We start from the raw sequence: 60,948 nt of genomic DNA on the forward strand, positions 1-60,948 counted from the left end.
ATGCAAATAGTCGTATCATGTTCAAATTGTACTACTATTTCTTCATGTTACATAATTCTCCTTGTTTAAGTCCATATAATGTTTCAACGACCCAGACTGCGATAGGCCTATATAAATTATCCGAGTACTAATACGTCGAATAAGGTACAAAATAATACCTCACTTAACATATGAAATTGCGCAACAACCAACTTCAATACATTTTTATAACAATATTAACAAGTTTTATCAATAAATACTTCTTTATTTATTATTAACATAACATAGAAAAATCTTTTGGCCGTACTTTTTTCATCTGGGTCCCTTGCCGCCCTCTATTGGGGCGGCAAGGGACCCAGATGAAAAAGTACGGCCGCAAGCTCTTTATGGGCGGCCAAAATTGCAATTAGCCGGGCCTAATCGCAATTTTGGCCGACGGCGGCAGACAGTGCGGTCGACCCACCGTCTGCCACGTCAGCTTGCCGCCCACCATTAGAGCGGCAGGGGCTATTTCTGCAATTTTTTTGGTCGATAGATTATTTCTGTAAATATTTAAAAAAATCTAAAAACGAAAAAAAATCCTGCTTTGAGTGGGGAGCTTTCTTCAGCAGTAGCTAATTTATACTCCCTCCGTTTCAAAATGTTTGACACCGTTAACTTTTTAGTACGTGTTTAACCATTCATCTTATTTAAAAAATTTAAGTAATTATTTATTATTTTCATATCATTTGATTCATTATTAAATATATACTTTCATGTACACATATAGTTTTACATATTTCACAAATTTTTTTAATAAGAGGAACAGTCAAACATGTGCTAAAAAGTCAATGGTATCAAATATTTTGAAACGGAGGGAGTAATTTGCATGCAACTTCATGTTGGAGCATCCGTTTGGTACTTAGAAATCGACATCATAAAACTTATGTCGAATAATAAAAAAATTTCCCACATTGATTTGAATGAGTTCAATCATTACATGGTTCACCAACACACCGGGGAAAGAGATTCAGGCCATGTTTGGCAAAGGCACAACTATAGATCCTAAATCCACGCTGCAAATTAAATTAGAGTGGTTTAAAATTTTATAATTTATTTTGAATTAAAATAAATAATTCATTCAAATATTACCAACGTAATCACAGATCCAGATATATCAATTTAAGCTATGGCAAACATAGCCTTAGCAGATACTCCCTCCGTCCCTAAATATTTGACGTCGTTACTTTTTTAAACATGTTTGACCGTTCGCCTTATTTAAAAACTTTTGTGAATATTATTCAACTTAAGTAAGTAGTAGTAGTATATTTAACAATTAATGAATCAAATGATAGGAAGAGAATTAATAATTACTTAAATTTTTTAAATAAGATAAACGGTCAAACGTGTTTAAAATAGTCAACAACGTTAAATATTTAGGGACGAAGGGAGTATGAGATTTGAACAACATCAGAGAACAACACCATCTGCGCTGTCAGTACCACCGTATTCACAACTTGAAGATAAGGTGAATAATGCTACAGGCAAGGGATGTAGGAGATCGACCACACGGCAACACAGACCAGCCGAGACGGGAACGACGGTGTAGATCGCGGCCTCGGCACACAGGCAAACACGTACGAATCATGGTAGCAGCTTCGCTGGAGACATAAATCGAGGCCGGTAGAACGCCGGAGAGGCAAACACAAGGATGGCGCGACGCCGGAGACGCGGACGTGCATGGCGGCGGTAGAGCAGGTGGCGCCGTGGCGGCAGGGAGCCGATCGAGCAGCCGGTGGTGGCGAGTTGAAAAGAAAGTTTTCCCCTGCTATTTCCCCTGTTAACCAAGCACCATCCGGATGACATGGGGGTTTAACACCCAACGTGGAAGGGGATTGGGTGGTGGGAGGGGATCCACCCAATCCCGGACTGGTGGTGTTTCCCCCAGGGAAATCCCTCCCCACGTGCCGAACGACGCCTGAGGAGGTTGTCCGGCAACGTGTAGTTCATGCACCCACACAGCATGTACATGTAGAACACCGTCGTCGTCACCACGCTCAGCCTCGTCGCGCTCTTCATCACCTTTGCCTCCGACGGTGGCGGCGCCTTGATTCGTGTCCTGAACAACAAAACAAAACAAGCAGCGGTGAGCAAACCTTGCTCAGAGAAAAAAAAAACAGAGCAAATTAACTTTGTAGCTAATGGTGTCAGTCTCACTCACTTGGATCTCGATGAGGATGTTGGAGAAGGAGTAGGCGAAGGCGATGTCACCGAATGCCTGCAAGCTGCGCCACACCTTCTGCGTTGAGCTGACACCGACGCCGATGCTGATGCCGGTGAGGCTGCCATGGATCCCGCCATTGGCTGCAAATTCAGAGCTCATCACGGTAAGCAAAGACAAATTAAAGAACCAGATTATCTGTATGTGACAGAAGAATTAATGGACGTTACTCGAGCTGCGGCACGGGTCGCCATGGCTGTTGTGGTGTAAGGGTTACTCGCGCTCGTCCGCCGTCGTGCTCGTCCGCTCTAATCGCCGCCGTGCTCGGCCGCTCGCCTGTAGGCCGCACTCAGCTGCCGCCGCCCGCCGTCGCTCGGCTGCCGTGCCTCAGTGCTCGCACGCTGCCCGCCCATCGCTGAGATAAAGAGAAGAGAAGGAAAGGAAAAGAAAGAAAATGTGCAACTGACATATGGGCCCCACGTACTTTTTTAATTTTTTTTGCTGACTAGGATGCCACGTCAGCGAAACCACCCACATATACTGTTATGGGACCTCCTTTGAACGGTTTGTGTGAGTTGAGGGGTACACATTTCTGGTCTTTCTGGTCAGGGGTGGGCATTCGGTCTAACCGAGAAATTCGGTTCGGTCTTTCGGTCTTTTTAAAATTTCGGTCATCAAAAACTCAAGACCGATCGGTCCAAAAAAAAATGAAGACCGAGCACTTCGGTAGTTCGGTTCGGTCTCGGTCATGACCGAACTAACCCGAGAGCAGAAGTCTCTGAACAAAAAAATCACAAAAGCCAAACAACAAATGTATGGTTGACAAATCAAAAGGCAACTCAATAGATAGATGATGCATCTGCTGATCTGCACATGCAACTAGGAAATCAAGCAGATTCAGAAAGACAAACTGAAAAGCAAATCGAGCTAGGCGGTGAAGGACGGCGCCGGCGCGGTGGAGGTGGAGACGGCGCGAGGGAGGCGGAGGGCGGGCGGAGGCGACGCCGACGCGGTGGGCCGAGGGCGGCGCCGGCGCCGACGCAGTGGGCCGAGGGCGGATGGAGGCGGCGCCGGCCGCCGGCGCGGTGGAGGCGGAGGCGGCGCAGGCGCGGTGGAGGCGAAGGCGGGCGGCGCGAGCGGGAGGAGTGGGGAGTGCGGCTGTGAGGGTGAGGGAACCGAGCCAAGTGGGAGGCTGGGGGTAGGGTTGGTGATCTAGGGTTTATTTTAGTGGGCTTAGTACTGGCCTACTGGGCCTCCTAGTCTATTGGGCCAGTTCGGTTATTTTGGGTATTTCGGTTAATCGAGCCCAATAACTGAAATACCCGAAATAAATTCGGTCTTTTGATGTTAGGGACCGAACAACTACCCGAATTTTTCAGTCTCGGTCTCGGTCTTTTCGGTTCGGTTCTTTGGTTCGGTCTAATTTTGCCCACCCCTATTTCTGGTTTTGTGGTTAAAGGATCTTAAAAAATCTCGCTGTTAAGTTGAGGGACCTCCGGTGAACTTATTCCAAAGAAAAAAAAAGGTCCACTTTACGTTCGTCCAATTGTAGGCCGAGTTTAAGGAATAAGTCTATATTGTCTCCCTCCTGTCTTACCCTCGATCGAATTGCATCCCTCAATCGGGTAACGCCTCTCCCAACTACAAAAACCGACTCAAATCAATTTGGTTGAGAATCGGTTTGGGCTGACATGGCAGGTAGACCGTGGTTAGATTCGCTGAGTCGGCGCATGGGTCCCATATGTAGGTGAAATGCAGCAAAACATGGGCAGTGGGTCCTACATATGGGTTGCATATACCTCTCTTCCTAGGTAGCAGCAGAGGCGAATTGCTGGGAGCTGGGTCGCTGAGTTTTCGGGTGCCGGAACGGTCGGTCAGGGTGGAGGTGGGGTGGAGGCAGAGGCGACGCAAATGGCCATCGAGCTGATCAGCAAGGACGATGTTGCACTTGAGGTCGATGAGCGTGGCGAACACCTCCGACAGGCGAGCCCCCTCAAGTGAAACATCGTGGCGTCAGAGGTATGGACGCACGACGTGCGCATGGCGGCGGCGCTGGTGCACGTCACGGACGTCGACACGCTCGCAGCCATGCATGCATCGATCGATAACCAGGGTCGCCTGCTGCTGTACGTGCCACCTCCTGGGCAGCGGGAGCGCGGCGGCGGCGGCACGCGCGCGCCGCCATCCCGCCGCGCACGCCACACGCCGTCCCCACCACATAACGCACGACGATTCCGGCGCCCCCGAGTCCTTCTCCGCCACGACAACGACGGCCACCCCGTCGTGGAGGTCGTAGACTGCGCGCGCCGAGCGCGGCTACGTACACGCTCGTGAACGTGCGGCCCCGACCGGCCGAAGCTGTTGTTCGACAGTGGACACCGTGTGCACGATGCACCCTCACCGACATGCAGTACGTCGTCTTCCATGGTACCGTACGTCATCGCCGAGGGTTTCAGTGCTCACATTTGATTAGTAGTTTCAGGAACTGCTATATATCTCTAAACATATATATCGTGGTAGCAGCCTATCAAAAACTTAATATAGCACCTCAGGCAAACCTAGCATCTCTGTAGAAAGCAACTTAATAATTGTCATGGTTGATAAATTTAGTGTGATTTACTGATTCGGGAGCTAATATGATCCGTATCGATTTTGCTAGATCTTTGTCAACAGATTTTCACCCCCAATATTTGTCGTTTTTCTATCCGTAGGATTTGCGCCATGATTCGTGCATTTCCCTGTGTGGATGAGACCGTGTGGCCTGTGAGCAGATGGCCTGGGAGTCAATGTGGGCCAACCCATGTTAAATTTTGGATTCCGCGCTATTATGTCCGTAACCGTTGGTTGTTTCCTCGCTCTCTTTCTTTATTCTCGCTCTTTCTCTACATCTCTTTCTCCTCTTTCTTTTCTCTTCTCGTTTTCTCCGTCGAGAGAGAGAGAGAGCTCGCCGGCGAGAGAGAGCACGAGCAGCTCCCCGGCGGGAGAGAGAGAGCGCGCGCGCTCGCTAGGGGAGACAACTCGAGAGAGAGTGTTTTTTGAGTTTCTTCCCTGATTTGCTGGCATCATTAGCTTGTGTTTTGGTTTTTTCAATGTCAATAGGGCTAGGTTTAGAAGATTCGGGTCAATACATGACGATTTTTTTTGCTCCCAACGTATGGATCTGATTCAGAATCACTTGTTTTAGTTTTGGAATCCGTTTAGGTTTTGGATTCCCTAAGTTTTTAGTTATAGTTTGATTCAGTTCAGTCTAGGGTGTTTTGTTACTAGTCCATTGTTTGCAAACGACCAGATTCGATGGTGTTCTATGTTTTTTTTTCTAATCCACGAGGGTTTTTGTATTTTTGGTTCGATTTTTCTTCAGGGGTGTTCATGTTGGGGGTTGGATTCAGGGGTATTTGATGGAGTTAAAGGTTTAATTCGAGGTGGATTTAGGGGTTTTTTCTAATCACCCAGATAGTTGATCATTTTTTGGATCCCTGCATGAATTTTCTTCAGGGAGGGGGTCAGATTCATGAGTTGATTATTTTTGCTTTGATTTATGTGTGATTTGAATATAGTAGGGAAGCATCATTGCAACTTTATCTGAATGTTGCATTTCACTTTCAGTGATTAGTTGACTGATCTGTTAAACTCCTTGCATGAGTCTGAATTTTTCTGCATGTGAAGCATTTCGTTTCAGAGATGATTTATCTGTCAACTCCCTGCATATATCTGAATTCTTATGCATCTGAAGAATTTCGTTTTACATATGCATGCTAACTGAACCCCAAGTATGTTTTGTGTTGCCTTCTGCAGCATATGAATCATTTCGTTTCAGAGATGTACGGTTTGATTTCCCAGTATGCTGAGTTGCTTGGTTAAATTAAACCCAAACCCCTACATGCGTTCTGCTTTCTTCAGATTGTATTCTACTGTACTATTTGGTTTATAAAATTCCTGTACATGTTCTGAACTTTTCAGTGCTGATCTAAATGAGTTAGCAGCAAGCCAATACCTGAACTTGGTCCCTGTTGCTTTGAGAAATTATGGGCTATTGGTTGCATCTGCTCTTTCTTCTCTTCTGAACTTTTGTTCATTGTCAATCGCTCGTAAATCGTAAATCTGTTTGAATTGGCGCTATTTCTGAACTTGGGAACATAATTGGCACTATTTCTGAATTGGGAACAGGGGATAGCACGCTCGTAAATCTATTTGAATTGTCAGTATTTTTTGAATCTTGGAGCAGGCTATTGCACAGTTTCAGTCGACATGAGCTTTTTAAAATCTCATACTTCAGCAAACTGAAAAATAATTTGGAGGGTTTCAGTCTAATGTTGATCTAATGCATTTCAATGGTAGCAAAACCAAGGTCACTTGGGTGCCTGGAGGTATTCACATGCCTGAAATATCTGTATGATTTTTTTTCTTCTTTATTCTGAATGACCCATCGTCCCATCCCAATATTGTTCCCATGTTAATTATGTGTGGAGCTTGTTAGTCAGTTAACTCATTTGCTGTGAAATTTAATCGGGAGGCTCAACAACAACACCCTGTCTGGTCCATTCCCTTCTGCATCAGCTAACTTGTCACATCTTGTTGTCGAGTGATTTTAATATATGTGCACGGAAGTTTGAGATATGTGCAAATTATGTACAAAATTTAATATATGGGCAAATTTGTACACAACTGGAGATATGACCGTTTGGACCACAATGCTCTGTTTTTTTTATCCTAGGCTCTAATCTAATTGTTGTGCTTTGTTAAACACCACTGTCTGAAGATGATTTTCACTTGAGGAAAATCTTCAGTCCATTGTGACAAAGTGACTCCTTTTCTGAAGAAATTCTTTATTTTTTGAAGAAATTCAAGCATGCTTGCAGTTTTAGCCCAGTTACAGTCTATATGTATTGTAGTTACATATGTAACTTTTGTTATTTCTCACTGTAACTAACTATAGATATATAGTCCTTGAAAATTTATCAACGCTACAATCTCTAATTTGTTGTATATAATTTTATGCTAGATTATATTGTCTGCCAAGATCATTTTATGGTGCATAATGCTAGGTGAGCATGATAACTGACCTTTCAATGTTTTCTTGCTTCTTATTTCTCTGGACAAAATTTTGTCACTTTCATATCTCTCCGATTGCATATCCCCTGATTTTTCAGACTGTAACCCATCAGACCCTGCATGTTTATATTATTTGTAACATAATTTAGAACTTGTTATAATAGGGGAAAATATTTAATGCTGCTGCATGAGTACTGAATTTTTTTGAAGAAATTCAAGCATGAAAGCTGTTATAGCCTAGTTACAGTTCAGATGTAATGTAGTTACATATGTAACTTTTCTTATTTCTCACTGTAACTGACTATAGATAGATAGGTCTTTAGATTTTTCAAAGCCGCCATCTCTAATATATGTGCTAGATTAAATTGTCTGTCAAGGTCAAATATGGACCATAATGCTAGGTTATCATGATTATGACCTTTAGTTGTCTTCTTGCTTCTTTTTTCATCAGACGAAATTAATGTTATCTCTTTCAGATCTCTCTGATTATGTATCCACTGTTACTTGAGATCGAATTGTAACAGAACCTGCATAGATAGGTTATTTGTAATATAATTTAGATAATGTATATTAGACAAATTTTTTTTGAAGAAATTCAAGCATGATTGTAGTTACATCCCAGTTACAGTCAATATGTACTGTAGTTACATATGTAACTTCTGTTACTTCTCACTGTAACTGGAGATAGATAGTTTTTCAAAAAAAAAATCATGCTTTCATGTATACAAAATTGTGCTAGATTTTATGACTGACAAGATCAAATTTGGTGCATAATGCTATCTGTCCATTGTTCTGACCTTCAAGTGTCTTCTTGCTTATTAATTTTTCTGAGAAAATTTTGTCACTTTGACATCTATTTGACTCTGTATTCACTGTTGCTTGAGCTTCTAATCTATCAGGCGTTGCATGTTTCAATCATTTGTAGTACAATTTAGAACAAGTCATAATAGTAAAAAAATGTTAATGCTGTTGCATGAGTACTGAATTTTTTGAAGAAATTCAAGCATGATTGCATTTAAAGCCCAGTTACAGTCAATATGTACTCTAGTTACATATGTAATTTCTGTTATTTCTCACTGTAACTGGATATAGATATATAGTTCTTTAAAAATTTATCATGCTACTATCTCTAATTTGTTGTATATAAATTTTTGCTAGATGACATTTTCTGACAAGATAAAAAATGGTCCATAATGCTAGGTGAGAATGATTCTCACCTTTAACTGTCTTCTTGCTTCTCATTTCTTCAGACACAATTTTGCTTCTCATTTCATATCCATCTAATTGTGTATCTCCTGATTTTTGAGATTGCAATATACCTGACCCTACATGATTAGGTTATTTGTAATATAATTTAGAACATTTTGTCATAGGCAAAAAAAAAGTTAGTGCATGAGTACTGAATTTTTTTTAAAAAAAAATCAAAGGATGATTCCAGTTATAACCCAGTTACTGTTCAAATGTACTGTAGTTACATCTGTAACTTTTGTTATTTCTCACTGTAACTGACCGTAGATAAATAGTTCTTTATATATTTGTAACATAATTTAGAGCTTGTTATACTAGGGGAAAGTGTTTTAATGTTGCTGCATGAATACTGAATTTTTAAAGAAATTTAAGAATGATTCCATTTACAACCCAGTTACAGTTAGATGTACAGTAGTTACATCTGTAACTTTTGTTATTTCTCACTGTAACTGACTATAGATAGATAGCTCTTTATATATTTGTAACATAATTTAGAGTTTGTTATAATTGGGGAAATGTTTTAATGTCGCAGTATAAGTACTGAATTTTTTAAGAAATTTAAGAATGATTCCATTTACAGCCCAGTTACAGTTTAGATGTACTATAGTTATATATGTAACTTTTGTTATTTGTAACTGTAACTGACTATAGATTGATAGTTTTTGTTACGAGTTTTTCTGAAAAAGTTACATACTTTTAACTACTTGATCTAAAGAAATTTCCTATTCCAAGCACTTTTCTCCAAAAGAAATTCACTATTCCAAGTGCTTTTCTCCAATATTTTTACAGAACTGAGTTGTTTTTGTTTGATTTAAAAGATGACTGGCAGAATATGGTGAAGTCAATGGGGAAAGGTAAAGGTGGATTTTGTGCTAGGTAATTTGTTACCTGGAAGATTATGTCTTGTTGATTTCAACTTCTTGACCTCAATGTTCTTGGTAAGAATTTGCTTCTTCTTCTTTTTCTCGTTCTCCTCACTGTCTATGGCGTGCTCGATTTGTTTTGCTCGATCTAGGGGATTTGTGCGAACTGGTGTGGTCTCCCTGTGTTATTTTGTTTTTTTCTAACCTTTATTGGATGTGAAGTTATCATTATGGGCCATGATGTATTTGCAGTTATGGCCTGTATAATTTTTTGTATTGTTCTATGGGCTAGAATTCGAGCCCATGTAGTTTTGTGATCTGACTAGTCAGAGAAAAAAATATGTAGCATTTTTTGTGTCCTCTGGATCTTAATCTAACGGTATGAAAAAATCTGGGTGATTTTGACCCAAGGATTTGTCGACAAAGACATAGCTAGTTCCGATCCGTATACCCCTAAAAAAATCACACAACATGAACTATTCAGTGAATTGATAGTTTGACAGGCATGGAAGTGAAGCCTTGAACAGATCAATAGAACACATCACAGCAAAATCATCCATACACTTCGAGCGGGATTAACCAACATAGAGACAGTAAGGGCTGGATCATACCGTGCTTGTAGATGGGATACTCACCATGCCTGGTTGCTGTAACCCGTCGAGAAGCATGGTGAGGAGGAGGTCACCATGGAATGTGGTGTTAGTGCCGGCGGCGGGACCTCCAATGATGCCGGCGCAAACATCCTTTTGGACTGCCGCCTCATCTTGATGTGATTCGAGGACGAATTTGGGGTCTAGGGTTTGAGAGGAGGCGATTTGGGGACGAATTTGGTGGCATGGGAGTGGATTTGGGAGGGTTACATGACGGATTGGAGCGGGAGGACTCGATTTTAGCGGGAGGGAGGGGGATTTGGCGCGTGGAGGAAGAGAGGTTGGGGGCGGCGGCAGAGACGCACGGGATCAAGGGGAGGAACGAAGCGGCGGCTTAGCGCCTGGAAGCCCGCTCCGTTCTCTCTCTTCTCTTCTCACTCCGCCACCTAGGATTTTGATGACGTGGGAAACGGTTCCGCCTGCTGACTAGGACTTACTATACTTGCTCTTAGAGACACAAAGCTTGCTGCTGGTACTGCTAGTGTACGTGAGCTCGAACGAACACGAGCTGCACTGCATGTGTACGCTCGTTTTGGTGTTGTCAGGTGTCAGTCGCATGCAGAAAGAGAAAACGCACGCATGTTGATACACCGTCATCGTCGTCTTGCCAAGTCGAAGACAACCCCCGTCACCTCCGGCAACGAACGCACGTACGAGCACCTCCGTCCCTGCGTCGAAGCCGCGCCAACCAACGCCGCAATACCGAGGTAGTACAATACATGAAACGGAACATATGCGTCCTCCGGCCTCTCCCGCCTCCGCTGCTCGTGCTTGCCTGCGTGTGGAGACCGGAGAGAGAGCAAGAGACGGGAGAGGGAGAGGCGAGGAGCGAGAAAGGAATATAACTAACACGTGGGACCCATCCACTGACTCAGCAAGTCTAACCATGGTCAACTTGGCACGTTAGAAATAAACCGTTTTCCAAATCATTCAAGGAGTTGATTTACACATATTTTTAAAGTTGAGAGAAAGGTTATACCCGGTTTTGTGATTGAAGGGATGCGATTCGATAGAGATGAGAGTGATATAAAATAAACTTATTCCCAAGTTTAATTAAAATCAGGGTTATGCGAATCCTGTGAGTAGATAAAGGGTGATATGGGGCACGTGGCTGTGCATGTCGCCTGTCATGTACCCACGTCGCCCCAGAGAAAAAGTTGGGCAACGTGATGCACACTTAGCGCTCACTCCATGGACTCCCCTTCATCAGAATCGGTGGCTAGTGGGTGGGACCATTGATGACTAAAACAAAGACTTCCGTGCCCTGCTCCACATGTCAGACGGAAGGTGATCTCATCGCATCCGCTGGACTGCTTGGAGGAACATCTACAAGACCAAGCATACCAATTCCTATGTGCTGGGCCACACCCCAATATGTATGCATGGGTGCTATAGACTTCCCTTCACGTATAAAATGAGGGTCCATGTCAACGAGATAGAGGATCAACTCCCTTGAGTAGACTAAGTTAGATTCAACGACTCTTGAACTAAGTGAATAAGGGTTCATCCTCTCCGACTTAGCATATATCACCAATATCCATTGTAAACTTATCCATTCATGCACTGAGCAAAGACATAATAGTAGAGTATTACGTTTCTTAGCGATCCAAACCTATATAAACCATCCGCCTCCACTCTCTTTTGTACCTGTCCCGACCACAAGTTTAGAAATTGCACCCATGCCGAACTCTCAAGGGAGAGTATTTTGCCTTTCCGCTAGAGGAGTTTTGTGCTCCAACACCCAATATCACAAACTCTTCACGCTATCCCACGAAGTTCTCCACATAAATATAGCCTTCAAACCCCACTTTAAATTCAATGGTTTACAACTAGAATCACCACCAACCTGTATACAATTATTAGCGATCACGCCAAAACGATGACATGCAACAGTTAAGCCACATGATAATCACGTCATTAATGAGTAGCCAGCTCCGCCAATCAATTATGTGCCCATAGTATGAACGCAGAACCGCTAAAAACTTATTTTTTACCAAAAAGAAAAAAATACAATCCCTAATCTTATACCAAAAATTTAAACCCTTTGCTCATCCATACAGAATTTTCCGTACAATTACAGCCTTCAAACTATCTCATTAACTTGAAGGGCTATTGACATAGATCCATTCGTACCGCACGGATTAAGATCCTCTAACTTACTTTCCTCTAATACTCTAATAGAGGATCCTCTTCATGCCGCACGCAACAAGCACACATGGCACTGTAGCTAGCGGCTGGTTGCCCGACTTCGCCCAAATTCCGCAAAACTGTAGGGCTCTACATGCAAAATAGCCTGACAGCTAGACCCCACACCCACCGTCCGCCCACTGCTATACCTACCCCACCTCCCACCTCCACCCCACCGGAGATCACAGCGAGATGCCCCACCACCGCCACCTCACTCCGTCTCCCTCCCACGAGGAGCACGAGACCCCAAACCCCTCGCTAACCCCTCCTCCAATGCAGCTCGCCGCCCTCGCCTCCGACGAGCCCCCGCCGCCGCCGCCGGAGCAATCCCCCCGGCGGATCGTGGTCGCCCACAGGCTCCCCCTGAACGCGACGCCGGACCCCGGATCCCCCTTCGGCTTCGCCTTCTCCCTCAGCGCCGACGCCCACGCGCTCCAGCTCTCGCACGGCCTCGGCCTCGCCCACGTCGTCTTCGTCGGCACCCTCCCCGCGGAGGCCGCCCGCGCGCTGCGGCGCTCCGACGAGCTCGACCGCCACCTCCTCGGGTGCTTCTCCTGCCTCCCGGTGTTCCTCCCGCCGCGCGCCCACGACGAGTTCTACGCCGGGTTCTGCAAGCACTACCTGTGGCCGCGCCTCCACTACCTGCTCCCGCACGCGCCGGCGGCCAACGGCTACCTCCACTTCGACGCCGGGCTGTACCGCTCCTACGCGTCGGCGAACAGGAGCTTCGCCGCGCGCGTCGTCGAGGTGCTCTCCCCGGACGACGGCGACCTCGTGTTCGTCCACGACTACCACCTCTGGCTCCTCCCTTCCTTCCTCCGCCGCGGCTGCCCGCGCTGCCGCGTCGGGTTTTTCCTCCACTCGCCGTTCCCCTCCGCCGAGGTGTTCCGATCCATCCCCGTCCGGGAGGATCTCCTCCGCGCCCTCCTCAACGCCGATCTCGTCGGCTTCCACACCTACGACTACGCGCGTCACTTCCTCTCCGCGTGCTCTCGCCTCCTCGGCCTCGCCTACACCTCCCGGCACGGCCGCGTCGGCATCAACTACCATGGCAGGACGGTGCTGATCAAGTTCCTCTCCGTCGGCGTCGACATGGGCCTTCTCCGCACCGCCATGGCTTCGCCGGAGGCCGCCGCCAAGTTCAGGGAGATCACTGAGGTGGAGTACAAGGGCCGCGTACTCATGGTGGGCGTGGACGACGTCGATATCTTCAAGGGCGTGAGGCTGAAGCTCCTGGCCATGGAGAGTTTGCTCGAGACGTACCCGGCGTTGCGCGGCAGGGTGGTGCTCGTCCAGATCCACAACCCCACGCGCTGCGGCGGCCGCGACGTGGAGCGCGTCCGCGGCGAGACGGCCAAGATACAGGCGCGCATCAACGCGCGGTTCGGCGGTCCGGGGTACCAGCCGGTCGTCGTCGTCGACCGCGCCGTCCCCATGGCCGAGAAGGTGGCGTACTACGCCGCCGCCGAGTGCTGCGTCGTCAGCGCCGTCCGCGACGGGCTCAACCGCATCCCGTACTTCTACACGGTGTGCCGGGAGGAGGGCCCCGTCGACGCGAAGGGCGCCGCCGGCGGCCAGCCGCGGCACAGCGCCATCGTTCTCTCCGAGTTCGTCGGGTGCTCGCCGTCGCTGAGCGGCGCGATCCGCGTGAACCCCTGGAACATCGAGGCCATGGCGGAGGCCATGCACGGCGCGCTCACCATGAACGTCGCCGAGAAGCAGGCGAGGCACGTGAAGCACTACACGTACCTCAAGCTGCACGACGTGATCGTGTGGGCGAGGTCGTTCGCCGCCGACCTCCAGCTCGCGTGCAAGGACCGCTCCACGATGCGGACCATCGGCATGGGGATCGGGCCGAGCTACCGCGTCGTCGCCGTCGACGCCGCCTTCAAGAAGCTCCCGCCGGAGCTCGTCAACCTGTCATACCGCGCCGCCGCCGCCGCAGCCGCCGGCGGCGGCGGCGGCAGGCTGATCCTCCTCGACTACGACGGCACGCTGGAGCCCACCGGCGCGTTCGACAACGCGCCCAGCGACGCGGTGATCGTCATCCTCGACGAGCTTTGCTCCGACCCTAACAACGTCGTCTTCATCGTCAGCGGCCGGAGCAAGGACGACCTCGAACGCTGGCTCGCGCCATGCGCCAACCTCGGCATCGCCGCGGAGCACGGCTACTTCATTAGGTAATATATATCATCTCGTCACGTCGTGCAACCATCCATGCATCCGTGTGCATTAGAGAAAGAGGAAGACAAGACAACGTGTTGCATTGCATTGCACCAGGTGGAGCAGGGACGCGCCATGGGAGACCATGGCGAGCAAGCAGCTGGCGGCGGCCATGGAGTGGAAGGCGGCGGCCAAGAACGTGATGAGGCACTACGCGGAGGCGACGGACGGGTCGTACATCGAGGCGAAGGAGACGGGGATGGTGTGGCGCTACGAGGACGCCGACCCGAGGCTGGCGCCATTGCAGGCCAAGGAGCTCCTCGACCACCTCGCCACCGTGCTCGCCAGCGAGCCCGTCGCCGTGCGCAGCGGCTACAAGATCGTCGAGGTGATCCCTCAGGTACGTAACGATCACCAAACGGCAATGCCGGTGATCTTCCATCCGATCCGTCGGGCTCGTTCATCATCAATCACGTTCTTGATCAGGGCGTGAGCAAGGGCGTCGCGGCGGAGTGCATCGTGTCGGCCATGGCGGCGCGCCGCGGTGGCGCGCTGGGGTTCGTCCTGTGCGTCGGGGACGACCGCTCCGACGAGGACATGTTCGGGGCTCTCGCGAGCCTCTGCGGCGGCGGCAAGAACGGCGGTGCTTCGTCTTCCACCACCACCACCACCGCGCTCCTTGCGGCGGCGCAGGTGTTTGCGTGCACGGTGGGGAACAAGCCGAGCATGGCGAGCTACTACCTCAACGACAAGGAGGAGGTCGTCGACATGCTCCATGGCCTGGCCTTCTCGTCGCCGTCGTCCCGGCTCCGCGCCGCGGCGGCTCCCCGGCGGCCGGCGGATTTCGATATCAAGTCCCTCCTCCGGTGTGAGTAAGATTGATTGCTGCATCCATCGATCGGGGAAGAAGCTACCTTGCTTGCTGCGAAAATGGTAGCTTAAACTGCTTAGCAATTACCAGAAACAGTGAGAAAGATCAGAATAAACGTGCAATTTGCACCGGAGAAATCTTTAGAAATCAAAGATTTGTTGGACTTGGGACAGTGATGAGCTGTGCGTCAGAGGTTGCTTTTGCCTGTCAATTTTGTTTCGTTTTGCTTAACCTATGTTTAGATTACCTGTTGTTTTACCATATCATTGCCTGATGTGTTTGACGAAATATGTTGTTTTACCATACCTTTGACCTTTCCAAGACCATATTCCTGTTCAATATTTTAAGGAGAAGCAGATGCAGATGTTACTGTCAGCATTGCCTGCTGCGCGTCTGAACAGCTATGTTCATGGCAATCTGAAGATTTTAAGTGAACGTTACTGACAATGCAGGATGCAGATGTAGCAAAGGGGAGAAGAAACAACGACATATCTGACGAGACCTCGTTGCAATGATCAGAATGTCCAAACAATTCTACTGAAACCAACCTCTGGCATCCAGAATTGTTTTGTGTTACTCTTTGCAGAAGAGTTCACGCGGCCAAGATGTCATAGCCTTATCCGCAGAGCCAGTAGTCAACCGGTGGTCAGGTAGCTCAGTTGGTGAGAGTTGTGGGTGAAAACCAACCACTACCTCGACGCTTGACACTACTCGGAAAACTATTTTTTCTGGCAGCTAAAAGTAGTTTTTACATATGGACAAGTAAGCCGTCTGAAACTAAAGGAATGTAAAAATAATCATTTTCGGTAGGTTGCGTAGCCACCTATGAAAAAATTTTCCATTGGAAATCCATTTCACAGACGCCCGACTTTAACTAGCTGTTTGTAGAAAATCATTTTCGCATGTTTTTGGAAATCCTCTTCGTCTGAATTCAGATACCTGAATTGAGGTTCCTATTTCTTAGCCGGATTTATAAAATTGATAAAAATGATCAGTTTTCATGAAATTTTGAGGTTTCGAGCTAACTCATGTTGACAAACCGCTTGGTAAATCAGCAATGCTTTTTTTTTTACAAAAAAAACTCCAAACTTAGTTTCAAAACTTTTACCAAATTTGTTCAAATTTCAATGGTTTTCAATTGTTTTTGCGAACCGATAAAACTGCTCAAGAGCGGTTTCCGGTCAAGGCCTGCAACCAAGTTCTTTCTTTGTACTTGTTTTTTGATCAACTCGATTGCTTTGATACACCTCTAGAGATAAGTTTACAAGTTTTAAAATGGATGAGCTTATTATTGACCATAATAAATTGTTATGAGGCACCTTATTCATTACATATCTAATAGATTTGACTAAACACAATAAACAAGATATGTACAAACGGTTATGCGTTATTTCTATGGAAGGAAATACATCAAACCCTTCTTAAGATAGATAAACATTAAAATAAAGTAGTGAAGGAAATACGAAATATCAAAGTAAATTAAGAAAGATATTGTTCGTGGAAACGAGCGTTACAAATACAACCAAGCATATCGTAGTCATAAAACTCGAGATATAATGACTATAGAAAGAAACATATCAAAACATGCTTAAGATAGATGTCTAAGTTTGAAAATGTAACTTTATCATAAAAAACTAATGGTGTCTTATCAACTCGATATATCATATATATCACACAAAGTGTGTATCATATCATGGAGAACACACGTTTTTTTTGCTAGAAGTATACCATAGATGACGAGTGAGTAAAACGCACCCATAACACGGAGAACATTCATATTTCTTCGGTTGAACCCAATTGCCAACCACGTCACGCATTTACCTCCTCGAAAACCGCTACTTCTAACTTCTAAGTCACATTTTAGCTAGTTTCCCATGGATGTATATACCTAGCAAGCGGCAGAACAACTGGTAGCAGCGTACATCCAAAAGAGCCAAGTAGACTTGGCCGGACTGCTGCTCACTCTTGTCCTATTCATCTAGGATAAACATGTGCAGGTAGCAATTGCTAGGGAGGTAGGAGTATGCATTTTAAGCATGTGCGTCGCCGTTTCGTGGCATTTGGCAACGTGTGTGAGGAGACGATTTTGATGACATGTAACACATAGCCATGCATGGATGCAAGCAACGTTGGCAGTTTCAGTTAGATGTAGATGGGTATTCTAAATTTTAGAGGGGATGTAATTTAACTAACTGCAATTTAATTTGTCTTTTTTAATTTGTAAAAGTTAAATTTTAACTTTGTCGAGGAGTGAACCTCTCTAGCGGGAGATCGTGAGATCCCCTTTTGTGAGTTCGGTCGGGGGAAAGGGCTCGCATCTAGAGATCGTGTATCCGCCCTCAACGTTACTAGTTGCGCGTAGACGAGAGGATTATATAGGTTCGGGCTGCTATGGAGCGTAATACTCTACTCCTGTGTGTGGGATTATGGTTGAATCACAAGGGTCCCTAAGCTCCGGAGAACGTTCTCGCTTCTTTTTCCCTAGAGCTTAGGTCTGCTTGGAATCATCCTTTTTCTCGGTGGGTAAGGTCCTCCTTTCATAGCTCAAGGGGATACCACATGCACCGCCTCTATCTACTCTTCTACCGGGTGGGGACCCACCCTACCTTGACCGGATCTTGATCCGTGCCTTCGCTTGAAAGCTAAGCCGCAGCTCGTCCTTGAGTGGGACCCAGCGCCGTCCCCCGCCTGACACAGGGGAGGGACGGGTCATACCTACCTCCACTCCGCCGGGGACAGAGGTGACGTGGGGGCATGGTCGCCCGTCCAGTCAGATGCGACCGGCGACAGGCCGGTCACAGACCGGTCATTTCTGACTGACGCGCGTCAGTCGGGCGGCACCGCACGTCTGCCCCTACCGCATTTAATGCGGCGAGGGGCAGTTGGGGCGCCGCACGCATTGATAGCGGTACAACATGGGTCCCTTCTCCGCTTGCTCCCCCCTCCACATGGCAGCCGGGCGGGGGACTCGGGGCAAAACGGCGCGAGGGCTCGAGGGGCATGACGTGGCACCCCGAGGTCCCCTGGCTGCTTCTGCGATTCGCGAGGTGTGGGGGTAGGGCCAAGCTGTAGGACCACGTGGCAGGATGGGAAGGTAAATTCCCCTCACTCCGCATACCCTCAGGCCCATACCTCGGACAAACTTGTATATTTGCTAAGTGATATATCACATGTTAATATATCTTTTATTTTTTAAAAAAAAATTATAACTATTTAAGTGGCATTAAACAATGAGGGTCGTTACATAGACTCATAGAAAAGGAGGAAGTCGTCGATCGAAATTTTCGATATCATCCATGGCCTGGCCCTTCTCGTCGCTGCCGTCCCAGCTCCTCTGCATCCATCGATCGGAAGGAGCTACCTTGCCTGCTCAAAAAATGTTTGCTTAAACTAACTGCTTAGTATCAGAAACAGTAAGAAAGATCAGAATTGTGCACTAATTTGCACCTGAGAAATCAAACAGAGAACAGGGAGCTGTGATGAATAATGTGTGCGTGCATAGTACAAGGGATTATCCAAAGTGGCAGAGTAATCAGACGTACGTACATTGTCTTGCTTGTCAATATTTGTTTTGTTTGCTTAATCCATGCATGTTCGATTACTGGGATTGGTATCCTTCATCAGGCGATTGATTTTCTAAGTTAACTCTCAGTCGATGTTGTGAACCCCTGAATTGTTTTTGAGATTTTTTTTCCTTCATTCATGATTTGGATCAAACGTACGGCACCCTTCACGATCTACTAGCTCTATTCTACTATCAGTATTATCACAAGTAAAATTGATCTTAAACTGTTAATTCATAGGTACTACTAGAGAGAAAAATATTTTATTATACCAGTAGTTGAAGTGTTGAACTAGTTATATATAAATAGATATAATGCATGAGATTAAAAAAAATGAACTGTCTATGTTAGTTATACTACCAGTAGAAACCATTATAAAATATAAAAAAATAAATTAGAAAATATCCAAACTTAGTTTCAAAATTTTGAAAAAATTTGTCCAAATTTCACTTGTCCTCAACGTTCTTTTGGAGACTAATAAAACTACTAAAGAGCAGTTTCCAATTTCACTTGAACCCAGCTACCAAAGTGATTCCTTCATATTTGTTTTCTGATCAACTCAACTGCTTTGATAAGCCTCTAGAAAAAAATTAAAATTAAAATGAATGCACTTATTATTGACAACAATAAATTATATGAGTCACCTTATTTTACGGTTTATTAAATATATGATTGATTTGACCAAACACAAAAAACCAGGATACATACAAACGGTTATGCATTAGTATAGTCTTTAATGGGGGAGGGAATGCATCGAACCCTTCTCGAGATAGATAAACATTAAAATAATTACTATGCATAATAAAAAAAGGAATATAGGAAATATGTAATATATATCAAAGCAAATCAACACAGATATCTTCAATAAACATACATTAGAAATACAACCTAGTATACTATACACGTACGTATACAACTTGGGATATAAAAGCATCCACATTATATAATTCATGCGGGGTGTTAGGTGTGGGGTACATGTCAAATAAAGTAACCAATGAGAATCGCTGCATTGTGTAAACCAATCATACAAGTATCATCCTAGATACCTACATAACTCTCTCCAACTTACAAGTTGCACATTGGATATGACATGTGGGCTACGCATGTTCTCTCCACTTGAATATGGCTCTATGGCTAGTGTTGGATCTATTGATGAGACTAGTTGGAGAAAATGTTGCAATATGTAGGGCGGCTCCATATTTCTCTCTCACCTCTAGTACCCCTCCAAATGCAACAATGCAAATGCTCTAATGACTATATGGAAAAAAATATGAAGACGTACATGCGCAAGATAGATGCCTATGTTTCAAAGCGTAGCTAGTTACATCGCACCATAATAAACCAATCATCCCTTGCCAATTGGACGTATGACAGGTGCCCACATAAAGTAGCATATCATGCAAAAACATTCATGTGTTGCTTGCAGAAGTGACATGGATGCCACGTGACTAAGAGCATTGCGGTGTTCAATGTGAAGGGGGTTATATAAGAGACAAAATGGGATTGGACCGACTCTATACACTATGGGACTTGTTCCAGCCGTTTTCAACCTTGAACCGAATACAACCATAGTACCTTGCTTTAAAGGGGAGAGAGAGAGAGAGAGAAGACTCATCTATCAGAGGTTGTCGCATCCATCATGAACTCGTTGTCGCCATCCATAGTGGGTCTATCCATAGGACCTTTGCTACTCCTATACGATGCAAAAATTGTCACATGATACTATTCTCACTGTAGGGCCCACCAATAGGGCCTATGGACCAAATACTGGCCATGCTCTAAGCACATCATATCACGGAAAACACTCATATCTTTCCGGAGTAGGACCTCAATTGCCACGTATATCATCATGTCAGACCTTCGGTGTCTCGTATAAAGCATGACTTTTATGAGACCTTTTACAGTGTTTGCGACGTAATTAGATATACTTAGAGGTGGGGCAATATGAACTATTGATCAAGAGAGGGACAAAGTACAGAATAAAATTATAATAATATGATGGCAGTGGAGTAATTAACTAGTAAAATATGGACATTTCATATGAATTGAATACTAGGCTCCATTGATTGGTATTGTTGTACGTATTGGTATTGATGCAGATAAAAAAGCGTGAATCATGGATAATCCGTTGATTTAGCGATTGATTCGGTCTGTACTGAGGGAAAAAAATCAAAGATCATGTCTCCTTTCTTCTCTACTTTCACTTCATTATTGTTATAGGATTTGAACTGGTTCACCAAAGGAGACAAAGGGAGAAGCACCGATATGGTTGAGGGTTTGAAGAGGAGATGAGATCGGTCGGTCGACGGCTAGATGCAAGCGTATCGGTAAGATATCTAGGGCATATTTACGCAGTTGATTAGCTATTTATGTAGTTCATAAATTCCTTGAATAAGAGATTGAATCGAGATCTCCTCCTATGTTCTTCTAGGGTTTGAACGGGTGCACCCACAAGGAGAGATAGTGTGGAAGAAGCTTACTTCATGTTTTATACGGATAAATCAATAAAATGTATAACTTACAACGATGCAAACATTCGGTTATATTTTAACAGGTTATGTTATTAAAACACAATATAATCTCTTCGCATAAAATAAATATAAGTCTCAAATGAATTAAAAGGATAATTTTTGACGTGTTCTTTAGAACATAACGTAAATCTAGAGAAAAGAACACAAACAATAACTTTTACACTACTAACGTGTTTTCTGAAACAAAACATAAATCTAGAGGAAACCACGCAAATAAGAAACACTAAGACCTAGTAAATGACTTAACTAGTACCTATGCGGTACCAATTAAAATTAGGGACAATTCTACCATTTTCTCCCAACTAAGTGCATTTATCTTTTTAACTTTGGTACGTAAATATCTGTACCAATACTTAAATACTTTTTACGTAGTACCTATCATATCGAGAAGCGTTGGATTTTTATCTTTTTTGAAATGCAAACATTAATTATAAAAGTTCTCGACTTTTATATGTCACATGTATCTGCCTATAGCGGTAGACAGAGTAGCCAAGTGGATAAACATGTGCAAGTAGCTAAATATATCTAGAGAGGTTATTGTGCAAAGTGTGCGTATGTGCGTCGCCGCTTCTTGGCATTAGGCAATGTGTATGCTGAAGAGGCGGTTTTGATGACATGCAAACACTACACAGGACACAGCCATGGATGCATGCAACGTAGGCGATTTCAGTTAGATGTAGATGGATAGACACTAAGAGTCTTAGACCGACAGACACAGATCAGATAGCCATGCTGCATCATGCATGTACAGCATGTGTATGCTAGCCTTTTTGATGCTCCACTGGAGAAAGCGATGGATATATATATCGATCGGTCGATCTCGCTCCCAGCTGGGCATGCCATTTCGATTCAGTTATTGACATCATTAAATTCTCTCTTCAGTCAAACTAATTTGACGTAAGGTGTAAGCTAAACTGAGTTTAGTTTTTCCAATGCCAAATGTTTTTAACTGGAGGGTGTAATTGCAAATCATTGCAAAATAATATTAAATGCAGAGGTTAGAAATATTATCCGTCTCAATTACCAAAAAAACATCTCACTTAGCTTGGATGATGAGTGAAGGCCGACTCCAGAAAATTGAGTTGTTACTTGTGAGCGGATGGTTTCTTTAGTTGTGCAGTTTTGTTGGACTTCTGGATTCGTCGGTTTTATCTTCGTTGTTCTGGATGTTGAATGGATGCTTATGGCATCAGTTCATCTGAATATCTGATCTGTTCATCTTTTTCTCTGAAAAAACAAACGCTCTATCTCCTTTGGAATACGTAGTGGAGACTGGAGAACGAAGACTCTTGGCACTGTTAGAAATAGATTATTGGACGAATTATTGATGTGAATTATCTACTTGGTTATAGGGATATCTAATATTTCAAAAAATATATATATCTAGTAAATAACTTAAAGCAGGTGGTATAAGCAATGTATTAGAAAAAAGTTTTCTTTTGGAGGAATGTATTTTTCGAAGCGTGGAGCAAATAATATGTGAATAATCTGGAAAAATAACTAACTAGACATGAAAAAAAAAAGAACCTATCTATGATAATATGGACAAGGTTTCTCTTCGACCAGTGCAGATGTACTCCAGCATATCAATATAATGCTACCATGACGAAGAAAATGGATCCAACAGGTAGGTAGAGTGCAGTGCAGAACAACAGCAGAGCCCAATTTTGTGTTTAATTAAGTATAAAAATGATGACAACAAAATAAATAGAAGATTAAAAAGAGGACTATAAGAAAGAGGCCTGAAGCCTGGTAAGACGGTAAGGCCCAACCAAGCATTACAGGTTAATGCCTTCTCTTTTTTTTCCTTTTCTTTTTTTTTAACGCCGATTTCTTTTTTTTTCCATTTTTTTTAGCACTACATGGACATAATAAGCCTTTTATGAGGCGGGTGGTGTTTGAATCTCCTGAAAATGAAGATGAAGATTAAATATTTCACGCAAAACAAGGTGGTAATAACGTGTGATTAATTGAGTTTTAATTATTATAAACTTGAAAAATAGATTAATCGTATATTTTAGAACAACTTTCATATAGAAAGTTTTCGCACGAAACACACCGTTTAGTAGTTTGAAAAACATGCCACGAGTATCCAAAAGTTTATCCAGGCTCCCATCGGTTGTCCATTTGGCCAAAATGGCTTATTTGGCTTATTAGAAAATTAAAATTAATTTATAAGTAAAACTTTTGTAGGTTTGTTCGTAGCGACTTAAAAGCCAACATTAACAAAAGATTACGTTAAAAGTATTTCAAAATCAACTTCAAAATCAAGTTCAAAAATTTAAATTTTGGCTTATTCTTTGGCTGTTTAGGCCAAACGATGGGGCTACCAACTTTTCTTGGAGAAAAGAAAAGGGCCAAGTCTATCAGAAATTAACTTGATCCCCGGCCGGATTAAACCTCCAGATGGGCTTAAATTTTTCTCTGCAATTAAATGGGCTAAACAAGCCCAGCGCATTACTTCCAATTGACTTAGTGGGCTACAATCTTTTATAAATTTGGCCCAACATATACCTTCGCGTCATCAAAGCAACACAGAATTTTTTTTTTTAGATAATGAATAAAAATCTGACATGTATTCATAAGTGAATATACACAGCTAGAGGTTACATGAGACCCTAAATCTCGTAATTGAGATAACACAGAAAAAACGAAAAAAAAAAGATTGTCCTGCTGTCTGACGAACCCTGCCGCGCAATACCGCACTAAAGCGATTATCAGAACTAATCTTCAGTGCTGCGTCAGTTAAACAGACTTTAGTTTCAGTTAATGATATTAATATTGTTTTAGATGTTTACCGTGTTTAGACTTTTCACCATCATGATTTGCGACGTGTCTAATAATTTGTGATTGAAAGCTCTGGAGCTAACTCGAGCTAAAGACTAGGATTTAATTCCATTATTTGAAAAGTACAGTGGTCACAGAGATAACAATGTACTGGTAGAAAGGCATACAGGCTACTTCAGAAAATGATTCTATTCAAAGATCTCTCTTTCACTCTCTCTTTCACACAGTCACATACAGATGGTGGGCACTACAGGGACTTTGAATCACAGGGTTGAAAAAAAAATAGAGAAATAGAAAAAACACAGGATTCTGATAGGAATTGAAGTGTAAAATATAGAATTACAAAACACATGAAAACACGGGAATGATCGTTTTATTGGACTGCAGGAAAAAACACAGGAATCGAATAAGAGAGATAGGCTCAAGAAATTTTCCAAGAGGTTGGAGCTCTTGCTAAAATTCCTCCCAAATCCACATACAATGTGTCATTCCATAGGAATTTCATATGATTTGGAAAACTTCAATCCTTTGAATCAAATGGTCAAATAGGAAAATTTTCTATAAGATTTAAATTCTATAAAATTCCTTTATAAATCCTTTGATTCAAAGGCGCCCTACGACAAAAGCTTTTCTGCATCTCCTCAGAAACAGTGCTCCCACCAAGCCTGTCTCTCTACCGACAGAAAGATGGACGCCAAGGACAATCCAAGAACGGGTCCATTGCTAATTGGTGCGAGAGAGAGAGAGAGAGAGAGAGGTAAAGTAACCATCAGTTTCACACGCATTACACACACAACACAAACACATCATTCTGCCAATTACAAGCAGTACCAAAATGCCAGTGACCTTCCAATTTCTCATCCTGCAGCAATCACAACTGAAGAAGACAACGAGTATACATGAAATGGAACAGACAACGAGTATACATGAAATGGAACTTGTGTGACAATAATAATTGTACTAGCGTTGTGCTGGTCCTTTGTGCTGACGTTGCTGACTGGTAGAGTTGTATTTACTCTCTTGCTGGTGAGATCACCATGGAAGGTGGTGGGGATCAGATGAACGAACTCCTGACTCCATAGCACATGGCAGAGGTGATAAATCAGAAAAAATAAAAAAGATACATCAGGGAAAAAAATAAGGTTGATTGATTGCATCCTGACGAGAATAAATGATGTTTTGCAGGACAATTGTACTTCATATTGAAGAATCTCAAATGCATAGTTCAGCATCAGCCGAAAGTTTGTACTGTTGTAGTTAACTGGTGAGTTGTGATTTTACCTTAGCTAGGAAAAATAACAATTGCAAATGGATCGGCAGAAGTGCTTCCAAACGACTGGCAGAAATGGATGGCCTCTCGTTTGTGCCTGAATTTTGGACGACATGGCCGATGTAGCTGATGCTGCCTTTGCAGTATCTGATACGAAAATGAGAGGACAATTGTGGAACATGTGTGCCGAAAAACAAATTGTTAGATGCTCCATGATGAGATGAGCAGAAATGTCCCCCGCAAAAAAAAAAGAAAAAGAAAAGAAAAAAAAAGATGAGCAGAAATGTCACAGCAATAATAGTAGATCCAAGTCATCCAACTGCCTGCCTGTTGGCTACTACTCCAGTAGATCCACCGACAAGTAATAAGAGACTGAAATTTAACGATGATCATGTCAATCATCCATCATAGGGGTGTGTACAAATGTTGGGTGCCTAACGGCAGAGGCCGGAGATGTGAAACATTTTCATTATCTAAAGTAGGAATATATACAAATTGATAATTTTATCAGAACAAATTGTGTATTAACGATTTACAAATGAACAGCACACATCTCAGTATTTTTTGGATCCAAAGAACATTGCTGGAACTCTATATGGACTGGGTACAAATGAACGAATTCTATCTACTCTTTCAGCTTATTCCTGTTGGATCACTCCGGTTTTGTGCCCTGAATCTGGATTGCAGAACAAATTCTCCTTTGCATATCTGTACGGACAAGTAACTTGTCCAAAATGAAGTAAAATTCCATGGCATGTTTGGAACTCTCAGAACTTGATTACCAGTGTGTGTACGAAGAGAGGCATGCTTTCTATGTTTTGACAAAAGCCTGAGAGTGATCAGTCTATCTGTTCTCCAATTAGATCGAGGCCAACAAAAAGGAATGATACCCCCTGAAAGAGAAGGAAATAGAAGTGAATTCCTTGAGCAGACAAGAGGCTCCGAGTTGCGGCGGTGAGGAGGAGAAGAGAGAGAGCAAGCTCCTTCTTGTAGACTTTGTTAGCCTTTTTTGCACCAAGCGGCGCCTTTTCTTGGCGTTCTTTCTGCATTTTGAGCTCAATCAATTCACTTTCAGATATTTGCTTCTGCAGCCGAGGAAGGGTAAGATCCTTTGTATCCCTCTCCGCTGCTGTTGAAAGATCTGATTCTGATGATCGACCAGACTTCTTTGTGACAATCCATTCGTAGGAGCTTCCAAGTTTAAACAGTCCAGACACCATTGCGTTGAATTTTGTCACTGACATGGTGTTCTCGAAAAGGAGGTATGGCACAATGAAAGGAAATGATCTTGGTGATGGCAGAATGTTCAGGAAGGACATGCAAACTGGCACATAACAGATGACCCAAACAGGCAGCTCAGCCTCAGGAACAAACATGGTCAGCGGAAGAATGACACAAAACAATGTGAATGAATAGAACGGAAGAATCAATTTCCTCAAAAGAAAGAATAATAGTATTAAGTTCGCCTTCTTCCATGATGAGATCTGTGGTGAAACATTAGCAGTATTTATCAAAAAAGAACTTTAATTACCGGCACATGTATAAGATTCTAGCTAATGGAATTGCATACCTTGGCAGTAAGTATGTCCGGAAGGCACAGCCGGAAAAGGTGCATTGGACCAGAATGCCACCGGTGTTGCTGTTTCCTATATGCTTCATAGGATTCTGGGAGTTCACACAGGACCTGATTGATAGTACCAAGTAAAAATCAAGTTCTGTGTATATATGAGATTGACCCTTAGTCCAAAATGCAGCAGCTAACACAAACACATAATGTACCTTTACATCATTGAGGAAGATAAATTTCCATCCATTCAGGTGTGCTCGAACAGCAATATCCATATCCTCCACCGTCGTCCTCTCAAGCCAACCCCCGGATTCTTCTAGAGCTTGGATCCTCCAAACTCCAGCAGTTCCATTGAAACCAAAGAAGTTCAAGAAGACTCCATTGACCTGTTGCTCTACTTCAAAGTGGAAGCACAGGTTGATATTCTGAAGACGGGTCAAGAGGTTCTCATCCTTGTTCACAAAGCTCCATCGTGCTTGAACCAATCCAAGCTCAGGATTCCCCTGCGTGAATTTGCAACGGTGACTTAGCATCGAATTGGTGTTCGGTATCAAGACTGCAGTATCTCCAGGAATATGTTACCTCAAAATGTGGTATCGTTTTCTTGAGAAAATCTGGTGTTGGCTGGAAGTCCGCGTCGAAAATGGCGACAAATTCATAATCTTTGACATAGTCACAGCTCATTGCAGACTTGAGGTTCCCAGCTTTATAACCGGTCCTCAGCACCCGATGCCGATACACAATGTTCACACCCTGATGGCTCCACTTGGAAACTTCTGCCTTGATCAGCAGCTGAATGCTCTCGTCGCTGGAATCGTCGAGCACCTGAATCAGAAACTTCTCCCTGGGCCAATCTAGCTGGCAAGCCGCCGAAATCGACTGCTCATAGACCTGTCTCATAGTAAGCACACACAATGAATGAACATAACACACTACAAAACTACAGAGTATACAAAATTCCGATGAGAATTCAGCTAAATTATACCTCCTTTTCATTGCACATAGGAATCTGGACGAGCACCATGGGGTGCTGATACCCTGATCCTTCCCTGAACGGGTCCCCTTCAATCCTCGGCTTGATCTTCCTCAGCTTGATCCAGAAGCAACCCAAGCAAAGGACGAGACGGTCCATGGATTGGATGACGAAGAGGAGGATGCAAGCTTTCGACAAGAACTCGATTGGCCTCCTGATGTAGTCGGCTCGGAATGACATCCACGAGATGTACGCCGAGTGCGCCCACCCCTCGATCTCCACCGCCTCCGGCACATGCAGCTCCGGCCGCCGGAGGCGCCACCCGTTCCAGTAGGCGGCGAGCTCCACGGCGAGGGCGAGCAGGGAGAGCGCCAGGAACCCCCTGATGAACCCGTACATCAGCCGTCCCCGGCCGCGGCCGAGCTCGTCGGCGGCGTCAGCGGGGGAGCGCCGGAAGCGCCTCGCCGCGGCGGCGGCGAAGGAGGCGAGGCGGCCGGCGGCGCGGCGCGCGCGGAGGAGCAGCACCCAGGTGAGCTGCCTGGCGGTCCTGCTCCTGCTCCTGCCACGCCCGCCGCCCTTGTCCATGGCCACCGCGGCGGTGCGCAGCTCCGCCTCCGCGTCGGGCCCGTCGACCTCCACCACCGAGTAGTTGGGACTCTCCATGGTCACCACCACCGGCGTCCCCTTCCGCCCACCCCTCCCCTTCCCCCACAGGTACGCCACACCCACCCCCACCCCCGGCGGCGCCATTGCTCCCAAGAACTCACTCACCGGCGCTACCTCCTCCTCATCCGCCTCGCAGCAGCAAGCATCTCTGCGCCAAGCAAGGCTCGCTCACTCGCGCACCTAGCCTTCCACCGCCGCCGCAAGCCGGGGGAGAGCGGCGATGGTGAAAGCTCCGGGGCATGTGGCGGCTTTAATAAACAACAACAACAACAACAACGGCCACGCCCCCGCTTTCCTCGTCTCCCGGTCTTCTACTCCTCTGCATTGTTCAGAGTTTATTACTACCTCTCTCTCGCGCGCGCGCGGTCTCGTCTCGCACCCCCACAACCCACGTCGTTTTCAAGAGGATGATTTTACCAAGAAGAAGAAGAAGAGGAGGAGATGGAATGGGAAGGGAAGGGAAGCCTTTTTACCCTTCTTCGTCACGTCCTTCTCCTACCTTGGGACCAAGAACAGCGCGAAGGGTGTGTCTAGTCCACGCTAAAGTTGGAAGTTTGATTGAAATTATAATGATGTGATGAAAAAGCTAAAAGTTTATATGTGTAGGAAAGTTTTGATGTGATGCAAAAGTTAAAAGTTTGAAGAAAAAATTGGAAACTAAACCAGGCCTAAAGAGGTTTACCAAGCCATTTGAGACATGTTACCGTCATTCCACGATTTATCGGTTTCGGTGGTAACCGTGAGGTATAGCGTATTTTTAAAAACTGAAAAGGTTACCGCACGTGACAACCGTGGCCACCACCTATTAGAAACTCTAAAAGAAGTAAATACATAAATGTGCGATGTTTTTCACCATAACAAAACTGATAAAAGAACACTCAAACATGAAGTTTTTGGACATATTGGAGTGGACTGGGTGCATTCGTTTCATCAGATAAATTCATTATTCAAATTTGATTTAATTAAAACTCAATTAATCATTAGCTAATGATTTTTAAGTTTTTCGTGCTCTAACCTCTTTTTTCTTATTTTCAGTAGAAGCGAACAACACCTTATTTCCCTTTAATTTTGAGTCACGAATCTGTTGAATAGAGGATCCATATATTAGTCACCCACGTCTAAGAGAAGTAAGTCATAGGATCTCAATATTTTTTTACCACATAGTTAAATGGCCATCTACACTTTCACTATTAACTTTTGTGAAAAACACAGGTTTGCATACTTTCATTAATTAAAGAGTTTGCGCACGGTCAAGTAGAAGCACAGATTAGACAAAAGCTTCAGATATTCAGGTGGTGTTTGAATCCAGGAACTTACTTTAGTCTCTGTACACTAATTTAGAGTATTAAATATAAACTACTTATAAAACTAATTATATAAATGAAAGCTAATTTGCGAGACAAATTTTTAAGCCTAATTAATCCATAATTAAATAATGTTTACTGTAGCATCACATAGGCTAATCATGAATTAATTAGGTTCAATAGATTCGTCTCGTGAATTATTCTAAGATTATGGATGGGTTTATTAATGGTCTACGTTTAATATTTATAATTAGTGTCCAAACATCCGATGTGATAAGTAATTAAAAGTTTTAGTCCCATCAAAAGAGCGTCTCAGTATTCAGGAAAAAATATTCAAATTTTTCGTGCTCTTCAAGAGAACTAGCCCTGCTGCCTGCTGACTTTTGGTAAAGCAAAGGAGGAAGCTTTTCAGAATTTCAGTTGAGGGCAAGCGAAAACTGGCACAGAAAAAGACAGGCAGGAGCGGCATGGCACTATGGCATCCGGTTTTGTTTTTTTTTCACCATAACAAAACTGGTCAAACAAAGATTCAGGGTTGCAGGTCCTGGTTCTTTTGTGTCATGCTGCTTGGTCTGATGCTCTCAGCACTTGAAAAACACCTCCTATGCTCCAGCTGCAGATATTATCTTACAATTATGGATTTAATCTATAAGAATTAGGTTGATCATTCAGTTTGCACCATCCGTTTGGATGTTCTCTCTCACCTTCTCAGATCTCATCATAAATAAAAAATTTTCTATATAGTAAAATAACTAGGTTGACAAAATAACATACTTATATAAATATGTGCAAGTATATGATAAAATAAAATATGTATGAGTATATTGATAAAATAAGTAGCGTATAGAAAAAATACTCAAAATAATTAAGTTGTTGTATCATTTTTAAGTTATTATACCAAAATCACACACACCTTATAAATTGTTGCACCTACATGCTCACTTAAAAGTTAAAAGTTCTTGTAATGTATTATACCTACGTACTAAACTACTGCACTAGCATACTCACTTCTTAAGTTCTTGAAATAAATGATTTACTGTGTATGAAATTTATTATTTTTATCGGATAAAGCATATCAAACATTTGGAACGTAAGAAGAATTTGTCTGCGATTCTTACAAGGTTTTATAAATCGACAGCCCCTCTCTTTTCTTTTTCAAATTTGTGAAGGAGACAAACTCATGTCCGATCGATGGAGTGTAAGTGGAATTGATAACACCTGGGGAAAACCTTGTTACAATATTCTACAATGCATACAAACCTTTTGATGAAGTGGAGAGATCGCTATTTCTTTTGGTCGAGGGGACGTACGTCACGTCAGTGTTGCTTCCACTAACACGATTAGAACACAAATGGGACGTTGTTAGCCAGTACAAGTGGAACACTTGCAGCTGCTTTATTTGCTTTCCTGCACCTATGTATTTTTCAGAACAAAAGTAAGCATCACACATTCTCGCATCAAAAGGTTAATGGTACCCTAGTAGCACTATCATTCAGATCGAGAGAAAAAAAATATACGGGGTGTGAAACTTTACGCAACAGTATATTCTTCTCTATCCGCTATTATGGCTGATTTAGATTATTAATTAAACGGATTAGTTATAGGTTATCTCCTATAAATTAAATATTTTTGAAAAAAAACTTAACAATTACAAGTATCTCAAAATACACGATCTAAATAATATAGAAGAAGATTTTTATTAGAGAAATTATTTTTCGAAGCATGTGGAGTAATAATATGATTTAATGATCGATGAAAATTTGACCGGATATGTGTTGACGTGAAATTTTTCACCTGACGTGTCAGATGTGCGTCGATCGTGCTAACACTGAGGCATGGAAGATCTGCTTAACTCTAGTGCAAGATCCTAGATCTTGATGAGGTGCGGACGTGCTAGTCAGTTTAACCCTGCAACTGACAATACGTCGATGTAGCAGCGATTAGCTGATAGGTTGAACGATCGGCTGTTAGAGACTTGGAGGCCCAGACGTTGATGACAATTGTAGGCTCGAGTCTCAAATGTGCCAAAAGCGTGTGTCAGCCGATGGTTTGATGTAGAATCAGCTAGAGGATCTGATGTTAGTACCTAGCGTTGAACACCTTTGATCTTTGAAGATAGACGATGTTGAGGGCACTCTAGGTTGTAAGGTTGTTGTAGAAATAGATTGGCTAGAAGTCAGATACAAATAGATTCAAATAGTTAGATAAACAATGAAGCTTTTGCTGCAATCGACTAAAATCAACTTGTGTATAATTATCGACAAACATTTATTTATCAAAGAGTTGATGTGGGACTTAGAAATAGTAACAAGATGACTCACTGGCTAACACTCTAATGAAACATAAGCATGAAACCTATCAACTAGTAAAACTTAGATTATCAATACAATCTAGAGATTGGACCTAGCCGAGACAGTATGAGATTGCGTGTGATAATCTAAACAACCGATAGATCTATGCAACGTGATGAATATAATAAATCTATCTTAAAAAATATTGTTGATCAAAATATCGGACCGAACCGAGGGAGTTCTAACTAAGCCGATGTGACTCTAAACAACAATGCAATCAAAAGTAGAGATGATATACCAGATAGGCAATGCTTGCTTCAACTCGAATAGAATATCGGACCTAACCGAGGAAGTCCTAGCCACGCCAATGCAAGTGAAGGTGTGGAAGTTGGATTTAACTGACGTAGTCCATGCTCGAAACTAAGAACTCGTCAAGAGTAAATTAAGATGGCGATGCGCCGAAAATTGTATCTTGAGATTTGTAGTTATATGATGTGTCATACATGGTCAAAATCTTTTATATTTGGGACGTGGTACTCAAATATTGAAATTCTTAAATAGAAAAATTATGGGAAACAATTAATCCAATTCTCGCATAAATCAGAACAGATAATTAACAAGCATCAAAAACCAATAAAATAAGCGTACGTGCATCCATCCATAATCACTCGAGCAAACGAGGCAATTAGTCAATCTCAGTAACGATCACGAAGAACGACTAACGCGTTTAGAGGCTCGATCATTGGGTGAGATTCGGGGTCGTCGTCGTCGCGCGCTCGCTCTACTCGACCCAACAAAAAGATCAAACCACTCCCATCCTACTAGCTACTTCCCGTCCTAGACGATGACGACCATCGAGACGGTCTCATCGATTATTTTTGTGCATGGCTTTGATCTCTTCGTCGATCCTTTGCCATATCATCAGTGCTTCCTCCGGATTTCCACGCAAAGTTTGTACGCAAGCGTCGCTTAGAGCAAGTTTAATAATATAATGTAATTCACTACTGGTTAACATTGTCTATAATCAATCTAATATCTCACTCGTACAACCGTTAAATGTAGAAATATACTATATCATTAATTAATACATAATCCACGTATCTCTCTCACATAGTTTATTAGAACTCGTACGTTAGCTGGCTATAAATTTGTAGCTCGCTTTGTTCACCCTCCCCTATCTCTCTTCACATACATAAGTTATAAGTACAAATCTAACATGTTAACTTGTATAATTCGCTTATGTTATCTTATGGTACTTGCTCTTAATTAGGGAAGGGTAGCCGATGGCTGTGGCGAGCTTGAGGAAATGGACGTTTCACCCAACCGCGGCGCGGAAATCGCTGACCGGGCCGGGCGCGCGGGGGCAAAATGGCTCGTACGTAATCTCGTGCCGCTGCTTTGCGTTGCGCGCGGGCGCGGGGCGGCGGGGCAAAATTAAGCGGCGAATAATGGATTCAACGGATCGGTCGATGCGCGCGTTGGGTGTGTGGAGTGGACGACGCGCGGCGGGGCGTGTCGTGCTTGAGTTGCGCCGAGCTGAAGCGGACGTCTCAACCGAATCGACGTGGGCGCGTGTGTGTCTGTGTCTGTGTATACCGGCCTGCATGCTAGCTCGATCCGGGCAACTGTTTGGTCGGTAGAAACTGTACTAGAAACGAACGGGGGGACTCCCAGTGTATGCACTCGAAAAGGATAAAATTCCAACGCTCTTCGATGGTAAGAATCATGTAAAAAAAGTATTTAAGTACCATATCCGTTTCATATTTGAGTGGTTTTCTCTAGATTTAAGTTTTGTTGCAAAGAATATTGTTATTGACTTAAAAGTTATCATTTTTGTGCTTTTCATTAGATTTATGTTTCTCCTTCCTTCTGTTCTTCTGCATACGTGTGAATGGGATCTCCTGTTCAAAACCTCGACCATGTAGGCACTTCTCTCCTCAACTATATGTCTCCTTTTAGGTGCACCTTCTCAAACCCTAGGAAAAGAACATATGAGAAGAAATTAGGTCCAAATTCAAGCGCCCCAGATCTATAGTACTATGAGGGATTTATGATCTGAAGTACGTAAATAACAAATCAACTACATAAGAAAAAGATATTAGAGCAGGTACAATAGTGGATTATAAGCCAGCTATAAACACATATCGAGAAGATAAAATAGTAAAGAGGGGAACAGCGTGCTACAGATCTATAGCCAACTGCAGCACAGACTTCAAGACACAATGTTTATATGACAGATATGACCATGCATTAATAATATAGTATATGTTTATAGATAATTATTGTATGATTTGACTATTAAATTGACTACACATGATTTGGAGCCAATAGTTAACTATACCATTAAACTTGCTCTTATCCTAAGCGTTTGCCTAGTTTTGATTTAGACCTTGTCTTTTGTCTCTGTGGAGACTGCAGCCTGGTAGTTGCTATCGTCTCCGTTCTCCCACCTGGTGAACCCTACAAAAATGAATTGAGGCAAGACAAAGAAGAAAAAGAGATCATTACATTCCTTTTTTCCTTCCTTCCGATTATAGATATCAAATGTACCGATTAAATATTCACATCAAACAAAAATACCACTATTTTATTAGTTAATTACCCCACTGCTATCGATTACAATAATTTTATTTAATTTGTGTATTGTCTCTCTCTTAATTAATGGTTTCATATTACATCACCTCTCAATATTTTGTATCTTGTGAACATCGTAAAAGTTCTTAATAACTTCACGTTCATTCTAAAGTGAGCTATATCATACTACATGATACTTGAAAAGTGTATAACTTGGCACGGCACTGTTGTACAGTTCTATACCCAAGGTAACACTGTGCATGGACTGGAAGACAAATTGCCTCTGTTTCTTTACGTGAAACAGCCGGAGCTGACTCAGCCGAGAGCGAGTGACAGGGCAGCTGGGACGCATGTGGCGAAATCACAATCCCTCTCGCTGCTGCAGTTATGTTCAGATTTGCTATAATTAATCACTAGTACTTAGTTTAATTAACACGGCCATTGCAAATATTAATTGGGTGGTCCATGAGCACGCGTGACGCAATCGGATTATCGGAGAGGGTATGGGGCACAGTCGCACAGAGAACTTTTTGGCCGCCATCGACCGCCGAGCGCGCCGACGACAATGCTATCTCCTGTGTCCTGTTTTCTCCCTGCGTGCGAGTGCTCGTCTCGGCTAGTCGGCGACACGTCCCGTTGATACTGTATGATTTTGTCCCGTTGCCAGGTGGCCGTGCCGTGACAAAAAAAATACAGTACTACTAGTAATTAGTTCTCGTAATTACACTCAAGTCTGCTGGGAGAGTTTAACATTTCGAGAAGCAGCTGATTAGTAGTCAGTTTTTAAGAATTTAAAAAAAATGGGTTTTCCTGCTTCCGGCTTATAGTTCATTTACTAAACCCTATAACGGCAGCTTCTCAGTATCTAGATCAAAAACTTTTGGAGGAATTTATAATTTTGAGAAAAGCTGCAGCATTAAAATCTCCTTAAAACAGGCCCTTAGTTTGGCATGCATCTGTGCATGATGATTTATTTGCGAGTTGAGACCGAATAGTTAATTTGATTGCTCGATGGATCATCAATCCATTGATAGACGTCATGCGTGTCTCTGGTTCACTTCTCCCATGACGCCATGTAACGTGTTCTTCACACAGATCCCTGCATTCCCATGGTCTCAAAGGCGCTTTAATTTGGACCTATTTTGTAAGTGATAAAAAAACAGAGATGTTACTGAAAATATGTTTATGGAGTGGCTGGTTGATCCGAGGCAAACTTTAAGGATGAACTTTTGCTGCTCATGTTGAGTGAAATATTGTACTACTATACTAGTATGGCACTTTCCCTTAAAAAAGAGAGTGCAAAAGTAATTAAAGAACGGCTCGATCGTGTGCGCCACTGCACAACACCAGTGTGCTCGAGAAGGCTTCTGCCGCATCCTCTCCACGTGCACTGATCTTTCCAAGCGTCGTTGCTCCAAGATTTGCTGGTGTTCATCACGAACAAGACACTGTTCATGCCGTGATGCAACTTCGGTGCTAGTAGCTTTCATCACTATTACCTGCAGAAGCGTTCACTTGCATTAGCAGATGGGGGCCAGATATATCGATGCAATCCAACCATTTGCAAATTGCAACGACCTCTTCGCATCCTCCCTCCGTGCTCACGTCTTTATCAGAAACATGACACCAGCAAGGCAGGATGTGGGCTTTACATGTGTCCTAACTTAAATCATTTTTAACTTTTGCAAGTAAAATAGTTGAATATATATGCTGCCTGTAAGTTAGCACGTATCAATCTCCTCTTAGAAAAAATATACACCGCCGACTCTTCTTATGTAGTTGGTAGATGAGCTAAGCTAGCACAAGAAAAGCTCGTAGTTAAATTCCTGGTTTGGCATCTGATTCGACACATCACGGACGGACGGATTCGATTCTCTTGACGCAGCTTTGCTGTTGTTTATTTCGTCCTTTTTCATGCATCCAACGGAGAGATAACACATTAACGCCCTTAATTATTCAGGCTTTGGTACGTATCGTTTGCACTGTTCCCTTTCCTTAATCAGCTCTGGTTTCCTCTCTAATTCTCTTCCTTATCCTTGTAATCTGTCGCTGTTAGTGGCATCGGCAGATGGAACGTAGCAATCAATCATCGAGCGTATACAGCCGAATCTGTCGAAATGGGGATGAATGGATGGATTGCTCATGATGTGGCTTGGGCCGTACTGAGGACGCGCGAGATGGGCAGTTTCCCCCAGCCCAAATTATTGCTTGGGCCATGGCCCAGTGAACCTGTGCTCCTGCAGCCCAGATTGGAAAAAGTCCACTTAGGTCAAGTTGATTCGTGCCCCTCAACCGTATAAAACAAGTGCAAATCGAGCCCTTGGATATAGAGATAGACCCAGGGGTGCTAATGGGTGGGTGACCGCTCCAGGCGATCACCCCCCCCCCCTCCTCCTATACTCCACTCTCTCCTTTCCTCCTCCCCTCTTCTCTTCCTACTACACCATAAATTTAAAAAAATAAAAAATAAAGTTAGAAAAATTTATGTATAGAAAATACTATATATAAAAAATATTTGAATTCAAATTTTAATTTGAAACGGGTATGTAAACTTTTGACTAATAAACTTTGGGTCTATAAAGTAATATTTGAATTCAAATTCAAATTTGAATCGGGTATGCAAACTTTTGACTTATAAACTTTAGGTCTGTAAACTTTAGGTGTATAAACTTTAGATGTATAGAAATACTATATATAAAAAATATTTTAATTCGAATTCAAATTTGAATCGGGTATATAAACTTTTGACTTGTAAACTTTGGGTCTCTAAACTTTAGGTGTATAAACTTTAGATGTGTAAATTCGAGGTGTACAAACTTTAGGTGCATAAATTTACTAAAATAAGAAAGTAATGTGGTGTTAAAAAAAACCCACGTGGAGGGGGGATCGGCCCTGATCATCCCGGACGATCGCTCGCCCATTAGCAAAACCGTCTCCAACCCGTCTATCCTGGCCGACCAACCGGGCGGGTGGGTTTGGATCCTAAACCACGTCAAAAGTCAAAACACACAAGGTGGAGTATACATGGACAACTAGGCCTGCAATGCACATGCACGGCACGGGTCCAATGATCGCCCATGTCCAGAGACGGCCGTCAAATACTACTAGCAGAACAGCAAAAAGGCTGCTGTACGTGCCCGTCGGTGTCTCGCACTCTCGCGGTCTCGCGCCGCTGCAGCGCGCCGCAACTTCCAATCCCATTGGCTTTAGAGCAAGGATAATAAGAGCAAGTATAATAGTGGGCTATAAGAAAACTAAATGGTGAGTGGATAGGAGAAGAGATGAGAGAGATGAAAAGCGGGCTGTAAGTTTACAGCCTGCTTAGGCACAGGAACCAAGAAAATTGTGAGACAGACATGTGGACCATATATTTATAGTGAAGAGTTAACCACTATATAAGTGAGCTGATAGATAGGCTATAAGTAAGCAGCTGGCTGTATTATTATCCTTGCTCTAATATAGCTCACTTCCTACTACTCCCTTCATCTATTTTTGATAGTCATATTTCCAAATCTGAAAATTTTATTTTTGATAGGCATATTTCAATCCAACAACCTATCATCTTAATGATTTTCTCGAATTTAATGCATGGCTCTCTATTCTTCCACACATGATTGGCTATATGGGCTTTGAGAAATGTAAATATTAATGAATCGTTTGTTTACGAGGAATGACCAGTAGCATGCTTAAATGAATGATAAGTAGAACTACTTATCCTTGGTCTGTGTGTCAAGATGAAATATGACTATCAAAAGTAGATGGAGGGAGTATTAGCCTATACTAAAGTCAACACATGTAATAGATTAGCTATAAAGTTAGCTATGATTTTCTTCTTCTATCTCTATCTCTCACTTATATATTTAATGTATTTGTCTTTAAGCTTGTGTTAAGCTAGCTCTTGCATGAGAGCCAACATCCTTCTTTTTCTTTTTTGTTTACCCCTCTCCTCCACGTAAGATTATAGTAAGCTTATAGCTCACTATTATACTTGCTCTTATACTTCAGCTCGCAGTCGCCGGCTGTATTAATATTGTGCCTGATTTTGCGAGAGTTATGAGAGCGTACAAACCGCGCGCGCTGCGCCCTATAAACATCCTTCCACTTCTTCACGTACGTACGAATCATTTTTCGTTTCGTCAGCAATGGCACGCTTGCCTTCTCATCGTCTCGCGGCTCTCCTCCTCCTCCTCCTCGTCGTGGTCTCGCCGTGTCACGCGGCGGCGGCGGCGGCGGCGGACGGTGGGCAGAGGCCGACTAGGCCGAAAGCCGTGGCGATGCCGGTGGTCAGGGACGGCGCGACGAGGCAGTACGTGGCGACGTTCCAGCAGCGAACGCCGCGGGTGGCGGTGAAGGCCGTGGTGGACCTCTCGGGCGGCGCCACGCTCTGGGTGGACTGCGACGCCGCCGCCGGGTACGCGTCGTCCTCGTACGCCGGCGTGCCATGCGGGTCCAAGCCCTGCCGCCTCGTGGAGAGCCCCTCCTGCAGCTACATCGCCAGCTGCCTGGGCTCGCCGCCGTCTCCGGCGTGCCTCAACCGCACCTGCACCGGGCACGCCGAGAACACGGTCACGAGCTCCGTCGGCAGAGGCAACGTCGTCACCGACGTGCTGTCGCTGCCCACCACCTTCCCCTCGGCCCCGGTCCGGCAAGGGCCGCTCGCCACCGCGCCGGCGTTCCTGTTCACCTGCGGGCCCACGTCCCTGACCCAAGGCCTCGCCGCCGGCGCCGCTGGCATGGCGTCCCTCAGCCGCGCCCGCCTCGCGCTCCCCGCGCAGCTGGCTGGCACCTTCCGCTTCTCCCGCAAGTTCGCGCTCTGCCTCCCTTCGGTCGACGCCGGCGTCGTCGTCTTCGGCGACGCGCGCTACGTGTTCGACGGCATGGACCACTCCAACTCGCTGCTCTACACGCCGCTCATCACCAGGACGACGGACAGGTCGAGCGAATACTTCATCAGCCTGAAGCGCGTCGTGGTGGACGACCGCGCCGTGCCGCTGAACGCGACGCTGCTCGACGTCGGCACCAAGCTGAGCACGGTCTCGCCCTACACCGTGCTGGAGACCTCCATCCACGAGGCGGTCACGCGCGCGTTCGCGGCGTCGATGGCCACGGCGGGGATCCCGCGCGTCCCGGCCGTGGCGCCGTTCGAGCTGTGCTACGACGGGAGCAAGGTGGAGAGCAGCGCCATCACAGGGGAGCCGGCCGTGCCGGTGGTGTTCGAGCTGCACGTGCAGAGCGAGGTGAGGTCGAAGGTGGCGCCGTGGATGGTGTCGGGGGCGAACCTGATGGCGCGCGCCGACGGCGGGGCGCTCTGCCTCGCCGTGGTGGACGGCGGAGCGGCGCCGGAGGCGCCGGTGGTGATCGGCGGCCACATGATGGAGGAGATCCTGCTGGTGTTCGACCTGGAGAAGTCGCGGTTGGGCTTCAGCCCAAACCTTGGGGCCTTCGGCTTGTCCTGCAGCAAGTTTCGCCTCGGGTAGCACGTATTGGCATCGTAGGCTCGTAGCTAATCTTTCTCGGGCCTCAAACTCCCAAAATCTATACCTGCATTTTGCCGTCGCATGTTGGAATAAATTGCTCCCTCCTGCCGTCCTGCGTATCTACAACCCGGTTATACCCCACGATGGAGGTGTACACTAGTAAGGATACACTATTACACGTTTAACCATTCATCTTATTAAAAAAATATATAACTATAATTTATTTTATTGTGAGTTATTTTATCATTTAAATTACTTTAAACATGATTTATATCTTATACATTTGTATAAAATTTTTGAATAAGATGAATTGTCAAATATGTGTTCAAAAGTCAACGATATCATCTATTAAAAAATGCAGGGAGTATATATTAGGGAAAGTCCATTTTACACCCTCGAACTCTTATGCTTGTCTAAAATACACCTCCGAACTACAAAACCGGATATGATACATCCTTGAACTGTTAATACCGGACACTTAACCCCCCCGGGCTGTTTTTACCGTGGTTTTTGCCACGTCAACCCTAGCCACGTCAGCGCAAAACATAAAATGGGCCAAGCCCATGTTCACTTCCCCTCTCTCTCTCTCTCCCTCCCTGCCCTCTTCGTTCTCCTCTCTCTCATGACCATTAGCGGCGGCGGCGGTGGCGCGGAGCTGTGACGGCGGCGGCGGCACGGAGCTGTGAAATCGACGGCTACGGCGGCGGTGTAGAGCAGCGAGCGCGGCGGCGACTGCGTAAGATCTAGGTCGGCGGCTGCGGCGTCGGCGTGGAGCCGCGAGGGCGGTGGCAGCGGGGAGATGGTGCTAGGGCGGCAGCACTGCCCCAGTTGCGTGGACGGTCGCCGGCGGAAGCCTCTGCGCGCAGTCGCCGGAGGTAGGTCCGGGCGTCGTCACTGCACGCGCCTTTGGATATGGCTCAGCAGGGAAGAACCAGCTCGACACGTGGTGGAAGCAACGACGAGCTAGTGGACTGTTGTGCCGACGGAACAAGTAGATGGAGGGGCATGAGCAGCTCTGGAAATGGCAGCAAATCCAGTCAAGGCAGAAGCAATCTGTCAGGGTTATGGATACCACATACCTAATATTAGTTGACTAAATCTCCGCAGGACCCACCACATACCATGTCTTATACGGAAACAACTTTCGGATATAGGAGGAGTTCCGCATAAGGAAGGATAAATAAAGTTCTACATAAAAACGAAAATGACTACTCGGATTGTATCCATATTGGTTTCCCTAGTTCTACTTGTACAGGGGGACATCTATGGGTATAAATACAAGGCCTCCTGGGAGGAGAGGGGACACGGAACAACAGATCAAGGCACAAGATCAACATACAAGCCAACATGCGCCAAGACAAGATGCCAGATATCGACTTCAGAGATAAGTAGGGCTAGTCCCCTACGGTGTCTACAGATATTGTCAGGAGAGACATAGCGTTGTCTTTTATCTTGCCGGATGTGGATTCGAGGAGAAAGGCTACCCTGTTGTCGACTATGAGTCAGCACTTCAGACCGCCAAGTCGACAACAGTTAGATAGGCTACCCTAAATATTGTACTGGTGTGATTATGGTGAATAAGAGCAACGACCGGCTTCGGCCAACAGGAGTAGGGTTATTACCTGACAATTCAGGGGCCCGAACCTGTATAAAAATCCTCGTCCCCATCTCTTTTATTACAATCTCGCATATATCCTAGTACCAACGATCCCTATACTATGCAAATACCGGAATCGCGACATCAAACATCGACACAATCCACCTCCAATTCGATACAGGGAGGGTCCATTTGATTATTATCCAGCTGTTCTTTGTGATTGTCGAAGGAAGGCAGCAAAACGGTTCGAGGGTGAATTATATCCGGTTTTATAGTTCGGGGGTGTATTTTAGATAAGCATAAGAGTTTGAGGGTGTAAAATGGACTTTGCCCTAAAAAAATAATTTGTGAATAAAATTTTTATATACGCGTTCTTAACGATCTAAAAGCAAATGCTGAAGAATAAACTTCAATAAAAAAAACTTAAAATCAACTTTAAATTGAAGGTTGAAAATTAAAATTTTGGCTGATAAGTACTTCCTCCGTTTCACGATGTAAGTCATTCTTACATTTTCCATATGTCTATCTAGATTTATTAACATAAATATAAATGTGAAAAATATTAGAATGACTTACATTATGAAACGGAGGGTGTATAAGTATAAGCGATAAGACGTGGCTGAACGAAGCTGAGGTGGGTCCAATTCTTCAAAAAGTTTTTTTTTTCAGGGCCTGTTCTTCAAATAAGTTTTCAAGAGGGGTCAAAATGTCAAAATTTCAGCTTCCTCGACGGCTCGACGCCATGGCGCGCCGCCGCGGCCCGCGGCCCAAGCCGCCATTATCCGCTCGACGAACGTCGCCGCGTCGCGCTCTTCCCGGGGGCTCTCTCTTTTGCCGGTCTCTGTAGGGCTCCACTAATGGCGAAAACGCGGCGCGGCACGTCAGTCGCCAAGGGTTCGGGAGATAAGAGGCCATCCACTTATCCACCCTAGCCTCCTCTGTAGGGAAGACCCCCGCCGAACGCTGCGCCGGTCGTCGCCGGAGTCCGGGCTCAGCAGATCGACCCCCCGTAGAGGTTTGCCTCTAGTTCCCAGACTTCAATTTGTGAATTTACTCGCCTAATTTTGCTTATTTTTTGCTCCATCCAGTCATTAAGGAAAGGGTTTGAGTGCTCAGATGGGGTGAGAAGAAGCTATCCAAGGCGGCGCAGACGTTGTATCGGTTCCGTACTATCTCTCTCTTTTAGCAATTGGTGGTATTTCTTTTGGTAATACTATTGCGGGACTTCGGGATACTATTGCTGTGGTATCGCAACGTTTGGACCAGGTGGCACAGGAGTTTTTCACCCAGGAGCATGGGTGGCGATCTAGTCTACAGATTGATAGTCACTAGTTTCTGTGTTTTGTGATGAGGAAGTCTTCTTAGGTCCAGTTTTTTGGCTGTGTGCATTCTATGCAAAGGCCGGGGGTAGACTCAGTTGGAATGTATCATCTTGGTGTATTTAACCGAGTCTTAATAAAGCTTCCATTATTTAAAAGTTTCTTTTGGTAATTGTACACTCACAAGTCACAAACCGCAATGCCGACTCGGAAACCACCATTAGGGAAGTTCAGTGGGAGTTTATTTGCAGAGTTTTCAGAAGATCATGCTATAGGATGGCCGCACTGCCATACTTTAATGGATTGATTGAACTGATTCCGTTAGTAATTTTCATCCGAGATTGAAGAAAACCCAACCGTGCGATGAATCATCAACCCAATTTATTCTTGACTATGATGCCATAAGGGTAAAATGGCAAGGCAATTTCTTCCTTTGAACAGCCTTTGGTTCATCCCGAGGATGCCGCGCCGTTCAAGGATCATATCCATGATCCTCTTTTTGGTCAAGTCAGGACATAACAGGAAAATTTCTCCCAATTGCTTGGCTAGTCTGCACGCCACCACCCATACTCATTGTTCAACACTTCAACACATGAATCATATCAACATTCAGCCACTAAGTATTGGTTACTCTTCATTCTATGTTGTCAACTTGTCATGAACATATATCACCACTGCCTTGCCACCTACTGCAGATTTCTTGGCTAACACATTTCTTGCCACCTACTGCAGACATCAGCACTAACAACAAAAAATTCTTGGCTTTATCTTTGAACTTTGCTACAATTTGCGTATTGTTTAGGGAGCTCAATACAGCAAATAATTGACATAGCATATACTGTATCAATTTCTGGTCTAAGGCGTGGGAGGGGGCACACATATTCAATGGTGCTAAAACTGAGCCAAACTTGAGACTGTCTGCTAGTGAGCCAGGAGCACCCCCCCTATAAAATCCCATGCTTATTTGTCAATTCATGAAATGTTTCCCTTTGGCTCTTGGTTTCTTCTATCATCTGTCATTTTTCATCGTTCGTTTTCTCCATGTGAAGAGATTTGCTCTGAGTCACTGTGGTGAGGTTTTATTTTTTTGTTTCTGTAGAAATACATTATTAAGGCGACCAAGAGAGAAGAAGTCGAGACAACTCCGGTAAGGATGATTGGTCCTTCAAAACTGGCAAAGGTGAGACTCCCTGAACCAATGATGGAGCCTTCATTCTGGCAACTGTTCTTATCTCGCACCCATTTCTGTTCAATTTGAATTATAGTGTCTCCCCCTGTTATATTGAGGATTGCCTGTGAGATGTCTCCAACTAGAGGGGATCCCTTTGGAAATGCCTGTGGAAGTGATTTTGTATTAGCATATGTGCTGCATTTTAGAACGTTCTGCATCCTTAAGCAATCTAAAAGAAAACTGATCTTGAAATTTGATTGTCCAAACTAAAAATAAGTAGAGTTTAACTTACATATCCAAAACCAGCAGTTTTATAAATTGGTCCAATCATTGTGTACCTCTTGCAGTTCTTTGCGAGAAATAATTTGATATATGGAATTTCACCCACCAGAGCAGCAATCCCACCATTTTTGCTTCCTCTGGAGAGTGCGTTGTGAATATCCTCAGGGTTATGATAAGGCTTGATCATCGATCTGGGAAAGCCAAGTTCTTCCAGAAGACCCATGACAAAAGAGCCACTCCCACACCCTATGTATTCACCATTTTTTAGGAGTTCATGAACATCATGTGCAGTTGGTTGGAGCTGTTGCACAGTTAACATTGAAGTCAAGCTTGCAGTGTAACTTGACTTAAGTACTAGAATGAAAAACAGCCATACGACCAACACTATCCGTGATATTAGGCGTTTCACCTTCTCCTCTGCAATAGAATAGGACAAAGAGTTCAGTTATTTTTTAGACATCTTAAATCAAACTCCAGTAGATCAAACTTAAGATATGCTACATTTCAATCACATTTTCTCTATATACACATAATGTTGATATGCCTTCTTTCATGTTTTAAATATAATGCTAGGTTGATTAAAGCTTACTACAGACAAATTTGCCATGTATCTGGAGCATCAGTAGTCATGTATTATAAATTTAGTTTGTTTTGTAGAAACCATATAAATTGGGTACACCCTATTGAACTTTGTATGATAATGTCTTTCCAGGCAAAGGGACACTAATCTTGTACTTAGTGTTTCTATCCAAAGTGAAATAGAAAACAAATATACTGCAATGAGGGCACTCAACTATCTTCAAACATAGAAAAGTAGATTGATGTCATCGACTGTCTGGAAATAGTAGCATCCACATTCTTGTTGTTTCCTAGAAGTTCCAACAGCCATATGACAACTCCTGTATAGATAACGACCATGATTGTTCCAAACCACATGCCAGGCGTTAATGGCTTCAAGAAAATCCAAGCATTCTTGTTTATACTTTCCCTGACAGGAACAACCATTGCTACCCCTGACTCTGTGTATGGCAGAGTGAAGTCGACATATAAACTTCTGTTGTACCTAATTGCTATGTCTCCAACTGCTATATCGTATTTCTGTCAGGGTATCAAAGAGAGTTGTTAACAAACTGCGAGCTGCTTTTTACAAACAAAGAGTCATGATTAAGAAAACTAAGATGCCAAATTAATGTGACTTCTCTAATATATACCAATTGTTTATACCCTCTTTCATCCGTCACTTGTTAAAATGGAATGCTGAAAGTGCTTTGGCAAATGCATTAAAATATTGGCAAACCGTATCCCAAAGGCCAATGATTTGGCATGACATTTGTTTATCATGATTACATATAATATGTACTTAGGATATTTTTTTCTTAAAAGTATCGCGGTGGACAATACTTTTAAATATTTGAAACGATATAACTGCTGCATACATCCTTGAAATTAAAACTATTTAGAAATAAGATAGTTCTTTAAAATTTGAGATATGGTAATATACATAATGCAAATAGATTATATGAATTTCAACTTTAACGTATATTTGATTTCTATTTGTATTCCACACTGAATTATTTTGATGAAGTCCATACTTTATTTGTACTAGCTAAATGCCTGTGCTTTTCTACAAATGAAAGAAAAATGCCATAGAATTGCCTAAAATAAATTAAATATATTTGTATGAAATATGGTATTCACTTGTGTGCATCAGGAGTGTTCACCTTGATTATACACACATCAATTCAACTATATTCGGACTAATGTACTATAGGAGGGAGCATTTCCATAAAAAAAGAACTCCAGTGAGGAAAGGTTAGGTGACAGATTCAATACCACCACTACCAGAGTCTTTTAAAAGGATCCTGTGAGTGTCATATTGCTTTTATTTTATAAACCCTGTGACTGTAATTTTGTCAGCGCAATAGTTAACACGCATATAATTAGCGACTTAGTGTGTTCCTAATTTTCTATCTGTTGCTAAGGAAATATGCTGCAATGGATGCCTTTATTGCCTTGTATCGTTCAAGGGTGATCTATTATCTCACTAGGGGTAATCGGTTGCCATGATGAACATGAGCCATTAGATCAAACAGAATGTGTGGGTGAAAAGAAAGTGGAACTACCTTTAAATTTACATATATTATTTCGAAAGAAGTAAAATGTTGAATACTAAGGAGGAAAATTTCCCCTATATTTTAACATGGTGGCCAAACAAGTTATTTCTTACCTTGAGATAAACTTGGTAGACAAACTCATCATAGCTTGAACTGGCAATCCCTGTGATGTTAAACAATTTGTATTCATAAGCGAGGGCATAAGGAAGTCTTTTGACAGCCTCTTCAAATACGTCAATTGCAAGACCCCTAGCTGTAGTAACACCTGTGATGGGATCTTCATCAGCATCTATATATTCTGGATAGTGGCCTTTGACTACACCAACTTGAAGTTTCTTTCCTCGTACTGCGAGTTCCCAGCCCCTTGGTAGCTCTGTTACCTCTCCCGGCCAAATAACGATGTTCAAATCAGGTTTAGTACTCTCATAAGTTGGATGTGATCTCTTCTGCTCTAATGCCTTTGAAATTCCATTTCGAGCAGTCCAGAACCCAATTTCTCGATATCCTTTCCCGGCTACATTTATTATTCGAAATGTGGAAACTTGTAGCTGCCCATCTGAAAGGTCAAAATAGCCACTTAAACCTCTAAATTTATTTTGCAACATTGCCTTCCGAAGTGCTGGACCATTAATTGAAGTTTGTAATGTTTCCAAATTTGTCAAGTTTTTCTCGCTGGACGGTCTCTGAAACATTGCTTTTCTAACCTTGGACATCTCCGCTGCTTGTGCTATCGCCCAGATAGAATCATAAGCCCATAGTCCAAAGATGTTCAGTTTCATTGTTGGATCGTTTGGGTGATCAATTCGGGACCTCATATACCATCTCTTGGTGAAGCTATCTAGCTCTGTTGAAATTGGTACATAAACCTTAACCCCCAAGGCACCATTCATTGCTTCCACAACTGAAGGATTAAGTGAGTCTATTAGGTTGGTTAGTCCATCTGTTATGATCCATACAGTCCCTTCGCTCATCATCCCAATCTCTTTTGCCTTTGTAAAGAGGACTGATCCCAATGAAGGGGACATATGAACAACATATACCCTTGTCTGCATTGTCATCAGCTTGTAGAGTTCTTGTGTGATTTCTTCACTTGTTGATGATTGATCTATCTCACTCTGATATGGAACATGAACATCTATCTGTTGGAGGGCATCAACAAGGGAAGGTATAATACCCCTACCGTAATCGTTATCTACATAGATAGGCACCACCTCTCTCCATCCATAGGCCTTAATCATGGAGACAATGCTATTCACTTGTGCTGAATCATTCAGCGTTGCGCGCACAAAATAAGGAAGAGTGCGCGAGGACAATGTGGGGCTTGTTGCTGTGAATGAGATAATTGGAATTTGACATTTATTTCCAAGAGCTGATACAAATGTAGCTTGAGAAGATTTCTGTGGACCAACAATAGTTTGGACTTTGTGATTCTCCAGCAAATCAAGAACTGCCGAATGGCATATAAACAAAAAAGTTCATAAGAGCAAATATTTTATATTCAAACAGTTCTTAAACCAGAACTACCATTATGAATAAAGCAAGACAAACAATGATATATTCACCATCTCATCTAAAGTTCTATTCCTTGTACTCTCATTTAATTAAAGTTTTATTGCTCGCCTACGGTACCATCTTTCTCCTAGATCCCTTCCCTTCAGCTTTTCCATCCTGGTCATCCTCAAAAAATATTGTTGCACCGAAGAACTAAGATTCACAAATCATGTAAAACTGTTATCATGTTACGTGCAATTTTACCTCTCGTTTTTTATTGCCTGTGACAATGGGACTGGGAATTGTTGGTTGATGGTTTAAGAGAAGAATGACCGAGAGGCTGGGATTCTCTCGTTTTAAGATAAAAACATGATAATATAAAAATGATGTGTGCTTCTATCCATGTCTCAGCCAGTGATAAATTTTGCAGTTTGTGCTAATCTTGCATAAGCAATCAAATGATTCATACCTGCAGATGCAGCTTGGACATCATCACCCATGGAATCCCTGACGTGGAGGACGAGCCGTGTGGTGTAGCTTGGATGGACGGCATTGAAATCTTCCACGGCCAACGACATGCTTGTGCGTGCGACCTTGGCCACCGTCGTCCCCAGGTCAAGTACCACCCCAACATGGAATTCCTCTGCCTTTCTTTCTGTAACACTTCCAGCAAATGCAAAGCTGAATGCTAACAAGAGTAGGAGCGGTGCAGTTCTAGCACATGCTGCCATTTTTCTTCAGGTAGTATGAGGTCGTCTGCAGAAGAATCTCTTTGCCCTGTTGGCTATGGCGTTTATTTATAGATCCTTTTGAGCCATCTGTCAGGTTGCTTGCGGTCCTTATAAAAAATTTATTGATTTGTGAATAAAGGCCTGGATTAGTTCCCAACTTTTTCTTCAAACTTCCAGCATTTCCATCACATCAAAACTTTCCTACACACACAAATTTTCAACTTTTCCGTCACATCGTTCCAATTTCAATCAAACTTCCAATTTTGGCGTGAACTAAACACACCCAAAGTGTAGTACTGATTTTCCCTGCGTTGTGTTTTTTTTCCTCTCTTTGTGGCAGAACAATGCGGTCAAACTTTGAAAACATTGCCCACGGTTACATGTTGTGGACTAGTGGTTAGATTTGTCATGTGAAATGCCTACTACAGTACTACTCTCAAAAGTCTAGAGCAAATATTCAAAACACCAATTAGAAATTTAGAATCAATTTTTGGTGTGACGGTATCAAGTTGAAACCTGGTTGGTATAGCAAGGTTAATTATAAGGGCCCCTTTGAATCGCAGGATTGAGAAAACATATGAATATGAAAAACATAGGATTTTGATAGCAGTGTAAGTGTAAAACAGAAAATTGTAAAACACAGGAATGACCGTTTGATTAAACCGCGGGGAAAACACAGGAATTGGATGAAAGAGAGACTCAAAGAAAAGTTACCAAGAGGTTGAAGCTCTTGCTAAATTTCCTCCAAAATCTCTATAGGGTTGTCCATTCCATAGGAATTTCAAAGGATTGGATAGGATTCAATCCTTTGTTTCAAAGGGCATCATAGAAAATTTTCCTATAGGATTGAAATCCTCCAAAATTTCTATGTTTTTCCTTCAATTCAAAGGGGCCTAACGAGTTTATTTATCCCTAGGCTCTATCTAGTGAACTTGTTAACCTTAAGATGGAGCACTAGTGAATCAGAGTATGCTGTTCTGAAGTAATACTGAATTTTGTATGCCGTAACGTGTAAGCAGGGGTTTTCATGTTTGATGGAAAGTCTCTCCCTCCAAATCTGTTTTTTTTTTTGGTTGCGAGTCCGTGACGTTCAATGGACGGTGGCTGGTGTTTTAGTAGTACTTGGACGGAAAAAATGTCACTACTTGGAACGACTGACTGGATATATACCGTCGTTTTCAGCTGTAAGTCTGTAACTGGAAGATTCTATTAGTTCTGGTCGAAATCCTTGACACGTTTAATCGTTCATGTACCGTCGAATGTAAACAAAATAATACTAATATTGATTTCTCACAAAAAAAATTGACTTATATGATGGCGTGCTCTTAACGCCTTGTAACAATTCCAAGGAATGATGGGTGGAAGAGTTTATGGTAATTATATGAGGTTACAAACGAAGAACTTAAAATGTTATAAATTTAACAAGTTGATTTGAAAAGGTTTTCTGAAAAATACTTATGAATAAGGTTTTTCTTTGAAATAGATGTGTTTGAATCTCTTGAAGATGAAGATAAAGATTAAGTGTTTTACACAAAACGATGTGGTAATAACGTGTGATTAATTGAGTTTTAATTATTACAAACTTGAAAAATAGATTAATCTTATATTTTAGAACAACTTTCATATAGAAAGTTTCCGCACGAAACATATCGTTTAACAGTTTGAAAAGCATGCCACTTTCATTCAAAACTTTATCCAGTTTTTATTGGAGAAAAGAACGGGGCCTATAGTATACTCCTACCTTTTAAGAGCTTGTAAAGCGTGACTACGATAGTCTATAAATTATTACTTCACCTGTTGTTTTAAATTATAAGATGTTTAGTGTTTTGAACAGATTCATATATGTGATATATGTATTCAAATTCAAATGAATGTTAGTACTTTTATCCAACGGTCTAGATTCGTTGCTATAAAACACGTAAAAGAATAATTTTTGCTACAATATACATGTGCTCCAGTGATGCATTGATCTGAATAATTAATTTGTTATCATGTGGTGCCAGCGCAACTGCTTAAGTTGCAGTTACACTGGCAACTGCACCAGATCGCAATCCTTCACAGTGCTCCTACGTGGTGTGTGGACTCGCCCAGCCACGTAGGACACTCGTTGCAGTGGACGAAAAAGTAGATGGGGCCCATGACCTTAGTTTGCTTCCGTGTCTTATTTTGGCTACGAGAGCCTCGCCTGCAACAACACGCATTTGACGCAGGGCGCACAAAGTTGTGGGGAGGGGAGAAGGGAAAGCGGCGGCGCCGCGCATTGTGGTCGTCAGTGATACCGCTGCTGTGAGTAGATCGGCCGGCAAGAGGAGGGTGAGGCAGCCATTCTCATGGAGTGTGAGGCGCCGCGAGTAGCCGCCGTTGCCGGCTCCAAGAAGATGAGGAGCGTGAGCTTGATCCACCAGCAGCGGCACCATCGGAGCTCGATTCGTCGCCATTGTAGCTCGATCCGCAGCCTCCGAGCTCGATCCGCTGCTGCCAGCGAGGGAGGGAGAGGCGCCCGTTGCCATCTTGCTGCCGCCGCCGCTGTGTTATCTTTTAAGCCGCGCCGGTGGTGGAGTGGGGGAAGGAGACCGGCGCTGGCTTAGAGAAGGAGCGCCGCCGGTGGGAGGAGAGGAGGGGGTGAGCGACTCGCCATGGGAGCCGAAGTGAGGGAGAGGGAGAGAGAAAGGGGAAGAAGGAGTGGCGGAGGTTGTGGAGAGAAGAGTTTCGCGCTGTTTTTTTCGTACGTGGCTGTTTGGGCTCCTCGGAAAAATAGGACGCATTGGTAATGCCCTTACCAGTATGTCAGAGGAATGTATCTCCTAGACTTATGGACCCATGGGAGTGGGCCCCACCTATAGGTTTCACCTAAAGGCCCCTTACTGGCTGTGTTCTTTGTGTGAGTTCCCAACTCATCTTGTTTTTTTTCCGTACGCACGCTTTTCAAACTATTAAACGATGCGTGTTTTGCAAAAAAGTTTTTATAGGAAAGTTGCTTTAAAAAAATCATATTGATCCATTTTTCAAAGTTTTCTATAGCTAAAAAATCATGTGTTAGGCCGAGTTTAGTTCCAAACTTTTTCTTCAAACTTTCAACTTTTCGGTCACATCGTTCTAATTTCAACTAAACTTCTAATTTTAGCGTGAACTAGACACACCCTTAATCTATCGCTCCGTTTTACGTGCGGATGGAAGGGTTCCAAAACCCTCCTACCAAAAGAAACACAGCCTAAGAATTTTTACCGTTGGAGACCCTCTTGGTTGGATTTTTACCGTTGGAGACCCTCCTTCCAACTTGGATACCACCGCTGCTACTGATAGCGATCCAAGTAATTATTAAGGGCCTGGATCAACCGTCGGATCAAGAATTTGCGGCCCAGATCGAGGCGGAACAAGAAAAAAATCTTTCGTGGACGATCAGCTTAGCGGGGAAGGTTTTGCGAGAGAGCCCCTCCATTAACATGTTTTTACCGTTTAATCCCTGCAACCCCAAAGTTCTCCTGTCGCCGGGGTCGGCGGCGAGGCGGCGACGCCATGGCCGCACGGCCCACAGGTCGCCGCCGCCGCGGCCTCGCCGTCGTCGTATCAAGTAACATCGCGCTCTTTGCGGGTGCGCTCCCTTTTCCTATTAGCTTTAATTTTGGTTACCTTTCTTCTCTCCTCCCTCACCGACGCATCTCTCTCTTACAGGCGGCGACGAAGCCGACGATGGTCCCGGATTCTCCGGGGGGAGATCGAATGCTTCTCTCCGCCGCCGAGCGCCGCGGCAGGGTACGGTCTCAGCAGGTCGGCCATCCATTCCTCCCCCCCCCTCCTTCGCTCACTCTGTTCATGGCGGTAGTCAGGCGGCTCTGAACGAGGGGGAGCTCGGAGCCCTTTTGATTGGGAGTGCGGAAACCCTCGGTGGCGGCTCGTAACTCGTAGCCCCTGGCTCCGACCACGTCTCCGCCTGATGGAGGTGGCATCCAGAGAGAGGTGAGTTGCTCTCTTCAAATAAAATTCATGTTGGATGTTTTAGTTCGTTTAGATTTTCTATTTCCTTGGTTATCGTTCAATGCCAAATCAAATGGTTTTATTTGTCCTGTCTCTGGAACATGGGGTACAATTTAGCACACCAAGCTATTTTAATCTGAAAAGGAAAAGGAAATTTCCACCAGAGGAGAGCCTCCTGATGTTTGTATAATATTGTAAGACCTAAGCTTTGAGATACTATGCAAAATGTTTAAGGGGACAAAAGCAATCTTAGCTGAACTTCATTAGATGAACCTTTAAACGATGAAAGCAATCGCCCATTTTCCGTCAAGCCACCTCACCAATCGATAAACTATTCCGGATGTATGAGTTTTCCTGCGTTTATTAAGAATTCCGCTGTGCTAAAATCGAGCCGAACCTGAGATTGGTACTACTCGTGCTCCAGTAGCTCTCTCGCCCCTATGAATGACAATAGATGCACTGCGCTTAACCGTGCTGTTTTGCAGATTCATGTTTTGTTTCCCTTTTGCTCCAGTTTCTTCTTGTTCCTTCTCTTCCTCAATTGTGTCTGCTTTAAATTCTTGTGGAAAATCTTGCTCTGCATCTCCAATTCCAGATTGAACTTGCTTGTTTTTGTAGAAATAAATAACCAGAGCGATCAAAAGCGAAGAAGTTGAGGCAATTCCAGTAAGAATGAAGAGACCCTTAAAACTTTCAAAGGTTAGACTACCCGAAATAGTGACAGGACCCACATTTCGGCACTTATTTTGATCTCCAATCCATTTATTCTCTATCTGAATGATAGTGTCTCCCCCAGTTATATTGAGGATTGCCTTCGAGATGTCACCACGTAGAGGGGATTCCTTTTGGAATGCCTGTGAAAGAAATGTAGCCTTTTTATTAGCTTCTATCAACATATCCCTGATTATTTTGCACGTGTTAGGAAGGGTAAACTAAGCCTTTTGACTCTCTTAACCCAGGAATAGGTTAACCCCTTACCTTTTCTACTACTATCCCAACTAAATTTAGTTGAGCACCACTACTGCTACCTGGAGTAGGTTAATTTGCAAACACAAGATGTGTGTTACGCTAACCTAAGATGGGTTAATGATAGCCAACCGAGTTATCTTAACCCAAACCAGACTCAACCTTAATTAATTAATTTAAATATGCTAGCCCATCTCAACTTGGTTGAGACTAAAGAATTGTTGTATTAGTAGACTGAAGTTGTTAACACTATCCTTTTCTGTTCATAAATAGCAAATGGCATCTAGCCATCCTGTTAGTCAATTAATCAATGGCAGGCAATGGTCAGCTACCTATATCCTTTAATTAAAAAAAGGAAGACATAAATCAGAATACTGCTGTAAGTACTCTGTTTACTTTACACAATCAAAGGTGAATAATAATATTTTATACTCTTATGACTCAAACACTGAGAGAAGCACATTAGATTCAGATTGTTATATGAGAGTATTAATGAATAGACCAGACTTGAAATATGATGGCACTTTGTTGCTTGTAAATCAATCTATGCGCCTATGCAAATATACAACAGGAAAGTTAAACTTACAAATCCAAAGCCTGCTGTCTTATAAATTGGTCCAACCATTGTGTACCCCTCACAGTGCTTTGCAAGAAATAGTTTGATGTATGGGATTTCGTCCACAACGGCGGAAATACCACCATTGCTGCTTCCCCTAGAAAGTGCATCTCGAAAACCGTCAGTGCTATCATATTGCCTGATCTTCGATTTGTCAAAACCAAGTTCATCTAAAAGATCCTTGACGTAGGAACCACCCTGATAACCTACATATTCTCCATTTTTTAGGAGTTCATGTACATCGGTTACAGTTGGCTGAAGCTGTTGTACAGTTAGCATTGATGTCAAACTTGCTGTGTAACTTGATGTTAGTACCAGAAGAAAAAATAACCATATGATCAACACTATCCGGGACAGAAGGCGTTCCACCATCTCCTCTGAAAAGTTACAAGAAGGAGTTGAGCTATTTTGAAGTGGAAAATATCAAACTTAAATGTTGGCATGTTGTACATCAATAAATCACAAATTGTGAAAAGTCCTTCCTTTATATACGCTTATGTTGTCCAGCTATATCATCTATTTTGTTTTACTGGGTAACAGACAAATAGTAGGGAAATATCTACTATTAATATCACAAAAATATATAAAAGTTACAGGTAAGGAAATAAATACATAAAAGGTGGAGAAGAAAAGCTGCAAATTGACTGATACTGTCTTGTTTTTTTTTTGGGTGGAACATCACTTTTGACCTACAACTGTACAAATCTATATTCCCAAGATTGTCCATTATTTGGGGCGTGTAGTCATCTAAGCTATGAAATATGAGTCACACACCGCATTTCAAGGAATTCCTAGAAACTTTAGGGACTTGTTTATCAATCTTAAGATTGCAAAATATTTTCCACACAAAGATCCACATCTGCCAAGTTGACCTAACGCCTTACATATCCAGAATATATATATATATATATATATATATATATATATATATATATATATATATATATATATATATATATATATATATATATATATATATATATATATATATATATATATATATATATATATATATATATATATATATATATATATATATATATATATATATATATATATATATATATAGGACAAAATGGCAAGTATACTCAACTCTTTACAAACAGGGAAAAATATATCATAACCATCTGTTTGGGAATTGGGCCACGAACAGCCTTGTTGTTACCAAGAAACTCCAGCAGCCATACAACAACCCCTGTGTAGATAAAGAGTATGATGCTCGCAGACCACATTCCAAATGTTAGTGGCTTCAAGAAAATCCATGTCGTCGTGTTTATTCTTTTTCTGACTGGAACAACCATTGCTACGCCTGATTCTGTGTATGGCAGACTGAAGTCGGCATACGAAGATCTTTTGTATGTGATTGTTATGTCTGCAACCGCTATATCATATTTCTGCATGTGCATCGAAATAACTTTTGGAAAGTGCACAAAGAGAACTTGAACGCAAGTTGGTATGGGTCCTGAACTACTTAGAAAAAAAACATGGATATGGTACTAAAGTACCATTTGATGCATAATATTACTACAAAATATATTCTGGTAGAAATTTATTTTTAGAACGTTTAATACTTCAATTATCATGAATATGGTTTTTGATTGATTTTATGGAGCATAAACAATTTCTTACATGACTGATTTTGTTAGTTAAGAATGCAGGACTTATATAAATTTGGAACAAAAGTAATACATATAAGCAGATGCCTTAAAATAGTGAAGCATGTTGATTATGCAGTATGCACTCATATGAACATATAATGGCAGCCATCTTCATAGCTGCAGCTTACTGGCAATATATAAAATGTTGGATTTTCTTCATATTTTTTGACATGACTTTGGACTAAAACTAATATGAAGTGGGAGAGTGAAAAAAATTAAACAATTTTGTAAACGCCGAGGTTATAATGTTTTACTTGCCTTGAGATAAACTTGGTACACAAAATCATCATAGCTCGAACTTATATTCTCTGTAGTGTTGTAGAATACATATTCATAAGGGAGTGCATAAGGAAGCCTCTTTACTGTCTCTTCAAACACTTCAATTGCAAGGCCACTTGCTTTAGTCATACCCACGATAAGAGGATCCTTCTCAGCGTATATATACTCTGGGTATCCATCACTTGTGCATACACCAACCTGAAGCTTCTTTCCACTCGTTGGAATTTCCCAGCCCCTAGGTATATTTGTAGATTCTCCTGGCCAAATCACAGGGTTTAGGTCAGGCTTTGTACTTAAATATGTCCCATTTGATCTTGGTCTGGTTAATCGCTGTGAAAATCCATCTTGTGCAGTCCAAAACCCAACATCTCTCCATCCTTTCCCAACTATATTTATTATTTGAAATGTGGAAGGCTGCAATTGCCTGCCAGAAAGGTCAAAGTAACCACTCAAACCCCTAAATTTATACTGCAAAATTGCATTGAGGAACTTGAGGCCATTTTCAGTTTCTTTGGGGACTTTCAAGCTTGTCATGCTGTTTGTCATATGCTGTATCTGGACTGTGTCTTTTGTAGACTTGGCCTTTTCTACTGCTTGTGCTACTGCCCAGATTGTATCATAGCCCCATAGGCCAAATATACTTAGTTTCAACAGTGGATCATTTGGGTTGTCCATTCGGAATCTTGTATTCCATCTTACAGTGAAGTTGTCAAGTTCTGTTGATTTAGGAACATAGACCCCTACACCCAGGGCACCATTCATAGCTTCCAAAACTGATGGGTTTAGTGATCCAATTAAACTGGCCACTCCAAATGTTACGATCCATACATATCCTTTATCCATCATCCCTACCTCTTTTGCCTTTGTGAAGAGAACAGAGGCCATGGGAGAGGTCATATGTACAATAAAGACCCTCGTTTGCATTGTCATCAACTTGTATAGTTCCTGGGTGATTTGCTCACTTGTTGCTGACTGAGGGATTATACTCTGATAAGGAACACGGGCATCGTTACCTTGGAGTGCTTCAAGAAGGTCCGGTATAATACTTCTGCCATAATCAGTGTCTATGTAGATCGGAACCACCTCTCTCCATCCATAGTACTTGATTAGAGAGGCAATGCTATTCACTTGCGTGGAGTCATTTATTGTTGCACGCAAAAAATATGGATTATTGTCAGAAGTAAGGGATGGACTTGTTGTGGTGAAGGATATGACAGGTACTTCACTTATATTTGCAATATCTGTCATGAAAAATGCTTCTGAAGATTTCTGAGGGCCAATGATAGCTTTCACATTGTAATTGTTGAGAAGGTCAAGAGCTGCAAAATTGCATAGGCAGCAAACAGTAGTTATAAATTGTGCGTGGATGCAAATTAATTTTCTTTTAGACAAAGGAATTAAGGAAGCTTTATTGATCTTAGAGAATTACATCAAGATAATACAATTACTCTAATACCCACTCCCGGCCTCTGCATAACTAGTATGCTTATCAAGAACTTTCATGTGCTTACAGTTGAAAATTGGAAAACTGAAATACTATCTTAATCTTCTGGTGCATGGGATCCGGTTTGCCCATGCTTCATTGAAACATAATTTATTGCAGCAAACCTTAACACTGAGGAAGATTGGACATAGAAACCCCAACCCATTGATGTAACTTGGAATATATAGTTTAGATTTTGGACTAATATTATAAATACCACAATAAATAAATATATATATATATATATATATATATATATATATATATATATATATATATATATATATATATATATCATACATCTACCTCAGAAGTTTGCAAGGAGCCAAGAATTCAAATTTCGCCTAGTTTCATTCATCATCTTTGGATGACATCATTCATTAGTCCCAGCTTTGTTGTTTGCTTCAAGGCAATATGGGGTCTCATTCTCTTATAACAATGCTTGAAATGCATTATTATATCGCCATGACTACATTTGTGTGGACCAACTTATACGCAATTTTGGATTTACTTTTGTACTGTGGAACATATTGTTATTGATTTGTGAACATGATCAACCTAAGTAGAAGACTCAAGACATCTTATTTTTTGATGACTGGATAGCTCTAAATGAACTGCAACTGGCAAGTACTTTGAAAATGGTGCCATCTGATTGATTTACCTGTTGCCGATTTTTTATAAAATAACCTATTATTTTCTTTCGTGAAATATTTAACAGGTCACTTGACGCTTCCTTATATTATGATTTTTTTGTTTAATGCATTATTTAAATAGCCTCTAACAGATCCTTTCAAATCGATGTAGTATTTAATTTAAGTAATTCAAAAAAAATGTCTTTTGTTGGACCGAATATTTTATCAGCTAGAGCCTTGAGGGGACTTGGTTGTTTGTACTTTTGGTTGCAGTCTTAGTTGTTTAAGCAACTGCTCCCAATTTGTTTTTCTGAACGGCGTGCAATATCTCTTGTCTGTAAGACAGGAAATGAATAGTTCTCCAAACTAAACTCTAGCTGACTGGTCAAAACTTGTATAATGATCCCAGCAAAACACTATGATTTAGCACTTGAAAAATGGTAGTAGGTCACTAACTTATACGAGGCTTAAATTATCGGTGCAAGTTGAAAGGTTGATGCCATCACCTATTATTCGTGATGTGCACTAGCCATCTGATTAAATATGAGTGCTCTAGATTTGTCTAGTTCCACACAGTTATTTGTTTCAGAATTCAGATGACCATACAGCCAGCCCAGTGCAAGGTGGACACAGAAAGAGAGACGGTGGACGCAGAACCTATTTGGAATGCATGAGTTTGACATAATTAGACTTTTCTTTCATTTGTGTCAGTCAGGATGCAAACTCAAGAATCTGGCTCTGATAACAATTTATGATGTATGCATCACCAATGCAATCCAAAATCTTAAACCGGTGAGGAAGAGCGAGCAATTCACTTATTCTTCGAACACAAGGTTTTACCCAGGTTTTCTTTTTCTTTTCTGTCTCTGTTTTTTTTATCGAATCTTTCTGTCTCTTATTGACATCAAAATGACTTTCTCGGTCTCCCAACGAATATAGTAAACAAGACGCTATATTTCACGTGCTATCTTCCTATTGATATGTTTCGGCCTCTTTTGTGTTCCTAGCCAGGCTAATGATGACGGATATCACAGTTCACAATGTGTTACAATACTAATGCGATGCGTTCTTCATTGTGCAGAACATCGAGCACGTACCTGCTGATGCAGCCTGGAAGTTGTTACCCCTGGAATCCCTGACATGGAGAACCAACCTTGTTCTGTAGTTTTTATGCGATGCATAGAAGTCCTCCACAGCCATTGAGATGCTGGTCCTTGCTTCCTTGCCAACTAACGATCCCAGGTCCAGGATCACCCCGACGTGGAATTCATCTGCTCCAGGGTCGTTCGTCGCATTCAGAGCTACGGCACATGAATGGGCGAAGAGCATCAGCAAGAGGATGGCTCCAGGAGGTGCTTTCTCCATTACAGGTACCTCAACAACTGAGACTCCTGCACAGAGCACTGCGCTGCACAGCACTGGCTAGCTCTTATATATAGTACTGTATACTCTTGTAGGACTACCTGCTGAAAACTTGAGAAGACTTTACCGTCTCTGCAAGACTACAATGGTCAAGAACTCAAGATCACTATCATGTATATCATAGTATGATACTTGGAAGTATTTGAACCGTCTAATTTGATGCGTTTCATGACGCGTTTATCGCAGATGGATCCAAAACCATATATGGAATGATTCGTAGGTGGTTTGTAGAATGAACAGTCCATGGAATAGATTCCAGAAACTGTTAATGACTAATTGGCGCCGTTAGGAGCAAATCCTGATTGTTCAGCATCTGGGAATTTCTCTTTAATTGCCTCGAGCAAGCGATGGCAAGTCAACTCTACTGATTATACTGAATTGGTCAGTACAATTACTGTATTCTAACGACTTGTATTAATCCTTGACTCGTCCGTGAAAATCGACTGCTCATACTCTTTAATATGCATGTTATATGACTACGACCGCTGTAGACCTTTCGAATTTTGCTTAATTGGTTCTGTAGAAGATTTTTTTTTTGAGCGGAATTCTGTAGAAGATCGATTCGTAATGTATGGCCGGTGAAACGGTGAATCTCTTAACCCGGCACAACTGCAACAACTGCAATTGGTGTTGAACCTTTGTGATACGATTTCTCGAACCATATGAGCTGTTTCAAAAAAGAAAAAGAAAAACACTCTGCCGGTATTTTAAAGTTACAGCTGTCCGCAATTTTGCTTAGAGGTGCATATTACACTGAAATCTTCTGCTTTGTCTTTAGAAGAAAATGGAGAACAAAAGCCAGCTTCCGAACTTGAAAAATATTTCCTTACTTGCGAAAGAGCCTATAGTCTAGTGGTTATAAGAGCCTCAGTAGCATCTTAGGTCCTGGTTCTACTCCCCATAGGAGCGAATTTTCCAAGATTTAACCGCGAGCGTGTGTAATCCATAATTTGATGTTGACGGGACCTAAGAACAGTTGAACACCACAGTACACAA

The 60,948-nt window shown here is 42.9% G+C and overlaps 6 protein-coding genes and 2 long non-coding RNA genes across 10 annotated transcripts; 4 read left to right on the plus strand and 4 right to left on the minus strand.

The window, feature by feature from the left end:
• Positions 1-1,446: 1,446 nt before the first annotated feature.
• On the minus strand, positions 1,447-3,373 carry LOC9266325 (uncharacterized). Its single transcript, XM_015755160.3, has 3 exons — positions 2,410-3,373; positions 2,180-2,322; positions 1,447-2,077 (listed from the first exon to the last, which is right to left on the minus strand). The coding sequence occupies exons 1-3, from the start codon at positions 2,431-2,433 to the stop codon at positions 1,831-1,833; spliced, it is 414 nt and encodes a 137-aa protein (XP_015610646.1). The 5' UTR covers positions 2,434-3,373; the 3' UTR covers positions 1,447-1,830.
• An 8,960-nt stretch (positions 3,374-12,333) lies between these two features.
• Positions 12,334-15,516, plus strand: LOC9268811 (probable alpha,alpha-trehalose-phosphate synthase [UDP-forming] 8). Its single transcript, XM_015755425.2, has 3 exons — positions 12,334-14,359; positions 14,460-14,742; positions 14,829-15,516. The coding sequence occupies exons 1-3, from the start codon at positions 12,372-12,374 to the stop codon at positions 15,216-15,218; spliced, it is 2,661 nt and encodes an 886-aa protein (XP_015610911.1). The 5' UTR covers positions 12,334-12,371; the 3' UTR covers positions 15,219-15,516.
• Positions 15,517-25,724: 10,208 nt separating this feature from the next.
• LOC4347118 (probable xyloglucan glycosyltransferase 2) lies at positions 25,725-28,984 on the minus strand. The gene is made up of 5 exons (NM_001422769.1): positions 27,917-28,984; positions 27,514-27,822; positions 27,144-27,434; positions 26,935-27,048; positions 25,725-26,848 (listed from the first exon to the last, which is right to left on the minus strand). The coding sequence occupies exons 1-5, from the start codon at positions 28,652-28,654 to the stop codon at positions 26,204-26,206; spliced, it is 2,097 nt and encodes a 698-aa protein (NP_001409698.1). The 5' UTR covers positions 28,655-28,984; the 3' UTR covers positions 25,725-26,203.
• Positions 28,985-38,867: 9,883 nt separating this feature from the next.
• Positions 38,868-40,324, plus strand: LOC107275801 (probable aspartic proteinase GIP2). The gene has a single exon (XM_015755709.3). The coding sequence runs from the start codon at positions 38,882-38,884 to the stop codon at positions 40,214-40,216; it is 1,335 nt and encodes a 444-aa protein (XP_015611195.1). The 5' UTR covers positions 38,868-38,881; the 3' UTR covers positions 40,217-40,324.
• A 2,197-nt stretch (positions 40,325-42,521) lies between these two features.
• On the plus strand, positions 42,522-43,290 carry LOC9270551 (uncharacterized). Its single transcript, XR_001540180.3, has 2 exons — positions 42,522-42,828; positions 42,902-43,290. It is a non-coding gene; the product is annotated as an uncharacterized lncRNA (long non-coding RNA).
• LOC4347119 (glutamate receptor 2.8) lies at positions 43,252-49,080 on the minus strand. Of its 2 annotated transcripts, none has more exons than XM_015757169.3 (5): positions 48,660-49,080; positions 46,813-48,146; positions 45,380-45,683; positions 44,596-45,002; positions 43,252-44,467 (listed from the first exon to the last, which is right to left on the minus strand). In XM_015757169.3, exons 1-5 carry the CDS (start codon positions 48,919-48,921, stop codon positions 44,156-44,158), a joined length of 2,619 nt encoding a protein of 872 aa, XP_015612655.1. In that variant the 5' UTR covers positions 48,922-49,080; the 3' UTR covers positions 43,252-44,155. The 2 variants fall into 2 exon arrangements, with proteins under 2 accessions (XP_015612655.1, XP_015612657.1); XM_015757171.3 differs by having other exon boundaries at positions 46,813-48,096; positions 48,660-48,796.
• Positions 49,081-52,361: 3,281 nt separating this feature from the next.
• Positions 52,362-60,431, plus strand: LOC4347120 (uncharacterized). 2 transcript variants are annotated; one of them, XR_010735008.1, is made up of 5 exons: positions 52,362-52,513; positions 52,594-52,674; positions 52,745-52,878; positions 59,612-59,900; positions 59,988-60,431. It is a non-coding gene; the product is annotated as an uncharacterized lncRNA (long non-coding RNA). The 2 variants fall into 2 exon arrangements; XR_010735007.1 differs by having other exon boundaries at positions 52,749-52,878.
• On the minus strand, positions 53,033-59,895 carry LOC107276835 (glutamate receptor 2.8). The gene is made up of 5 exons (XM_015756662.2): positions 59,628-59,895; positions 56,395-57,734; positions 55,572-55,872; positions 54,449-54,855; positions 53,033-53,750 (listed from the first exon to the last, which is right to left on the minus strand). The coding sequence occupies exons 1-5, from the start codon at positions 59,893-59,895 to the stop codon at positions 53,277-53,279; spliced, it is 2,790 nt and encodes a 929-aa protein (XP_015612148.1). The 3' UTR covers positions 53,033-53,276.
• Positions 60,432-60,948: the final 517 nt, after the last annotated feature.

The sequence above is a fragment of the Oryza sativa genome, chromosome 9 (genome assembly GCF_034140825.1).
Source record: "Oryza sativa Japonica Group chromosome 9, ASM3414082v1".
NCBI classification, from domain to species: Eukaryota; Viridiplantae; Streptophyta; class Magnoliopsida; order Poales; family Poaceae; genus Oryza; species Oryza sativa.

Coding starts and splice junctions, on each gene's coding strand:
- LOC9266325 (XM_015755160.3), bottom strand. CDS start 2,433: ATGGCGACCCGTGCCGCAGCTCGA. Junction 2,323..2,409: donor CGACCCGTGCCGCAGCTCGA/GTAACGTCCATT, acceptor CTGAATTTGCAG/CCAATGGCGGGATCCATGGC. Junction 2,078..2,179: donor ACATCCTCATCGAGATCCAA/GTGAGTGAGACT, acceptor TTTGTTGTTCAG/GACACGAATCAAGGCGCCGC.
- LOC9268811 (XM_015755425.2), top strand. CDS start 12,372: ATGCCCCACCACCGCCACCTCACTCCGTCTCCCTCCCACGAGGAGCAC. Junction 14,360..14,459: donor GAGCACGGCTACTTCATTAG/GTAATATATATC, acceptor GCATTGCACCAG/GTGGAGCAGGGACGCGCCAT. Junction 14,743..14,828: donor TCGTCGAGGTGATCCCTCAG/GTACGTAACGAT, acceptor GTTCTTGATCAG/GGCGTGAGCAAGGGCGTCGC.
- LOC4347118 (NM_001422769.1), bottom strand. CDS start 28,654: ATGGCGCCGCCGGGGGTGGGGGTGGGTGTGGCGTACCTGTGGGGGAAG. Junction 27,049..27,143: donor TCTTCCTCAATGATGTAAAG/GTACATTATGTG, acceptor ACTATCAATCAG/GTCCTGTGTGAACTCCCAGA. Junction 26,849..26,934: donor CGGACATACTTACTGCCAAG/GTATGCAATTCC, acceptor GTTTCACCACAG/ATCTCATCATGGAAGAAGGC.
- LOC107275801 (XM_015755709.3), top strand. CDS start 38,882: ATGGCACGCTTGCCTTCTCATCGTCTCGCGGCTCTCCTCCTCCTCCTC.
- LOC4347119 (XM_015757169.3), bottom strand. CDS start 48,921: ATGGCAGCATGTGCTAGAACTGCACCGCTCCTACTCTTGTTAGCATTC. Junction 48,147..48,659: donor TGTCCAAGCTGCATCTGCAG/GTATGAATCATT, acceptor GCCATTCGGCAG/TTCTTGATTTGCTGGAGAAT. Junction 44,468..44,595: donor AAACTGCTGGTTTTGGATAT/GTAAGTTAAACT, acceptor TCACTTCCACAG/GCATTTCCAAAGGGATCCCC.
- LOC107276835 (XM_015756662.2), bottom strand. CDS start 59,895: ATGGAGAAAGCACCTCCTGGAGCCATCCTCTTGCTGATGCTCTTCGCC. Junction 54,856..55,571: donor TTTTTCCCTGTTTGTAAAGA/GTTGAGTATACT, acceptor GTAACTTTTCAG/AGGAGATGGTGGAACGCCTT. Junction 53,751..54,448: donor AGACAGCAGGCTTTGGATTT/GTAAGTTTAACT, acceptor TTTCTTTCACAG/GCATTCCAAAAGGAATCCCC.